General features: G+C 48.9%; 2 protein-coding genes and 1 pseudogene across 2 annotated transcripts; 1 reads left to right on the forward strand and 2 right to left on the reverse strand.

Moving 5' to 3' along the window:
• Window positions 1-253: 253 nt before the first annotated feature.
• LOC114507484 lies at window positions 254-4,625 on the reverse strand (annotated as a pseudogene).
• Window positions 4,626-11,689: 7,064 nt separating this feature from the next.
• Window positions 11,690-18,106, reverse strand: LOC114508173 (GTPase IMAP family member 7-like). The gene is made up of 2 exons (XM_028526180.2): window positions 18,016-18,106; window positions 11,690-12,883 (listed from the first exon to the last, which is right to left on the reverse strand). Exon 2 carries the CDS (start codon window positions 12,841-12,843, stop codon window positions 11,959-11,961), a length of 885 nt encoding a protein of 294 aa, XP_028381981.1. The 5' UTR covers window positions 12,844-12,883; window positions 18,016-18,106; the 3' UTR covers window positions 11,690-11,958.
• Window positions 18,107-31,721: 13,615 nt separating this feature from the next.
• On the forward strand, window positions 31,722-51,200 carry LOC114508040. The gene is made up of 6 exons (XM_028526033.2): window positions 31,722-31,933; window positions 32,973-33,811; window positions 34,735-34,761; window positions 45,022-45,135; window positions 48,907-48,955; window positions 50,149-51,200. The coding sequence occupies exons 1-6, from the start codon at window positions 31,855-31,857 to the stop codon at window positions 51,033-51,035; spliced, it is 1,995 nt and encodes a 664-aa protein (XP_028381834.2). The 5' UTR covers window positions 31,722-31,854; the 3' UTR covers window positions 51,036-51,200.
• The last annotated feature ends 14,261 nt before the right edge of the window (window positions 51,201-65,461 follow it).

Here is a 65,461-nt window from a genome sequence, read left to right on the forward strand (position 1 = left end):
CATGCTCGAGTTGAGACTGGTCACAGAGTTTCTACAGAAACATCTGAATACTCCAGACGATGCTCTCTTGCCTGTTGAATCTGTGTCTTTTACCTTTTCTGCCATTTTACTTCACTGAGTTCTGAGATCTGTTTTTCAGACCAGTCTTTGTACTTCAGGGGCCAATGGTAGGGAACAATTTTAGTCCTTTCATAAAAATGTAATTCAACAAGTTCATGTTCATCAGAAAGAATTCTATAGGCATCTCTACTTATAGATTACTTCATTGATTTCACTAACAACATGGGTGAAATAATCCTTGAGGCTGTAGAGGCAAAAATGAGGAGTAGAAGCACAGAGATTATCTGCCAATCTACAAAGAATCTGGAGGAAAAGAGTTACTGGGGATAAACAGAGCAAGCTGGGGGTCACTGACTTCAGCCTCCTCCATTCCTTTCTGTGTGTCTGAGAAAGAGTTCAGGTCACAGGGGGCATCCGTACATTCTGCTGTGGAGTTTGACAGAGTGGGCACGTGTCCCTCCCCTGTGAAGTCAATCAAACAGCCACCAATGGCCAACAGGGAACTTTCCTGCCCTCCCTCGTCCTGAGAGCCTGAGGGACAGAAACAGGGAGCTCTGACTTTGGGGAATGAGTTCTGTGGGGAAGGGGCCCCTGAAAATATGCAGGAAATAGAGACAGATTTTCATTTTTTATTCAGAAAATCTGAACAGCCTTGTAAAATTCAGCCTAGCACTTTTCAAAGCTCCCATGATGATGTCAAGTATCTTATTCTGACGCTCCACTTCACCCCTGGCATTTCGTTGCCTGGAAACATACTGCTTTTCCCTTTCTGCCAGCGCCCTCTCCATTTCTGCCTTTCTCTTTTCCTCTCCAGGCTATCTGCCAGGTTTCTGATTTTCTCCTCATACTCCTCTATTATCCTCTTCTTCTCCCTCTCCAGCTCAGCTCTGCACTGCTCTTCTATCACTTGGATCTGTTTCTGAATCTCCTCCTCAGCCCTTTGGTACATCTCGTTAGTGTAGAATCCCCCATCGTTCTCCATCACCATGTGCTGGACCAGGTCCAGCAGCTGTGCCCTTTGGGCCTCCTGCTCAGCCCCTGTTGCCTTATTGTTGAACAAACAGCGGCGATCCCTGAACTCCTTCCTCAGATCCTGAATGAATTCTGGGGCTTCCTTTATGTAATCACAGAACTCCATGCCGTCCAAGTCATCCTTTCGGGTGAATAAGAGAATCATGAATCTCCTAGCTGTGGCACCAAACATCGTCAGCACCTTCTATGCAGCCTCTTGCTGTTCCCTTGTGTACCGATCCAGTGGGACCACCAGGAGCAGCGCATGAGGCCCTGGAGATGTCAGGAGGATGCAACGAGCAATCTCCTTTTGTGTGTCAGCATCCGGCACCTCAGTGTCAAAAAGGCCAGGCGTGTCCACGACCACAATTTCTCTCCCAGTCCAGGTGTTACTCCCTTTCTCACAGACCTTGGTGACGGATTTTGCTGCAAGAGTGGAATGAAACGCTTTCTTCCCAAGGATGCTCTTCCCTGTGGCACTTTTTCCGGCTCCGGTCTTACCCACTAAGACTAGTCTCAGCTGTGACTCTCTGGGGTCTTGGTTTCCAAGCCCTGGGACATCAGGAAACGAAAGCCACAGTGTGAGGATTGACCTCCAGCATTTCCCCTGCAGGACCCACACCCACCTGTGCCCATCTCTGTTGCCTGATCAGGTCCTGTCCCATGAGCAACCCCTGCACTCACAGGAGCTCTGAGGAAGCCCTGGGCTGCATGTTCCTGCTACAGGACTTGGGGAACCCCAGGCACATCTCCAGAGTTCCTTGGGTTGCCCACTCTGACCTTTGGCAGCTTAGGGCCCATGGAGGAGGCCACCCAAGGGTGTAAGTGAGAACTCTGAGCCACTGTAGGTGCTGTCCCTCCTAAGCCAAGGCAGCAAATGACACAAAAGCTGAATGTGGGATGTTACAGCAGAAGATCCCCTCACCCCCACATCATATTCAAGAGGAAACTTTTCTTCTTCCCATGAAGAAACCATGGAGGGGGGCAATTCAGGCCTCCCTCCTTGCACAGGAGAGCTGGGCACCTGGGCAGAAAGAAGGAGTGTCCCCTTATATGTCACATATGCAGCCCTCCTGTCAGGGACTGTGACCCACAGAAACACAAAACACCTTCCTTAAAATTACAACTTGTGTAGAAATCCAATGACGTGTTCCTATATTAAATTAACATGTTGAAGACTTACAACTAGAAAGTATTGACAATTCCCTGTAGTTGCTATAAATAAAATCCCTTGATATCTAAATAATAATAATAATAATAATAATAATAACAACAACTACTACTACTCATACAGATTAGCATCAGTAAAATTACACTTTCTTAGTCTCACTTGGTTAGGTGCACCTACCTCCTAGGAAACTTGAAGGTCAATAACAGAAGAGTATAGCCTACCAACCGAACCATGTTTTCAAAATAACTCCAAAATCACTGACGACCACACCTGAGGGCCTGTTTTCCCGAGAAAGAACACCCTCCAGTGCAGCCCTTGTGTGAGACAGAGGCCTGTGGAGGGACCCTGTACCACAGCCACTGTCTTTGCTCCATGCCAGTCACACCAATGACATTAGAGACATGAGTAATGACTGAATTTCCCTTTCACAGAAATCATCACTGTCACCCAGGCCCTCAGACCCAAAGTCTAGGAATCTCCCTTGATTCCTCTCTTCCCTTTGCTTTCCAGATCCAACCCGCCAGCACGTTCTCTTGCCTCCATCCACAATCTGACCACTTCTCTCCAGGTAGAAGACCATCATACCAGCCCAACCTACATCACCATCCATGCCTCAGCTGTCCCCCGAGTGGCCTCTTTATTTCCAGTATGCCCCCTTCTGCCTATTCTGTAACTGGAATGATATTTTAAAATATCCATCAAACAGAAGAGAGATTTGGCAGAAACCCCATCTCTGGCTTCCACAAGATCAGCAGTGATTCCCCATCTTCCACACACTCTGTGGGGAAGCTGTAGCTCACCCAGGGAGTAGCCAAACCACCCCTGAGGGTGAGTTTCCCACATTTGATAACCAGCATCCTGGGATGAGAGGGTAAGTTTCCAGAAGCTGAGAACACAGGACACAGGATGGCTACCAATAAGGGGAATGTGGGTGGGAGTTCAAATCACTGTGCCATTAGCATCGCAGTGGAAGACACCACCTAAGGACACCCTGAGGGCGTTCAGCTGTCACCACACAGGAAGTAGGAAAATCCTGGGAGATGAGACAAAAGGCCACCAAAGGCCAGCTCCACCCTGGAGCAGTTTGCCAATGCTGAGGGCACGTGGCGATCTATGTGACAGAGTGCTTCTGTGGCCACAGACTGCTCCTATCTGGGATATGTGCCTCTTTGGGATGTGGATCTGTAGCTCCATCCAGGAATGCTGACTCCATTTCCCACCCCTTGCTTCTGGGTGGGTCACGTGATTTGTTCTGGACAAGAGGGCAGTAGGATCATGATCCCAGCATGGGTGCTACAAGTGTGGACACGCAGGGCTGGCTGTCTCCTTCTGCCCCGCAGAGCCCTGCAGCTGCCTTGTGAATGGGCTGGACTTGCCTGCTCAGTGATGAAGGATGCAGGACCACTTATCATCATCAGCCTGGCCTGCATGACGGTATGCTGATTACCAGACACATCTATGGGTCTATCTAATCCCAAATTATCCAGTTGCTGGATATTGAGATCATCGTGCTAGATGAAATAAGTCACGTGAAGAACGGACAAGAGCCATATGAATCCACTCACATGTGGAATATAAAATAGGAAGCCACAGGTGAAAAAAAAAACAAACTCATGGACACAGACAGCAGTGTGGTGGTGGCCAGAAGGAAAGGGAGGTGGAGGGGGGATGAACAGGGTAAAGGGGATCAAATGTGTGGTGATGGGAGAAGACAAGGCTTTGGGTGGTGAGTACACGATGCAGTACATGGATTATGGGCAAGAGGATTGTACACCTGAACCTTATATAGTGCTAGTAACCAACGTTAGCCCATTACATTTAATTTAAAAAAAAAAAGATTATTCAATTCTGTACTGAACTACTAACTTACCACTGTGTACATGAGCATGTCTGACCGAGATGATAGGATCCTATCATCTGAATCAGTAGGAACCTGAATAAAAACTCAATTACTCTCATGTTCTTTCTTCCCAACCCTCTCTGAGGCTGAAGAGAGAGACAGAGAAACACCCAGAGAGGCTACAGCTGGCCCTACTAGTGTGTGCGCATGTCAGGAAGTAGGAGACAAGAACCCTCATCAAGCCTGGATCACTCAGGACACTGTAACCTCTCTTCCTCTGAGCAGTGATGCCACATCAGGAGGGGCCAGGGTGAAGAGTCAAAGAAAAGAAAGAGCAGAGTTGATAGAGACAACATGAGAAGTGGGGTTGGGGGTATTTGGTTCTTGCTCAGTTGGGGACTGGCAGACAGGACAGGAGAGCCCCCACCAGGTCCCCTCCTTCAGCCTGGCCTGGGGAGCCCAAGTCCCCTCTCACCATGGGTGGTCCCAGGTTCGCTGATGCTGAAACTCGAGCTGTGCAATGGACTTGCCATTGTCGGGTGAGTTCCTGTGGGTAAGAAACACAACTCATTTCAGGGAAATGGAAAGTAACTGCAAACCGAACCTCCTGCAGCCAGCAGCCCTTTCCTCCCCTAGACTGGCTACTTGACTTCTCCTCCTTCCCAGCACTTGTGCTCCACTCCCCTGGTCAGTCTCCTTTCTGCTTCCTGCTCTTCCTCTACACAAACATACAGGCTTCAGGTGCTTCCTCAGCTGGGCTTCTGGGCACTGGGCACCCTTCCCCCATCCCCTCAGTAACTGGTTGCTCTACCGCCATTTGAACTTTAGCTTAGACCCTCCCTCCTGAAAGGTCTGAACTTTCATATCCCTCTCAGCCTCTCCACTGAGCAAGTTCATAGGCATCTCACACAGAACTGGCCACAGGAAACCCTTGACCTCCCTGTTCTCCAGCAGGTCCTGCCTCAGGTCATGGGGATGATCCCATTCCCCTCCCCCTCCTTCAATGGATGGCCTCAGCCTTCAGCCCAGGGCTCCTGCAGAGTCATGGGATCATCTATAGCAAGTTTCTCCTTAGTTTTGCTCATCCATCCCATGGACTTGACCTCCAAAACATGTAGAATTGTCCCTGCTCCCACCACAGATGTAGTCAGGCCACTGGGACTGGTTTCCCAGTCACAGCCCCTAACCAATCATCTCATCCTCAGTCTCGCTTCACCTCTACAGTCAGACTATTTTTAAAACTACACCTTAATTATTTTTCTCCAACACCTCTGCCCCCAACACCGTCACCACCCACAGGACAGCTGTGCTGAGGTTCCCTCGCCATTGGCTCTCCCAGTGTTCCTGGGGGTACCCATGGAGCTCAGATCTCAGTCGGGAGTTCTGCATCTGCTCTCTCTACTCTGCCCTGGTCAGTTGGAAGCTTTGTGACAATGGACCCTCCAGGGCAGTGTCCAGTCTTGTATTCCCTTATGACTGGGACAAGCACATTACTGGACACAGAGTTCTTCACAACACATGTTTGTTAAATAAATAAATTGATCAAAACTCCCTCTGCTTGTTGCTTCCTTGATGTGCAGCCTACATCTGAGAAAAAGGTTACCCTTTCTTTATTCATCAATGCTTAGTGTCACAGGAGCATGGTATTTCATTGTAAATATTTCATCTCCTTTCTGCCTACACATGTTTGGCAGAGGGGAGAACCATTTCAAGAACTGGGAGTGGAGGAGACCTTGCCTGAGACAGGCTGAAAATGCTAGTTGGGAAAGGCAGGCTCCTCTGATAGGAGCCGTCGAATACACACTTGAAACACAGTTAGAAAGACAGACGGTCCTTTGGAAAGAAGACTTATGTCTTTATCCCTTAGAGTGAGGGAGTAGAAAACCCCTTCTTGTAAACTGAGAAGAGAAGCCCAGCACTTTGAGAAATCAGCTTTGGCCACAGAGTCACAGTTGGTCCTGGGTGTGGCAGCCCTGCTTCTGATGCCTCCCTGCGTCCTTTACCCACCAGCTGCCCTCAGAGCCCAATCTGCCCGCTCACCCAGCTCCACCCCAGAAAGCTTAAAGTTTATTTATAAATTCTGTAAGAGATGAAAGGAATCATTTATTCGTACAAATATCCTCTGAGCAGCAAACCTGTAAGAGTGGCTAATGTGCAGGGCTCAGCCTTTACAGCAGGTCACAGCCCGAAGTCAGTCAGCAGAGACAGGACACAGAAAGCAAGGAGAAACCTGCACTGAGAGCAAGTCTGATGGGAGGTTTAACTCGGATCCCGGGGGAGGGGACTCCGATGCTCCACACCGCACATTTCCCTGCCTCTCCCCCAAACATGCACAGGATCACCCACGTTCCTCTACCTGCAAAATCTGCGTCCTCCTCCGGTTTCTGACCTTGAGGGCTGAGCTAAGTGAGTGAGGACTCTGAGGACCAGGAAGAGGAGAGAGGAAGTGAGGGGAGGGGCTGTCCACACTGACTCATGGGAGAGGGCTCTGCACAGAAAGTAGGCTGTACAACAAGCACTGTGCTGGAGACAAAGAAGGCCGCCCTGTGCTCTCAACAGGGTCAGCCCAGCAGGAGGCTTAAACCCGTGTAAGCATTTATGCAGTCAGTACAGGACCCCTGTGTGTGTGAGGCAAAGAGGGACTGACAGCAAGGGAAAGATGAACAGCACTTTAGTCGTGGTGGGGTATTGTGCCCCACTGACATCAACGACAGGTCTTTCAGACAGAAATTCCGCAGGGAAACAGCGGCCTTCCACGATACACTGGACCCCATGAATGTAATGAATGTGTCCAGAGCACCTCACCCAAGAGCAACAGAACACACAGTTTTTTCCAAAGCACATGGAACATTTTCTTGGATAGCCCACATTTTGGAACTCAAAGCAAGTCTTAATAAATTTAAGATAATTGCAATCATAACAAAAATCTTCTCTGACCTCCATAGTTTGAAACTAGAAATCAAAAACAAACAAACAAACAAAAAAACACCAGAAAAGCACACAAATACACAGAGACTGAATAACAGGCTACTAAAGAATAAATGGGTTAACGATGAGATTAAGGAAGAAATCAAACAATACCCCGAGACAAATGCAAGTGAAGACACAACAACCCAAAATTCATGGGACACATCAAGAGCAGTGCTAACACAAAAGTTCATAGTGTTACAGGCCCACCCCCAGAAGCAAGAAAAATCTCAGTGCCCTCTGGAGAACCCACCTGAGCCCTCCTTTCAGCCTGGAGCCCCTCAGAGGTCCTCCAGGGCAACTTTGGCCCACCATTGCCTCGCTCCGATGTTTACCGCTTGGAGGACCCTGGTCCCACACTGTCCACTCTCTTGGATGTGCGGGCCCCTCTCAAATGTCCAAATGAACTGCAGGGAGTCTTCTTGAAAACCGCAGAGGAAAAGTCAGGCACTGGTCCAGAGTGAGACGGCATCAACCCCCGAACAAATTACTTAAGAAGTAAGTGCTTTTCTTATGATAACGCACATATGTGACTTGGAGTGTGCAAAAAAGATATGTGAACAATGGCCATATTTCATACCTTTTTAAAAATGTAAAATGTGCCCTGGCTAGTTTGGCTCAATGGATTGAGCACCGGCCTGCAACCAAAATGTCACCAGTTCCACTCCCAGTCAGGGCACATCCCTGGGTTGCCAGCCAGGTCCTCCATTGGGGGAGATCAGGAGGCACCTACACACTGATGTTTCTCTCCCTCTCTCCCTCCCTTCCTTTCTCTCTACAAGTAAATAAATAAAATCTTTTGGGGGGGAGTAAAGGACAGAAAAATGTACTTGAACAATGATTAAAATAAAATTTTAAAAAAAGAATATATATGCATCCCTATGTTCACTGCAACTTTATTCATGGTAGCCAAGACATGGAAACAACCTAAGTGCCATCTGATGTCTGACTGGACCAAGGACACTGTGGCACATGCACTCGATGGAACACGCTCAGCTACAGGAAGGATGGAATACTGCCATTTGCAACAACGTGCATGGATGTTGAGAGAATCATGCCAAGCAAAATGAGTCAGAGGCAAAAGGACAAAAAGCTTATAATTTCACTCAAAGGTGGGATATCAAACAGTGAGCAACAAGAGAACAAACAAGAAAAACAGACAAAGAAATCCTCACAGATACAACAATTTGGAGGTTACAAGAGGGGATGTGGGGAGGGGGAAAAGAGAAGAGGGGAAAGGGCTCAAACACACGATGATGGAAGAGGACTTGACTTTGGGTGGTGAGCATACAATTGAATATGCAGAACACGTGAGGGGCTGAGACGCTGACTCAGAGCTGAGGCCTCAGATCCGGAGCAGGAGATGCTGACAATTTTCACAGCATGAGCACTTGTTGAGCCCTTTGTTGACTCCAAATCCCAGTTTAGGAAGAATCTTAGAAAATCAACATGCCTTTTAGGAGGAAGAACTTGAGCACTGTTGGTGTAGGCACTCTGTTTTTCACATGTATTTATAAACGTAGATGAGACTGCTCTTATTCTTTTCTTTTTTAAAAGATTCATTTATTTGTTTATTTTTAGACAGGGGAGAAGGGAGGGAGAAAGAAAGGAAGAGAAACATGAACATGTACTTGCCTGTCACACACCCCTACTAGGGACCTGGCCCACAACCCAGGCATGTGTCCTGACTGGGAATCGAACTGGTGACCTACTGGATCATGCAGGCTGGTGTAAGATCCACCAAGCCACACCAGACAGGGCAAGACTGCTCTTTTAAAAACACATGTTGGTTTGAAACCTCCCAGGAGTAATCTGAAGCCAGGCTTCCCATGGTATGGGGAGAGATCCTGGATAGCAGCAGACCACTGCAGATCGAAGGTGGCTGGTTAATGAGCCAGGGAACTTACAAGGCTTGTCGTAGGTGGTCCCCAAGACAAATATTTTGTGCACCTGCCAGATCTGAAAAGTGTATATAGATCCCTTGGCTGGGCTTAGTCACCTGCACCATCCAGATGGTCTCAAAAACATGTCAGTCTCTCAAGGCTGTGTCCCTGATGCAGCTCTTGGGAAGCTGCCACACATTCTGAGGATGGGTTGAGGGGGCAGGGACCTGGGGTCTACCTTTCAGGTCAACTGAAGGTCACATTCTCCCCATGACCTCCCTAGTATAACAGACACGGTGGATTCACCACTCCACACCCGGAGCCAAAGGGACACAAGTCTTGGTGGAAGAAACAGATCTACTTTCACAAGTGACAAGTGAAGGACACAGGAATGATTTCCAAAGCTCTGCCTCTCCCAGGGGAGGCTCCACCTTCATTCACACCCATGATCCTGGCAGTTTCCGGCTGAGCCCCTCTTTGCAGCGGCTCACCCATCAGTCACATCCCAAGTCGAGCTCCTCCCATTTCAGCTCCTCTGCTCAACACAGTGCAACAGTTTAGTGTCTAGGAGGAAGTGCCCAAGCTGAGACCCTTGTCCCACCTGTCACTGGCACCCCACCCTGCTGACCACGCATACAATTACACATACCCCCTTCTTCTGCAGTGGGCACTGAGAGGGCAGAAGGAACTTCATGAGCTCGAAGGTGGCCTGTTTGGTGGCTGCTCTCGCAGATGCCACAGCACCACTGCAGTCCCACGTGAGAGAAAACACAGGTAAGACAGCAATTCCCAAAATCAGGAACAACCTTCCACACCCAGAACCCCAGGACCCGAACCACTGACCCCCTGGGCTGGGGGTCAGATCCCTTAGGGCGTTGACTTGTATCCTCATGTGATTTAGTAAATGTGATAAATTAGCACACTCATCAGGTATGGACACAAACTATTCTGCTTAGATAATGACAGAGTTCAGCTCTCAGGAGGAATGTTTCTGGTGTCAGAAAGCACTGGAGGGGATGTTTTACAAATACAACAATAAAGATCAGGGTGTGTCTGAAAGAGAAGCGACCACAGGCATTGCTCAGATGGATCAATCCCTCTAATGAGGTACTTAGGGGAGAGTCAAGTGCGGGGGTTTCCTACAGGCCGTGACACAGGGTATGCAAGTGACAAGGGACACTGCTGGAAACAGTGAGGAAATGACACCCTAACCCTAAGGGAGTGAAGGACAGCTGGAATCCAGAAGTGGGGATGGGTAGAGGAGCTATAACCCTGGCTTCGTGTTGCAACAGGTCAGAGATGACCTTGCAAGGAGACAGGCAGGAGAACAAATATCCCGACCTGATTTTCCTACCCTGAGGAGGCCTCCTGCTCAGACTTCCCACTGGCAGGAGCCCAGCAAGACTCAGAGACTCAGGGAGCCTGCTGACGTGGACAGACAGGACAGGGGCCTCAGGTCGGGGCCCCTCTCACTCAGTGCTGTTCTCGCCACATGTTCACAGCAGCGCAGTATCTGCAGACCAGCTGTAAGCAGGACGCGCTTGGCAGGAGCCCCCCCAGGTAAGTGCAGCCACTGCAAAGAGGAAGCCGATGAGGCACTGACCAGTGAGCACACATAAGCACTGGCTCAGCCTTCCTTCTGTGAGAGAGAATTTTGGTTTGGGGTTTTTTTTTTTAAAGATTTTATTCATTTATTTTTAGAGAGGGGAAGGGAGGGAGAAAGAGAGGGAGAGAAACATCAATGTGTGGTTGCCTCTCACTCACTCCCCACTGGGGACCTGGCCTGCAAGCCAGGCATGTGCCCTGACTGGGAATTGAACTGCCAACCCCTTGGTTCACTGGCTGGCACTCAGTCCACTGAGTCACACCAGCCAGGGCTGAGAGAGAGAATTTTGGAATGTGTATCCCCCATCTCCTTCACTTGCTACACGTGAATAAGACCACGTTGTGACAACCATTTCTCGTCGTTGAACAGAACTCAAGTGGAGAACCCTCTGAGTTCAGTAGCAACGTGGCCCATGTAGGTCAGCCTCCTGGGGCACAGAGCTATGGTGAAGGGGAGCAAAGTGTGGATCAACAGAGGCAAAGGAAAACTATTTGGCACAGAATGTATTTTTAAGTTAGTCAGGGACACTTTACGTTAGAATGGTAAATTAATAAGAAAAGAGAGAAAAGCAATACGAGGGTTGAGCACCTTCCAGTCCACCAAGGACCACAGGACCGTCTTGCTAGAGAGGCCTGCTGCTTCACTGACCACCGGGTCGTAGACGTGGACGGAGAAAACGAGCACCACCAGAGGAGCTGACACGTGGCACACACAGGCTTTTCATTTGATTTTCCTAAATTCAGTTTTTGAACTCCACACAGTGTATTCTGGCCTGATTGTGCCCATTCAGTCACTCCTTAACTGTGTTGGCACGGTGGGGGTGGGGAGACAAGCTGGGAGGATGCTCTGGGGAGCTGTGGCTGCACAACAGACCAGCCCAAAGCTTAGTGGTTTGAAACAGCATCATTTATTTTTCTCATGAATCTACAAACTGGGCGGGATGCAGTGGGGATGGCCCATATTTGCTCTCTGCAGCTTCCCCTGAGGCGGCTCTGCTGGCAGCTGGAGAGCCCATGGCCCTGTGCCCACACTTGCACAGTGGCACATGGTTCTGCTGGCTGATGGAAGAGCAGGTGGGGGACGGGGCCAGGATTCTAGGCCTCTTCCTGGGGCAACATGGGCTTCCTCACAGCACAGGGGCCACCTTCTGAGGACGTGTACCCCAGAAGGCAAGGCGGGTCTGTTCTTGTCTAACTTCAGAAGTCACACCAGCCACTACTCATCAAAGCAGTCACAGAGTCCATGGAATTTCAAGGATGGGGAACAGAGTCTGTATAACTCAACAGAAGGAGTAACAGCTCAGAGTACAAGAAGCAGAGCTGGGGTAGAGGGCATTGCTGTAGCCATCTTTGGAAAATATAGTCTACCACATGGACAAATCATAGTAAATTAAGATTAAGAAGAAAAAATAAAATTTGCATCAGTGCCAGAACCTATGCCATATATTTGAAAGCATATTCCAAATCTGTTTGAAAATACTTCTAAGTATATTTGCTTCACCTTCTTCCTTTACAGATTTCATTTTTTTTTCATATTTCTCCTTTATGGATGCCATTTCTTTCTCCATTTGTTGCTTTGATATCTTTCCTCTAGCATATTTCTCTTCTACCTCTTTTTCCTCAGCTGCTCGTTCAGCAGAAATGTTGTCCAGTGCCTCTTCCACACGTTTCCACGTTTCCTCTGTGTACTTGTAGATGGGATCCGAAAAGTGAGCCCCTCCATTCTCCTGCACCATTGCCTCGATCAGCCCCACCAGCTCCTGCACTTGAGCTTCCTTCTCAGCCTCATCTGCACTTCTGTTGTTGAAGGCACAGCGGCGATTCCCACTCTCTCTGATAATGGTCTTTAGGCGTTCATCTGCATTTTCTAAAAAGCTACTCAGCTCCTGACCTTCCAATTCTTCTTTCCGAGTGAACAAGACGATCATGTGCTTCATGGCCGGCTTCCCAAAGATGGCCTTGATCAATTCTACCGTTCTTTGCTCCTCCTGTGTGAAGCGGCCCAGAGGTACAACCAGGATGATGGCGTGAGGCCCAGGGCTGGAGAAGATGACACACTGGCTGACTTCGCTACAGGTGGTCGATAGTGCCTTCTTGGTGTCAAAGAGCCCGGGGGTGTCCACAACAAGAAGCTTCCTCCCCTTCCAGGCCCTCTCTTCTTTCTGACAGCTCTCGGTAACAGACCCGGAAGCAATTCTAGAATCAAATGCTCTTTTCCCAAGAATGGTGTTTCCTGTCGCACTTTTCCCACATCCAGTTTTTCCCACCAGAACGATCCTCAGAGTGTTGTCCTGAAGGCCGGCCATGCTGGTTCAAGAGAATCTGGGTGCAGCTTCCTGCAAGACACTGAGGAGGGGAAAGAGATGGGGAGGGGTCAGCTTAGGCAAGTGGAGACCATTCCAACTCTCTGCCCTTCATTGAAAATTTGTACTACCCTATTATACATATTGATCCCAGGGACAACAGAGAGATGGCAGGGGTCAATTGCTACAGAGGAAATAAGAGTTTCCCCACAAAGGAGTGCCAGATCCAGGGCCAGGTCTCTCCCAGAGGAGCACTCCTACACCTTACAGCTCTGCTCTCTCAGTGCTCCCTGAGCTGTCCCTGATCACACACAAAAGAAGGAAAAGTTTCAGGCCTTTCTGAGAATCAAGTATAATATTGATCCCAAAGGCTAACCAAGATTTCACCAATAAATAAAGCTACAGATGTCTCTCATTTGGAAAAAGTAATACAAAGTCTTAGATATATTATTACATACTTTAAAAATTACACACCATAGTTAAGAGGGATTTACTTCAGGAATACTAGGATGGTTCAACATGAGAAAATTCTTACAACACATCCCATTATTAGATGAAGAAGAAAACTACCCGGATGCTGAAAAGACATTTGACCGGATTCAACTCTGACTCATGGTTAAAACATTTCATAAAAATGCAATTAATAAATATTTCTCTATAGTTAAAACAATGGATTATAAAGGTGATTTGAACAAAGAAAAACGAAACTTATTCAGTGCTGCCAAGAAAAGGAATAAGGAGGGAGGACCAGCTGTACCAGGAGTCAAACATGAAGTTTCTGTCATTGCAGACGAACGGGGCTGGTGCAGGAACAGAGAGAACAGGCAAACACAAACAGAAAATTCAGAAATAGACCAAATTATTCATACTGTATCCATTTACATTCCATTTAATTACAGTGCTACCATAGATTAAACGAGGTCGCATCTCACATCAGCGAGGAGAGAGGTGGGCAGTAGAGCGACTCTGGGCTCAGGGTGACCACACAGGAGCCGGGGAACTGCCTCCACTGCCTCACACCACTCAGGTGCAGTTACGTTCCAGGTTTGCATGGGAAAGTGAACCCACAGCCATTAACACAAACAACATGGATACATTCTTTGTATCCTAGGGGTATGAAAAATATTTCTAAGATCTGACACAGAGTAAGGAAAAGGACTAATAAGTTTGATAACAAAAACTCACACACATAATGTGAGACAAGAAACACCAGAGACAAATTAAAGCAAAAATGTCAAACTAAGGAAAAAAAAGTTTCCAACTTACATCAAGGGGGTGAATTTCCCTGCTATACAAAGAATGTCAAAAAGCACGGGAACTAAACTTCAACACCTTGACAGAAAGTGGAGTAAGAGGCGGAAATAAACATTCAGAGAAAATTTAAATGTGCCTTGAATATATCCAAAGATAGTAGCATACACTCATAATAAAGAAAAATACATCAAAACCAAAAATAATATAACTAAACAAAATATTTATATATCACACCTCTGTTTCCCAGGTGAGATACTGTTTGTCCCCTCCAGGTCTGGCAGAACTGCAGACTGTGCTGAGAGTCAGCCGGAGGGGGCGGGGGCAGCAGGTCCTCCCCTGCACGGCTGGTGAGCAGGGAAATACAGTCCAACCCTGCAGAGGAGAAGCCACAATACCTTGTAGAGTCCACCTTCCCTCCTGTTACCAATCCCCAGTTTCAGCTTTTGTCCCTGAACTTTGCTGACAAAAATTACAGCAAAAGTCATACATAAGGCTCTTTTTTGCATTACTTTCAGCAGCAAAAAACAAAACCCAATCAACCGACCACCAGTAGACGATGGGTTGAATGAACTAAGGTGTGTTCAGTCCAGGAGGGACTGGCCAGCTGTGAAAAGGACTGAGAAGTGTCTCCCTGCACCAGAGCGGGGAGACCGCCAGGGTGTCTACCACCAGGGGAAGGAAATAATGTGGAGTTCACCTACCATCTCTCCAGTAAGGGGGGTGTGAACATCATCTATAAACTATAACGTGTACATTATTCATTTATATGAAAAGGCAACAGCAGGATAATCTCAAAACTAAACCGACACAAAAGTTCCTTGTGCGGGGATGGGAGAGACAGGGTCGGGGGGACAGGGACAGGGGCTGGAAGTCGGGTGTCCTGGGTGCACGTAGGTTTCATAGGTTTGATCTGGAAACCAGGTAGGGAGTTTACCTAATTACACACCAAAAATTATACTTTAAAATACTAATGCCAAAAGCAAATGAAACAAACAAATCTAATGGTATTTTGTGAGGTGGATGAACTGCGCCGTAAGGAACTGGTCTGAGAAACTTGGAAATGGAGTCATTTCATTGTTCATCTCCAGTAAGTTCCATATACAAAAAAAAACCCAAATCACCAAAAATGCAAAACCTGAAAAAAAGATTTCCAATTGTTCTAAAAAAATCCTCATCTTAGTTGCTTGTCTGTGTGTAGTGTGAAGCCCATTGGAAAGGCACAGGGGCAGGAATGACCCTGGTGACAGTGGGCCCCCTCAGCGCCCAGCTCTGGCCTTCAGAGGCCATTTCCCACCAAAGGTCAGGGCTCTGAGGAGAAAGCACCAATTCCAGGGCCGGGCCGGACATGTGTGCGTGGGGCCCACATGCCCTCGTCAGCCAGAGAGCCCGGGTGTGCTCACCACTCACTAGCATCTCATTACAGGGACTGAGGGCCACTGCAGCAGAATCCAGCTGGACCCGGATGGGACAGTTTGAGCACCGATAATAATTCCAGTGAATGGAAATCATCAGATATGTTGAAACCCATGAGTTTATAACAATGCCTTCTTCAAAGTGGCCCTTCTATCTCTGGGGCGTCTGCTAGAAAGCATCCCCCTGCTCTGCACGTGGACACACAAAGGGGAAGAGTCAGGCATTCATCTGTGTCTCTCGCACACCTGCTCCTCGTGGAGATGAGAGAGAGCTTGAGGGGAGCTTTCTTTTCACAGGATTATTCCACCCAACACATGAGGAAGGGATGACAGCATTTGAGTGTCATCACCTGTGACCCTTAATGAGACTAAGGCCACCATTAGTGTCGGTTAGTGTCACAGACAGACTGACAACCAGACGTCATGTGCCTTCTGACGGGAGTTCACTGCTGCACCTGTGAAGTGTTCCCCCCAAAATCAGTCCACCCTGAACCTGACCCAGCCTCTCTCTCCTTAGACAGAAATTCACACAGACGCTGGAATGGGAGGAGCAGGTGAGCTGACACCTTTGATGGAACTGACAGGACACACACTGCCCGACTCTACTGGACAAGACACCCCCCTTTCTTGCCCAGAGAAATCTCCCAGAAAGCAACAGGGAAGCTGGAAACGGACATATCAAATTACATTTAAGAGATATGAAACAGTTGTGATTTATGGATCTTATTTGGATCCTACTTCAAACAACTTTTAAAATTATGAGAAAATCAGTAAAGTCTGAATGCAGGTGGTAACAGTTTTTTAAAAATTCTAGTTGCTGCCCTGGCTGGTGTGGCTCAGTGGATTGAGCACCTGCCTTCGAACCAAAGGGCCGCTGGTTTGATTCCCAGTCAGGGCACATGCCTGGGTGGTAGGCCAGGTCCCCAGTAGGGCATGTGAGAGGCAACCACACATTGATGATTCTCTCCCTTTCTCTCCCTCCCTTCCCCTCTCTTTAAAAATAAATAAACTCTTTTTTAAAAATTCACTCTGTTTAAAAAAAAATTATAGTTGCTTTTTGAAGTCTGAGGATGGCAACATTTTTCAGTGGTTTCAAATACTCACTGGTAAACAGAAGCAACATCTGATGCCTGCTTCCAAACACTGTGGGGCGGGGAGGGACTGGCAAGTCTACGGGTGAAATCAGACTGGCATCAGAGGGTAACTGTTGAAGCTTGGTCCAGGTCGAAGTTCCCTTTACTCTTCCCTTTATCAGGAAACAGTCAAAATTTCCACAACTAAAAATTTCATCCAGGTGTAGGATCACCACTACTGAACACTCTGTAGCAAGCACCCAGATAAATATTTTTGCATTATCTCATTTACTCCCCAAAAAGAGCTGGCAAGGAAACTCGTTTTATTATTCTGACTTTTTATCTTCACCCAAGGATATGGTCATTGATTTTAGAGAGAAAACAGAGGAGAGAGAAATGTCCATGTGAGAGAGAAACATTGATTGGTTGCATCCGGCCTGCGCCCCACTTGGGGACTGAATCCACAACCTATGTATATGCCCTGATGGGGATCGAACCCATAACCTTCTAGAGTATAGGAAGACACTTCAAACAATTGAGCAACCTGGCTGGGGCTGTTATGCTCACTTTTAAAATAAGGACATGATGTGGCTCAAAAATGCTGAGACACTTGCTCAAGGTCACGGTGCTCACGGGCACTGGGCAGTGCATGGATTCCATTGAAAGTCCCCCTGACTCCCGCCTTTCCCCTGACCAGGGCCCACAATGGGGAGTGAGCCCTGACTCCCTCTTGGCCCCAACTCTAAAATCTCACCAGTCAAGCTGGACAGAGAGCAGGCAGGGACAGGCATCCCCTCTCTCCCAGAACCCAGAACTGAAGGAACACCAGCCTGTGGGGGGAGTGGGGGTTCTCTGCCCTGCTCCCACATGACAGCCCTCCTGCACTGCCCTGGGATCCTCCTCACCGCCCATGTCACACGGTGGGGCCCCAGCTTCTGTCTGCCGAGTGATGGACCCTGCATCTTAGATTCCTCTGCCACCAGGGATGAGGGCCACCCCCGGAGTGTCCCTTAGGGGTGTCCCAGGCCACCACACGGCCTGGGATCCTGATCTTGGCAGTGGACAGAGGTACTTGGATGGCCTGGTCTCTACATGGCAGTCAGCCCTGACCACCTGCCCTGGGGACATGAGTTTCCCATCAAGGGAGGAGGAAGGCTCAGCAGCAGCACCAGGGTCCATCACACCAGCAAACGCATGAAGGCACCCCTGTCAACACACATGTGGTCTGTCCATATGACACTCAGGACATTACGCCAATAATACAGCCCCTTACTCTCCTCTCCAACCCCCACCACTACCCTCTGACAGCCCACTTGTCCCACTGTGCGGCTGGCACAGCGCCTGGTGCCTCCTCAGACCAGAACCACCCCCTGCACCTGCCCTGGCCCCACTGCCCTCCCAGCCCTGTGGCTCAGTTGGGTCTCAGCCAGGCTCACCTTCCCTTCAACCCGCTGAGGAGTTCCTGGGTTTTCTCCAACAAAGCTCTTTCAGCTGCTGCTTGTGCTTTAACTGTGAGGAGAGAGTTCGCACCCTTGAAAGTGCTGAGCCAGGAAGCTGAGGTTGGGTGAGGCCAGCGGAGGACCTGTTTGCCTTTAAGTGACGGAAACAGTGTCCTATCAGTTGGTGGTGCTTCTCTTTAGCGAAGTTCAAACCTTGGGCTCCATGTTCCTGCTCTCACACTTAAATTTCCACAGCTATGTTCAGTATTTGGGTGATGGTGGTGGATGGAAAAGGCCCTTATCAAATGACGCAAGCCTTGCCCAGAAAGCCAGGCACGTTGTCTGATCATCGTCCCTGTGCAGTTGGCAACAGTGGGGTGATTCTGAAAGGCGGAGGTCAGGCAGGTGACTTGGGGTGCCCTTGGGTGCTGCTAGAGATTGTCTGCTGTGGGCTTTGAGTCCAGTCTTTCAGGAGGGTCTCAGTTCCTCATTCAGAAACTGCAGGACTCAGGTGCAGGGGTCTGAAGGGGTCTACACCATTGAGAGCCACAGGGAACAGAGGAGGGGGGGTTGGGGAAAAGTCTCTGTGACCACACAGCCCCTCTGGTTTTTCATATGGTCTTTGCCAGCTTGAACATGCCCAAGGTCTGACAAGCACAGATGCTCCCAGGGAGAAGACCCAATTTGCCTCCCAACCTTTCTGCCTCCCCCACCCCAGGCCAGAAGGAGGCACCTGTGTGAGACTCAGCCAGCAGACGGATGCCACAGGCTCTGGAACTGCTGTCCAGTGAGAGGCGGGCTGTCAATACTCTCACGGTGGACACGATGTTCCAGTTATCTGCTGCATCACCATTAAATATTGATTTTTATTATACATTTTGGTCCAACAGATAGAGAAATTTGATCAGTCAATTCTTAAGCTTTCAGGTAGGTACTAAGAGGACCCAATGTGGCAGGAAGTAGGGGACAATGGGGTGGCTACCCATGGAGGGAAGCAGCAAGATTTGGAAATGTGTTCATGACTTGTCATTGGTCCGCATCATTGGACCAATTATTGGTGCTAATGACTCGGTCACCGTGAAGGGCCAGGTAACAGTTTCCTGGTTCCAATAGTGCCACACAGCAGAGCCAGCTTTGGAATTCACAGGGTCTGGCTCACACACAACAAATGCCAAGCCCATTTTTTAAACATCACAAGATTTCAGGATTCCATTGTTGACAGAGCCCTGACCCACGTGAGGGGCCCCTCTCAGCACAGGGCCCTCAACAGCCCCACAGGTCACTCCCCAGGGGGCTGACCCTGACCCTGCTGCACAGGTGTTACTCAGCAGCACATCCAGGACCTCATCTCCTGCTCAAACTGCCCCCAGTGGCCCAGTCTCAGGGTCACTCTGCACAGTCCTTGAGTGAACCCTGTCCTGCCAGAAGCTGCCTTGTGTGTTTTCCTGGTGAACTTCTTGCTTCTGCAGGCATGACGCTCAGGTGCACAGTTCAGTTCCCCAAAGGGAAGAGGGAAGAGGTTGAGAGAACCCACAGATGCTGCAGGGATGGGACACGGGTCTCAGATGGGAACAGCATTGACACCATTGGTCTCAGAGGAGCTTCTGGAATATGGCAGCCCCACCCTGACACTGACACAGGGGGTTCTCCTTCTAGGAGACTGTGACAGAAGGAGGGTTGTCTCACCTCTCTCCTCACTGTTCATGTGCCAGGCTCCTCATCACGAGGAGCTCCTGTCCACTTCCAGCTCTGCCCTGAGCCACCTGTCCCCCTGCTGCTGGTCCCCACCTGCAACTCCTGAAGATGCTCCTCCCATTCCCCAGATGCTGCTCCTTCTACACTGTCAGAAGCAAGGACATGAATTTTGGAGAAAGCCACAGCATCCTTTTCTACAGTTACCTTTATTCTTTTTCTGTTTATTCTTGACATCATATGCACACACAAGTGGAGGTATATGAACTTTTCAAAGTTTGGGGTTATTAAGAACCATTTCTTCATGTTTTATCAGGGTTTGAGCTTCTTGTGGAGTTCAGGACTTTTTCTGCTGCTGTGATCTCAATGAATTCAAAGCTCAAACCTACTACAGCATCATGGAAATAACAACAGGAGGTGAAAGGAACGGTCCCTCACACTGTCCTGACTCCTCCACAAATGAATAGTCAGCCTTGGTATGTGGGTGTCCTGTTGCTGCATCACAAAGTACCGACAACCTAGGGGCCTAGGAGAACACAAATTTATTACAGCTCTGGAGGCCAGGACCTTCAAATTAGTCTTACGGAGACAAAGTGAAGGTGTCATCAGGATTGGTCTCTCTGGAGGCTCCAGGGGAGAATCCCTCTCACCTCTCCCCCTTCTAGAAGCTGCCAGAGCTCCTTGGCTTGTTACCGCATCACTGCAGTCTGGGCTGCCCTCATCACATGGCTTCTTCCTCCTTAGATCGTCCTGCCTCCTCCTCTCAGGGCCTTTGGGGTTCCGTGTGGGACCCACTTGGAGAGTCAAGGACAATCTTCCCTGTCACCCCATCATGAATGAACCTCATCTGCAAAGACCCTTTAGCAATGAGGTAACATTCACAGGCTCTGGGGATCAGGCAGGGCTTTCACAGGGGTGGGTAAGTGAACCTCTCTGCAGCTCCCACTGCCAATGGGAAAATGAGGTACTTACTAGAGAGCACACTGACAGAGGTGGGAGGTCATGGGAAAGCTGGGTGGGGGTTTGGGTGGAGGGACTGAAGGAAAAAGAAAGGAAAAACTCATGAACAGACACAGAGTGGTAATTGCCCAGGGGAGGTTGGGGCTGGTGGAGGAGAGCACAGGGCATTAAATGGTGACGGGCAGACACCTGACGTGGGTGGTCAACACACAATACAGGATGCAGATGGTGAGATGTGGGATTACACACCTGATACCTGCATTGTTGTGTTTCCCAAGGTCACCGCCAATAAACTCAATGAAGGGAGCAGGGATAAAAATAAAATAAATAAAATGGAGTATTTCCTTCATTGGGTTGGAGTCAGAACCAGGAAGTAAGCACTAGTGTAAAAACCATATTTGCCCTGTGACTGTGGCTGTGGGCTGGGGGATGGACAGGCTGGGTAGCGGGGTCAGGGGGCAGAACTCAGAAGCACATGGGAGCAAAGGCAGAGGTGGGCTCGGAGGGACTGTGCTGGGCACTGGAATGTTAAACACCAGATCTCAGATCAAGGTGAGGACCCTGTCGTTGGGCCCCAGAGGACAGGGGGTGGTGTTCCAGAGTCAGGGAGAGTCATGGAGTCATGTCTGCTGCCAGAAGGAAGGAAGAGCTTGTAAGTGATGAACTGGAGTGCTGAGCTGAGGGGTGTCTGAGCTCACTGTGGGGGGTGCAGCCTGGGTTCTCCTTGTCAAGTGTGAAGGCAAGGCATACAATCGATGCAGCCTCCAGCCAAGGACTTCCCAGGACTGCCACCTGCCCCAAGAAGCTGGGCACCAACCAGGAGTGACCCTCCAAGGATCCTTCAGAATGAGTGTGGCTTGGCCGACCTTTTTATGCAGCACTCGTAGGCTTGTGGGACCAGAAGTTTTTGCAGCTTTCAGGGACACAAGAAGCAGGACAGGGACAGAGTTTCAGCCGCCTCAGAATCTCATAGGACACTTTCCTCCTTTCCTCCACATCTCTCCTGACTCCTCCTGTTCCTTCCTCAGCACAACCAGGGACCCCCTCTCTGTGTGAGTGTGCAGTCACTCAAGGGTGTCCCTCCCAGCAGCACCCACATGTCTGGTCCAGGAGGCCATGGGGGCCGGGACCCAGAACTGCTGGCTTTCTCAGAAAGGCCTTGAACTCTGCCTGACCCTGTGCTCACTTCCCAAGCTTCTCCCACCACATCCTCTTTACTCTTTTGCTTTCTGATCTCAGGCCCCTTACACAGGAAGGTCTTTGTTGTCCTCAGTTTATACATCACGAACACAAAACCAAACTGTTTTGTCTTGAAAGACACAGAGGAAGTGAGTGGTTCTTGAACCCTTCACTGGACTTCAGTGGACAGGCTGCCAGCCAGGCTGCTGTGGGCTCAGTAGGTCCTAAGACCCCCTCTGGGTGACAGCAGCTCCAGGCCCACTGGCTGGAAGGAGTCAGACAAAATCCCATACATAGACCACAGCGGGGTGCTCACCAGGGGACGCAGGGGAGTGTAAAGGGTAAAGGAGGTCAAATGTGTGGAGACAGAAGGAGACCTGACTGTGGTGGCGGGCACACAGTGCAATACACACATGATGTGTCAGAGAATCGTACACTGGAAATCTCTATAATGTTATCAAACAATGTTACCCCAATAAGCTTAATTTTATAGGTCAATAAAGAGTTTTTATCTAAAACATAGAGGAGGGAATTTTCCCTTAAAAAATAAGACAACACGAGCTTTTATGCATTGAAACACACAGGAGACACCAGCCTTGGCTGACAGCACAGGATGACCAAAGTGTCTGACAATGTGTCCCCTTCCCTTAGCCCAGTGACACTGCTTTGTTCCCTGGGCTTCAGAGCCACCTGTCCTATGAGCACATCGGCGCAGGTGTCTGCCATTAACCCGTGAACTGCAGTCAGGAGAGGTGAGTGGCTCTGACCAGCCACTCTCAGGATCTGAGGCTTTGGGCACAACCATGCCCCTCTGAGCCCAGGTGTCTTTACAGAAGGAAGACAGGGGGTGTCAGATCACTAAGCCCCATGCCTCCCAGGGAGTGACATCACATGACAATGTCTGGTCCCTGCCCCATGAGGACAAGGGCCCAGACCCTCCCAGGGGTACGAATCCTGAGTCCTGGCCCCACACCCTCACTTCTTCTCAGACGGTGGTTTGTTGTAGTGACAAACCTGAGACAACAAACAGGGTCCTCCAAGGAAGCCCACGTGGATGGACTGGTCCTGGGACCCTTGGCCTCAGGGCTCTGGAGTGAGGGAGCAGTATCACTATGGGCTCCCTTCTCCCATGTTTTGAGTCCAGGGGTCATCAGAGGGAGGGAGAGTCACAGACAGTGACAGGTGTCAGTCACTGTCCATTCACCACTTGGCACCAGCTGCCAAGAAAGCAGGAAGCAGGGATGCAGGTGGGCTTCCCCTGGTTCTTGTCACTTTCACCCCAGCCTCAGGCCCCTTCTGCTCTCATCAGCCAAGGCTGGTCCATCCTCTCCCACCAGAACCCACACGTCTGTGTGGACCCGCCCTGAATCTTCACCATCCCAACATACCAGGGGCAGAGGGAGAGGCTGCTTAGAACAGGCACCAGGGGAGAATTCAGAGGTGGCCTGATCCATCTGATAGCATCAGGGACTTGCCCTCTTTCTGGGATTTTCAGTTTGGCTTGCACAATTTCTGATGTTATCTACATTTCTTTTCATTTATTTTGACATCTTCTGTTCCTTCAATCCCAGCCTACCATAAACAGATGTTATTTTCCTGTATTTTTATGTATTGATTTGAGCAGGGGAGAAACATCGTCCTGTTGTTCCACTTCCTGGTACATCACTGGTTGAGTCCTGCATGTGCCCTGACCTGGGATCACACCCTCAACCTCGGCGTATCTTGGTGATGCTCTGAACAGCTGAGCTACCCAGCCAGGGCCAAAGAGAATTTCTTAAGTGCTTTATCACTGATGATAAATGCTATAAATAGAAGTGTATCAGGAACAAAGGGACAATTTTAATGTATATCTCAGCACATAGCACAAAAAGTTGTTTTTCTTTCTCCTAATCCCCTCTATTTCAGAGAAACAAGCTACAGGGTGGTTTCTTGTGAATTCACTTGTGCACAGAAAAGCGTCCGTCCTGCCTCAGCCGCAGCCCTTTCCTGCCTCACCTCCTCCTGATGCTGTTTGACTTGTAACTTAGAACTGTGGTCACAGCACAGGCTAGAGAGCTAGGTGACAGAGCCCACATCCCTTATTTGTACCTGTGCTGTGTGTTCAGACAAGTGAGAGAAGACAGAGTGGGCCAAAAAGAGCCCTCCCTGTGGACACCACACTGACCTGTACTCAGAACCCACCTGGAGCCTCCCAGGCTGCAGCCCCCTGAGGATGGACCGTGGAAGTTTTCCTGGGAATCTCCCACCCACACTGGGTCCTCGTGCAGAGCTGGCAGGACCCCGAGCACTTGGAGTCTTACAGGAGCCCGACAATGTGTCCTCTGCCCCACATTGCAGCAGGTGCTCCCGGATGTGGCTGACCTTCAGCCTCCAACAACGAAGCTCTCAGAGCTGAGTGGTGAGTGAGCAGCTGAGCAGCCTCTCTGTTTTCTAATGTTGATGGTCGTGAAGCAGCATCACTTGAAAATCAGAACAGAGGACTGGTGTCCTAGCTGTGCACAGTCACAGAAGACTCTGTGGAAACACAAGGAGACACCAGCACATCTCCGATCCTCTGCAGGTGCAACATCTGCATCAGGTGGAAAACCAAGGGCTCCAGATGAGGATGGCAACCTGGAGGACAATGGCAGCTGTCCCCAAGGTCCCCACTTCCCAATATTTCATTCAATGCCAAGACAGCACAACTAGAAGGGGAAGCCAAGCGACACCAAATCCCTGCACTCACCAGGAAGGACAGGGAGGGAGCCTGCTCACTGCCACGTTTAGTCTGAAACCACTGACGGGGCTTCCTCTGCCAGCTGGCACGTGAAGCACCCTGCACACTCCTTACCAGTGGGACAACCACAGCTGGGGAACTTTTTCAGTTAAAGTCTCTAAAAGTTGCCCTAAATTTACACAGTTAATGAAAAATTGTTATTTTTTAAAAATCTACTGAACCTTAGTGAGAGGAGTGGGAGTCCGTGTGGTACCTGAGCCATGACTTTCTTCTCCCCTCCCCAGCGCACCTTCAGCTCCGCTGGAAGGAAACCCCATTCTAGGCACATGTGGCCGATCAGACGGGGCCCCTCTCCCCTGAGTTCCCGTAGAGATTGGTGTTTCACAAATGGGGGTAGGGGGCAGCATTTGTCACCCCTCCCAATCTGAGCTGCAGGACAAGTCCAGTGAGTGCAGCCAGCAGCTCTCTGCTGCTCTACTCATAGATCACAGGCTCCAGCCCAGGCCCAGCAGGCTAAGAATGAGGGGACCCTGGCTGCCCACGCTCCAGCTCCCAGGTAGGATGGAGGGTCGCTGCTGGGAGGGGCGAGGTGAGAGACCAGAGGCTGCCATCCTCTGCACCAGGCCTCGAGCAACATAGCAAACCCTATGAGGGGCAGCTAAAACAACATTTAGAGGAAAATTTGTAGATGGAAATTCATATGGAGCTACACTGAATAGAGAACAATGACCTCAAACCAATAACCTACTATTCCACATTAAAGAGTGATTGAGGCAGCAGTCTATACCTAAAACAGTCACAAGAACAATATAGTAAAGAGTAGCATGGAAACTAATGGACTAGAGAATAGAAAAACACTACAGAAAACCAGCAGAACCAAAGCTGGGTCCTTTGGAAATATCAACAAATTGACAGATCTTCAGCTACTATGACTAAAAACAGATAGAGAATTACTAAATCAGGAATAAAAGGGGGGATATTATTACTGAGTTTATCAAAATATAACAATTATAAAGAAATACCATAAACAATTTTATGACCCTCAAATTAAGTAGCACAGATGAAATGGAAGAATTCATAATCTACCATAATTGACTCAAAGAAAAAATAGAACATCTAAATAGACCTATAATACATAAAAAGATTAAATTACTAATAAAAAATATTACCTACCAAGAAAAACCCAGGTCCGGATTGCTTCTCTGATGATATATAACTACAGATAACATATCCCCTATGATTGTAGATGGAAAAATCCTTCACAAAATACCAAAAAGAAGAATCCAGCAATATATAAAAAAGCATACACACCATGACCAAGTAGAATCTATCCCAAGAATGCAATACCAGGTTCACATTCAGAAATCAATCAGTGTAGTAAACCATACCAACAGAATAGAGAAGAAAAATGCATGATGATCTTTCTAGATTTAGAAAAGTACTTGACAAAACTGAGCACCCTTTCAAAATAAAAACACGCAATAATCTAGGAAGAGAGAGAAACTCCCATCATCTACTAAAAGGCATCTGTAAGAATCCCACAGCTGGTAGCTACTCAGTGATGACGGAGGGAAAGCTCTCCCGGAAGGTCAGATATAAGACAGAGAGGCCTGCTCCTGCCACTTCATTCCCACTCTGCACAGGAGGGTCTGACCAGGGCCATCAGGCAGAAAAGACACTGTTCCGGACAAGAAGGGGTCGGCATCCCTCAGTCAGTCCAAGGGATGCATCACATTCACAATGTAAGAGATAAACGTTATTTCATCACCTCAATAAATAAAGAAAAAGCATTGGACAAAATCTAACAGCCTTTCATAATAAAAACTCTTAACACACTGGGCACAAAGGAAATGTACCTCCACATAACAAAGCCCATATGTGAGAAGCCCACAGCTAAGATCATTGAAAGTAAAAAGCTGAAAGCTTTTCCTCCAAGTTCAGGAACAATACAAGGATGCTCACTCTCGCCACTTTTATTCGATATTCTACTGGAAGTCCTGGTCAGAGCAATTAGGCATGAGAAAAATAAAAGACATCCAAATCAAAGACAAAAAAGTAAAATGGTCTCTATTTGCAATTGAAATGATGTTATATAGAGAAAATCCTAATGAATCCTAATGAAAATCCTAATGAAATGTTCTCTAAATGTTATATAGAGAAAATCCTAATGAATCCACCAAAAAAAAAATTTGCAGGACACAGAATTTGCTTAGTATTTCTCAAAATCAGCATACAAATACAAAAAATTCAGTTGCATTTTCATACACTAATAATGACTTATCAGAAAGAGAAATTAAGAAAATAATCCTACGTATAATAATATCGTAAAGAATAAAATACCAAGGAGGAAATTTAAGTTGAAAGAGGAGCTGAAAGATCTGTATATTGAAAACTATTAGATATTGCTAAAAGAAATTGGAGAAGACACAATAAATGGAAAGCTATTTTGTGCTTATGGATTGGAAGAATTAATATTTTTCAAATGTCCACATGACTCAGAACAATCTACAGATTCAACACAATTCCTGCCAAAATTCCAATGTCATTTTCCACAGAAATAGAAAAAAATCCTAAAATTTTTATAGAAACTCAGAAGATGCTGAATAGCCCAAGCAGTCTTAAGACAGAATAGGAAAGCTGGAGGTATCACGTATCCTGGTTTCAAACTATATTACAAACTTATACTAATGAAAAAGTATGGTATTGTCACAAAAACAGACACCTAGAAATCAATGGTCAATTAATTTACAACAAATGAGTCGAGAACATACAATGGGAAAAGGAGAGTCTCTTTGATGAACGGTGCTGTGAAACGGGACAACCACGTGAAAAAGAAGGAAGCTGGACTCCAGTCTGACACCATACACAAAAATCAACTCCAGTGAACTAAGAGCTCAACATACGACCTGAAACTATAAACCTCCTAAGAGAGAACAAAGGATGTAAACTCCTTGACATCAGTCTTGGTCATTTTTGTGTGGATCTGACCTGAAAAGCAAGGAAACAGAAGCAAAAATAAGTAAGTGGGACAACATCAAATTAATAAGCTTCTGCAGAGCAAAGGAAGCCACCCACACAATGAAAAGGCAATCTACAGAACGGCAGAAAGCATTGGCCAGTCATGCATCTGATCCGGGATTAACATGCAAAATATATGGGGAACCCTTATATCTCATTGGCAAAAACCAAACAATCCCTTTTATAAAAATGGGCAGACAGACTGAATAGACATCTTTTCAAAAAAGACATGTAAATGGTCAACATAACGTGGTGCCCAACATCACTGATTATCAGGGAAATGAGAATCAAAACCACAAGGAGACAGCACCTCACTCCTGTTAGAACGCCTATTGTGAAAAACACAAGAAATAACAAGTGTTGGTGAGGACGTGGGGGGAAGGGAACCCTTGCACACTGTCGGTGGGAATGAGAAGGGGGACAGCCACTCCAGAAAACTGCACGGAGAGTCACCAAACAACTGAGAACGGCACCGCCACCTGGTCCACAAGGACGCCATCCACAGGGAACGAGCACAGGACCCCACAGAGGCCTCGGCACCTCCCTGCTCACTGCAGCGTTACTCACAGCAGCTGAGGTGTGGGAGCCAGCTAAGGTCCTGTGTAGGGACCCATGGACAAAGGTCATGTGAGAGGTATAATGGACGCAGTGTGCAGGAGGGGGCAGAAGTGGGTTTAGGGTGATGAGCACAAAAACAGTATTTAATGAATAATGATACAGGATTAACCTCTGTTTTGTGTACTCACAAATAAGTAAACCTACTTTTGCCCACCCGGGTGTGTGTGTGTGTGGGTCAGCCATGAGAATCGGAAGGACATCTTTCCACTTGCAGACGGACCTGGAGGGCATTTGCTAAGTGAAGTTACTCAGACACGGTAATAAACACTGTTTGGTGTCACTATCAATGCGGGATTTAAAAACCCAAACTCTCAGAGACGAGAGCAGTCTGGCTGCTAGCAGGGGCAGGCAGGTGGGGAATGGGGGACAGTGGTCAGACTGCACAACGGACACTTAGCGATGAGTTAGTTCTGGGGATGAAATGCACCGCACGGTGACTGGAGTCAATGACACTGTGTTCTGTCCCTGGAAGTTGCTAAGAGAGCAGATCTTCAGTGTTGTCACCACAGAACAGAAACAGGAATCATGGGAAGCGATTCCTGTTGGGTAGCACCCCAACGATCACTATGGTGGTGATCGTCTTTGCCGACAGGTAAATGCTCAAACCAGCACACTCTGTATTTTAAACTTCCACAACGTTACATGTCAATCACATCTCAGTAGAGCTGGGGGGAGTGGGGGGGACAGTAGGAGGGTTCAGTGGGTGTTGGGTAATCTTCATTATCATTGATGACCTGGCAATAATGGGCCGAAATCAGACCCCAGCCCATGAGCTTCAGATGAAGGTAAAGCCCTCACCATCTATGGGCAATGTCACCTCCAGGGACTCTCAGTGAGTCTGGCCCTGTCACATGTTGTCCCTGACCTGCCCAGGCCCAGGCCCCTAACCTCCATAACCCTGGGGCAGCCTCCTCCCTCTACACCAAACCTGTCTGCTTCCTCACCTTCCTCAGGTCTCCTGGCCCCCTGGCGGCAGACACCTGCAGAGGGGCTGGGGCGGCCCTGGGTGGGAGTGCTCCTCCCCTCCCTGCGGCTCTGTGCTGGACGTTCGGAAAAGCCTTTCTTTCTACTGAGAATCCAGAGACCCTGCCCAGGGCGCTCCTGGCAGACAGGGTCGCCTTTGTGGCACTGGCCCAAGGAAGGAGGCTCTGGAGAGGGCATTTTATAGGAAAATGCCTAGCAAGCAAAGCAGTTAAGACTCGTGGTCAAGGCCAGAAGTGAATACAGGCCTCAGAACCTTACATGCTCTTGTCCCCTGAGGTTACTGCCCCTGGGGGGACAAGCTGTTGGTGTCACAGGGACCTTCAGAGAACACCACCATGGACCACAGCGTAATTTCCCAGTGGGAACTCAGCATCCCCACTCCCTCAGTTAGGCGTGTTCCTGTCTCTTTAAGTTGTCACCCCGGGCCCCACCCCCACCCCACCCCTGGGCTTCCTGCTCTCTGAGATCTGAGAGGCAGGACACTTCCCCTGGTACCAGGAGGAACAGCCTGCTGCACACAAACCAGAGGACAGCAGTTGGTCTGGGGCTTCTTGGACTGTTGCCTCCCTGCAGCAAAGGTGAGCCCCCAGGGGAGGAGGGCAGTGAGCATGGGGAGGAATGCAGTGTGGGCAGGAGGCTCCCTGAGTGAGTGGCTCTGGGCCAAAGGGCAGTGGGAAGGGGCTCGGGACCCAGAGGGAGACATTCAGGACGCCCTGAGTTCCACACAGAGCAGGTTATGGCCCAGATCCCCCAGCCCAGATGCCCACAGGACCAACCCTGTCCCACAGGTTCCCCTCCCAAGGAGGGAGGGGGTTGGCTCGCTCTCCTGCAGGGACCAAACCTCCCTTTAGAGGGCAGCACACTCTCCCCACGTGCGTATTCGCACAGGCAAGAGATTTCTGAGGACAAGGCAACAAGTCTGCCCTGAGAACAGGAGACAAAGGGACAGTGGTGTGGGCCCCAGGCTGAACTGCCCAAAACACTGCACTCTGCTCCCAGGTGTCCACACAGGGTCTTGCTGGACGAGGCAGCCAAGGACGTGAACCTGGTCTTCACACCCTTGCCCTAACTCTGCCCCTAGACACTGCTCCCAACCTAAGCTGCCAGGGTGTGTGGGCAGCTGAGCCCCTGAGCTCCCCCCACTCCCAGCAGGACGAGGGGCTGGACTGGGAAGACCGACCCAGAGACCCAGGTCCAGACTGAGCGACTTGGAATCACCGGCAGGTGAGGGCGCGGGGCTGCTTATGTTCTGACAGTACTGACATGTGAACCAAACCCGCTGAGAAATGCACCTTTCCCAGAGTCCCCTGGATAACGCCCAAACACGGGGGGTCAGAAGCCCTGGGCAAGGTGAGCACACCTGCCCCTTGGAGGTCTGACATACAGGGCCCTGCATGCTTTCCGTTCTCCAGGGACCCCGTGTGTCCTGCAGCCCAGAGGCCGGGTGTCTGGAACTGCAGAGAACTTTCCAAATCCCACCCCAGACTCTGGGAAGTTCTGAAGGGCCCACCCTCGGGTCCTGGGCCCCTGTACCTTCTCTTCTCCATCTTGGACCAGGACCCTTTGCTTTCACTAAATTCCTGGTCTTTGCTCTGAATCTGTGGCTCTTTCTCCAGTTCTGGTCTGCTGCCATCCATGGGAGTGTGTTGATTCATAAGGTGGGGCCAGGGGTGGGGGGGTGTGAACAGTAGTGTCGGCTTGGAGGGGGAGGGGAGTGGTGTACCTGCAAAAATGCCAGCGCCTTTGGACTCAGGACCAGGCTATTGGTCATCAAAGTCCTTTCCCCAGAGACAGGCCCTCCTACTCTTGGCTTTTCCTGATGTGGTGCCACCAGGAGTGAATGGAGTCACCTGCGGTCACCAGGTGGAATTAGACATGGACGGTGCAGTGAGGACAGGGCTCAGATAGGGTGTGGAGGTGGCTGAAAGTTGGCTGGGAAAGGCCTGACATCTGCTCTCTTGGGGGGTGGGGGCAGCCCAGTGAGGGGGTCACCGTCCTGAGGCTGGACAGGACACTGAGGACAGAGGGGGCGCTACGCTCGGGGACTCAGTGATCACAGAAGGTTCCATCAAGTTACTGATGCCTGAGTGGCTGGAACCACCTGACTTGGAGAAGCCACGTCTTTGGGGGCAGGATGTCAGGAGTCGAGGCCAGTGGCCCAGGCTCTCAGGGACACCGATCCCATCAGACACACTGAGGCAGGACAAGGATTTGGCTCCCCAGAGTCACAGGCTCTCCAGGTCACCTGGGACATACAATTCTTTTTCAGTTTCCAAAACCCCAATTCCAACTCCCATCCTGTGTGTCTCCCAGCCAACCCCACTAAGTGGTTCCCGCAGTCACTGAGCCTCTCATCTGGTCTCCCAGTTTCCCAAAGACTCCTGGGAAAATGCAGCATCCACAGCTTTGGTCCCCAACACAGAGCTACCTGGGAGAAATTAGCATCTGAAGCCTGGTCACTGACCTGAGTCGCTGTCACAACCTCCCCTCAGTCTTTCGCCCTTGTCGGCCCTGAACAGACAGACCAAGCTCAGCAAACCTCTCCCAGCGTCAGCCCCACTGCCCGGCCCTTCCAATGTTGCTCCCTCAGGTCCCATGTTCGGGGGGGTGGGGACCACGACTGTGTCACTGTGCTGTCAGCAGCTCTTGGAGGTAGTTGTACCACTTTAATGAACCAATTGTGTTTGGGACTCTTCCAGCTAAGCATGGGAGGACGGAAGATGGCAAGAGATGAGGAAAATGCCTGGGGTAAGAGCACATCTCCCACTGGGAACTTGCCCCCAGGTGTGAGCTCTGGGTGATGATGGAAATGGACAACCTCAGGACTGAATAGGCAGGTCCTGAAGGGCACCCTGAGGTTTGAAGGGCAACACAGCAAGAGTCCTGACACATGCACTGTAGCTGCGTCCCTGCTCCTGCCCCTGCCCAGCTGGGAGGCACTAACTTCTTTCATGGCCTGCACCCCACCCCCAACCAGTGCCAAAGTGTAAAATGCAGACACTAACCCCACCTGACCCCACAGAGGACGATGGAGAGGGCATCAGCTCCTGCACTGGAGGGGGTCACGCACCAGGTAGAGGGTTAGAGACCCAGGGTGGAGGGGCAGACAGGTGTCTTATTAGTAGGAAGCAGTGTTAAGAGAGAGGGATGGGGAGAGGGGAGAGGAGGGAGAGAGGGAGAGGAGGAGGAAGGAAAGAAGTGATGTCACTAACCCCCAACACCCCCAGGAGGAAACAACACCACACTATTATTCCCAATTTTGCACAAAGGTTTAACACTTAGATGAAGCAACTTCCAAGGTGGCACAGCCGGCCCATGGCAGGGCTGTGAGGCAAGCCCGGGGTGTCTGGGACTCCACACAGCCCTTCACGCCCAGGCCCACTGCCCGCTGCTTCCCTCTTCCCTGGGCTGGACCCTGGGGGAGTGTGGCAGAGGCCACTGATGCTGCCCGCAGGGACAGCTCTGCACCATGGGGACGACCAGGGATGATGCAGGGGAGGCTGCGCCTGGAACTAGAGGGACGCTCTCTAGAGGAATACCCACCAGGTGGTGAGCATCTACAGGTGCTCATTGTGAAGCTGAGAGGACAGGGGTGGATGGTGAAGGTCCCCTGGGGCAGGGGCAGCTCTGACTGATGACCACAGTAAGGGTTTGCTTGGACAGCAGAGTTGAAACCCTGTTGTTCTCCTTTGTTACAAGGGCTCTGGGGGTTGGGGGTGGGGGAACCAGGTAACCAGGATACCTAGTTGCTTTAGGGTTTGAAGCTCACAGACCACCTGTCCTCCAGGTTCCGAAGATAGCACGTGGGGCCTGCAGGAGCGCAAGCTGAGGCTCATCCTGGCAGGAAGGACAGGGGCAGGGAAGAGTGCCACTGGGAACAGCATCCTGGGCCAAAATTGCTTCTTCTCCAGGCTCGGGGCCACCTCGGTGACCACAACGTGTGAGGTGGGGAGCTGTAAGCGGCGTCAGTGGCAGGTGGAAGTCATGGACACCCCGGACCTTTTCAGCTCCCAAGTCCCCAAGACAGATCCAGGATTCCAGGAGCGGACGCGCTGCTACCTGCTGTCGGCACCAGGGCCCCACGCAGTGATCCTGGTGACTCAGTTGGGTCGCTTCACGGCGCAAGACCAGCAGGCCCTGAGCGCGCTCAAGGACCTGTTCGGGGACAGCGTTACGGCACGCACCATCGTGCTGTTCACACGCAAGGAGGACCTGGCCGGGGGCTCGGTGAAGGAGTTCGTGCGTGACACGGACAACCGCTCACTGCGGAGGCTGGTGGCCGAGTGCGGAGGCCGCGTGTGCGCCTTCAACAACCGGGCGGTGGGCCCGGAGCAGGAAGCCCAGGTGCAGGAGCTGCTGGAGCTGGTGAAGTGCCTGGTGGACACTCAGTCAGGTGTCCCCTTCACCAACGACGTGTACCACCTGGCGCAGGCGCTGGCCGGCGCGGACCCGGAGGAGCGAAGGCGCAGGGTGACGGAGAAACTAGCCCTCCGCGCTCGTGCTTACAAGGGGCGGCAGCTGCTGGGCCAGCTATGGGCTTGGGTGCAGCCCCGGAAGATGGGTGTGGCCCTGGTGCTGGGCACTGTGGTCCTCCTGTTCTGGCTGCTGACCAGACAAAGGCCTGAGGCCTAGGTCGGTCCTCAGTGACAGGCTGTAACAGGACCTAGTCCCGCCAGCTGACAGTCATACTCGTCTCTGCTGTCTGTGCCTCCGGGGTCTGCAGGCTTTGCCCATGTCCCTCACCTGGCAGTAACCTACCAACGACAAAGTCCTGCCAGGGCCCGCTGCCCACCTCCCCGCATCCCTGCCCTGTGACCTGGCCTCTCTGGGCTCCTTTCCTACTTCAGCCAAGTAACTGTCATTGCTTTTCCTGGTTTCCACTGACCTCAGGCTGCTGTCGCATGTTGTTGAATCCGCCCCCATCTCCCCACCAGACCAGGGTCAGGCCCCACATAAACCCTCAGCCCATTCCCATTTGTTTCAGTTGACCATGAATTGAGTGAATAAATGCACTGGACGTTCACATCATGTTGTCCGACATCAGTATTTGTGGATGTCAGTTCATCCTCCTGGCACTCACATTGAACAAAGGCACTGCTCTGTCGTCCCCGCCCCCACCTGAAAAACCACACTCACACCCAAGTGCAGAAAGACACACACACCCACTAGGGTGTGTACCCACAGGAAGAGAGACCCTGAAGAACTGTCCCTCTGTCACTGCAGGGGACATCTCCCCAGGGGAGTCTGTGTCACTATCACACCCCTTAGCAGCCTGAATGCAGAGGCTGCTGAAGCCCAAGGAAACTTGAACTACAGACTCAAGTCCCTAGGAGCTACAGAGACTGCAGAAAGTCTGCTTCCCCAGAGGACCTTTCTCTGGCACACTCATAGGGTGGGGGTATGCTTTTCCACTCCGGGGTGAAGCTGAAAGAATTAAGATGGTTGAAGATTTTTATTTCAACCTCCTAATAAAGGGCAGACAGGCCTAGGTGGGCTGAGCATTGGTGACACCATGGTGGGCAAAGTGTCAGCCCCCCTGTGCCATGCAGATCCGGGAGAGTCAGCTCCGGGCCCAGGTAAATGAGCCAGGTTAGCCAGCTCATCTCTGCACCCATGCTTGCTCTGCCCCCAGGGTCTCCACCCTCACACACAAACTGAAGCTCACCCCAGATCCTGCTGGGAACCTGTGGTGTCTTCTGCCCGGTGCTTCACAGACAGGAAGTCCCAGGTCACTGATGCCCTCACGTCACTGAAGGGACACGTCAAAGGGGAAATAATCGGCAACAGCTGAGCACGCAGTGGAGCCAGAGGCCCACATGCCCCACCTGGAGCCACCGCAAACACGAACAGGAACCCAACACCAAGGCCAAGACTCAGCACTTCCTCTGCTGCCACCATCACTCTGCTTCCAGGGTCCTCCACAGATCCCCGCGGGGGCCCTGACGGGGAATCTGGATTCTGGATTCTTTGTCCACTTTCCAATATCCTTTCAAGGGAACAAACAAGAAAAGGCTACCATTGTCCCTTTGCTGAGGTGGGAGATGGTCAGTGGTAAACAAATGAGAAAGAAAGAAAAGCAAAGTGTCCAGTGGGAGCAATGAAACACGTGATTCTCGCCCTTTGGTTGGGGAGGGATGGAGCCCAGAGGTCCCCAAGGGACAGCGATGGAGCTGCTGGGATGTAGGGGAGGAGCCCCCAGGGGTTCCAGGGAGCAGACACACCCCACTACGGCTGCAATCCAGGCACCCGAGGGAACAGAGTGTTTGTTGATAAAAAGACAGGGATTAGCGGAGTAGGTTGAAACTCGTGCCCCAAACATAGGCTGCTTTTAGAAAAAGCCTTTGAAATATTATGGCAGAAACAGGCTGAACATCAAAAATTGGGAAAAAATGGTGCAAACATTAGTCAGGCAAAAGGGAGAAGAAACAGCTGTATTGACAGCAAATGAATTAGACTTCAAAACAAAGGAAATTACCAGATGCAGAAAGTTGAACACTGTAGGATGGTAAAAAGGCCCCTCCGCCCAGAAGACAAAGCAATCCTCAGTGTTTCCTCCAAAACCAGAGAAGCACAATGTGTGCGCAGAAACTGAAACCGAAAGGAGAATCAGACAAACCCAGGACCGTGGTTAGAGACCGGTCTCCCTGCACAATCGACGGAACAGCCGCCTGGAAAACCAGCGGGGTCTAAAGGGTCCCTCACACCGTCACTCAACGGGGCTAACTGGTGTTTGTGGAAGCTGGAATTCACAGAAGACACATTTTTTTCGGGTGCACAAGGAACATGTGCCGGGATAGGCCCTGTCCTGGGCCTCAACACAAACCTCACCACATTTAGAAGAACTAAAATGCAGTGGGACGTGTCCTCGGACCACAGCCGCATCCAGGAGGACTCAGGAGCCGCTCCTTCACCGGCCGTCGGCAGTCAGCAGAGCCGGGGCTCCCCGCACGTCCTCGGAGCCTGGGAGAAGGCCTGTTGATGGCTCCCCAGGGTCGAATTCTAAGTCTGCAGAGGGACTTTTCTGGGCCCGGAAGACACTCACGACACTGTCACTGAAGGATGGAGGAGTAAGGGGAAAAGGGACATCCTCCTTTTCCTTCTACTCATCGGTGAGACCAGCCTCCCTGTTGAGGAGAAGAGGTGACAATGTCCTCCACCCCACATGGGTCCCCTGATTCCAACAACCCCTCACTCGTTTTCCACTTAGAGGACAGATGTCCTTGCTCAAGTAGGAACAGCTTCCGTCTCTGCTCACCCTTGGCCAGCCCTACCCACCATGTGGGCGCACTAACCCTGGGTGCGTGATCAGTTACCCCTGGTGCAATTTAGCCTCTTTGTGGAAATCCAGGTCCTATCAGGGACAGACACCTACCAGGGCCTTCCTGGGAGTCAGCCTCACTGAACACTGGCCAGCCCCCCAACCTGCCCAGCTGGGTCCCTGCAATGCCTCAGACAGCCTCCTCCTCCGGCCACTCCCCACTCACAGAGATGGCAGGGAGTCCGGCTTTCTCTTCAACAGCACAGAGACTGCTCTCTCTCTCCGACAGGGGAGCCCTAGGGGCCAAGGAAGCGTAGATGGTGCACACCCAGCCGCCCACGGCCCAGGGTCCCGACCAAATCCTAAGTCTTCAGCCCCCTCTGCCCCTCCAGGAACCTCTTGACATAAGACAGCGGGACATGTGGAAGTGAAACCAGAAGTCAGAGGTGGCTGGGGAGGAACTTTGGAACTTAGGAAACCCCATATATCTTCCTTGTCTGTGCTCAGTTCGGGAAAACAATGAAATAATACCCAGTATTGGGAAAGGAGTGTTGAAATCTCCAACTGTAAATGTGGAGTGGTCTCTTTCCCCATCTGTTTGGGTCAGTGTTTCCCTCTTGGATTTGGGAGTTCTGTTGTTTCCTGAAGCTCCGTTACCTAGGAGGCACATTCAATATTATTGTCTTGTGGATGCACTAACCTGTTTGTCATTATGAAAGGTCCTTCTCTATCCTGGGTGCAAAGATGGTATCATTTGGCTCCTACTTTGTTTGACTTGAATACAGCCACTGCAGGTGTCAAATGCTGAGCCTGTGCCTGGTTTCTCTTTGTGACGGTGTGTCTTTTTGGATTCTTGCCCTGTGACCTGTCTGCGTCTCTGCATGTAAAGTGGGATTTCCTTCACACAGCACACAGGTGCGCCCTGCTTTTCAAATCCAACCTGACTGTCTTATCATTGGGGCATTTAGATAACTTACACCTGATATTATTGATACAGTTGTGTTTAAATTCATTGTCTTGCTATTTGTCTCTGTTTGTCCCATCTGTCCTTTATTTCTCTGCCCTTTTGGGTGAATTGTAAAATTTCACTTTAGTTCATCTACTACCTTATGAGCTGCACCTCATGTCATTTTTCCAGTGGTTGCTCCGTGATTGACAGTACGCACCTTTAACCTACATTCTACCTCCGGTGAACAGTCCATCACAGCACAAGTCCTGTGAGACCTCTGCAACATTCTACCATTGCTTCCTCCCTCCCCATTTATGCACTATTGTTGTCATACCTTTTACAGTTACATAAAATATAACCTCCACTATACATTGTTTTTATTTTGCTTTCAAGAGTCACTTGCCTTTTGCAGAATTTTTTCAGTGATAAAAATCTTTTCTGTGTACCCACCAACTCGCTGTTTTTGGTCTCGGTCCTCTATGGAGGTACCACTTGTCTCCGTTTTCACTTTCTGCACCCCTGACCCGTCCTCTGGGTCAGCCCTGAGCGGCCTTCATTCAATGTCTGGAGATCATATGTTTATAAAAGAAGTCTTAGCAAATTTAAAAATATTGAAAAAACACCAAATATCTTTTCTGGCCACAATAGTATGAAACTAAAATCACTAATAAGAGAAAAACTGAGAAACTCACAAAAACATGAAAATGAAACAACACACTCCTGAATGATCAGGGGAATTTTTTTAATTGAAACAAAAATGGTAACAACATACAACCTGCAGCAGAAGCAATTCTAAGATAGAAGGTTATAAAGATAAAGACCTACACTAAGAAAGAAGAAATATCTCAAATAAACAACTTAACTTTACATCAAGGAGCCAAAAAAAAAAAAAACTAAGCCCAAAGTTAGCAGAGGAAGGAAATACAGGTCAGGAAGACAACAGAAAAAATGAACAAAACTAAGATCTCTTTGTTTGAAAAGATAAATGTATGAAACTTTAGCTCAACCAATTTTTTTAAAAAATAGAAAAGACTCAAATAAATAAAATCATGAATGAAAGAGGAGATGTTACAACTGATATCACAAAAATACAGAGGATCGCAGAGACTGCTATGAACAACCATGGGTCAATGAACAGAGAAACTAGAAGAAACAGATAAAATTCCTAGAACCATGCAACCTACCAAGACTGAATCATAAATAAACAAAAATCTGGGCAGACCAATAATGAGGAAGGAGATTGAAGCGGGAATCAAAAATCTCCCAACAAAGCAAAACTCATACCACATGGTTCTACAAATGAATTCTACCAAACATTTGAAGAACAATTAAAACCTATCCTTCTCAAAATGGCCCAAACATTGAAGAGGAAGGAACACTTGCAAACTCATTTTGTGAGGCCAGACCAACCCCGATATCAAAACAAGACAAGGGTGCTACACGAGGAGAAATCTACAGGCTAATCTCCCTGATGAATATCAATGCAAAAATACTGAACAAAATACCAGAAAACTGAACTCTACAGCCATTTAAAGGATCATACACCACAGGTAAGTGGATGTAAGCCAGGTGTGCCTCCTTTTATAGGCGTAAATGTGGACCTTCCTGTGGTAGATGTCTTTGCTAGACAGGACCAGGGTCTCAAGATCTGGGAGGCTGTTAATAAATACAGGGGGGGGTATTGATTTTTGGAAGGAGAGTTGTGCCACTCATTTGTGCATTCATTGGTTGAACCTTGCATGTGCCCTTACCAGGAATCGAACCCACATCCTTGGCACATCAGGAAGATGCTCTAACCAACTGAGCTGCCCAGCCAGGGCAAAATGCATTCTTCTAAATGGTAAACTGTAACACAGTACTTTGCATGCACTGCTGTAAGAAGCATGGCCTTGTCAGGAACCTAACAAGTGCAGCCAACTGCAAAGCAGAAACCAAATGTGTCATTGACCAAATAGTGGGTTTAAAATCGATGCCTTCAGCGTCCCTGTGGGGAGACAAGAGTTTGGATGTGAATCCCCATCTCCTTTAGTTCCTGCAAGTAAATAAAACAGCCTTGTGACAACCAGGCCTGGTCCTTGAATAGAACATCCAAAGCGGCGAACCCCTTGAGTTCAGGAACATCATGAAATGTCAGCCACAAAAGTGTTAAGGCCAAGAGACACGCAAAGATTCAGGATGTGAGAGTTGTTACTGGTGAGCTCATAATAGGCTAAGACAGGGGTCACAAAGCCACAGTTTCCTGCTGCAGACTGCAAGCTTTCTTGTAATTGCAGCAAAGGAAGGAAACACTATAGTGCAATTACCCAAAATGGCCCTGTTTACGATGAGCCCAGCCTTGCAGCCAGACTCTTGTCAAGGCCACAGTTTGCTTGCTGCTCCTTGCTATGTGACCCTAAATTTGAGACAAAGGAGGGGGTGAAATGTCAAAAACCACAAACTTATTTGCAAAACAGGGGGCTCTAACTTTACCTGCTGTGCTTGGTGCCCAGATGGGGCAGGGCTCAAGGTCACTTCTGTGTGAGCTACTAGGCTACATGTCATCCCAGGCACTGGGTTCTGCACTGGGCTCGCTCTTTCCCACAGAAACTCTCAGAGACAGTGTGTCCAGTGACCGTGGTCACTCACCGGGCAGTTGTATGTGGAAGACCCAGAGAGGACCCCCTACCAGAGTGACCTCTGGGACTCCAGCTCCAAGCAACAAGCGAGTCACCCACCTCAAGCACCAGGAGTAGCCGCCCAGAACACGGGGCCACAAGAGCAACGTTGTACGCCCATCTCAAACACGGTCCCTGGAAAACAAGGGGAGAACAAGGCCGAAAGCTGCACAACAGGAAGCGCCCCACAAACACCTCTTCTCGGCCAACATCACAGACTGTGAGAGAGAAACAAATGAAGAGCCCACAAAAGAAACGAAAGCAAAGAAGCCACTGGAACAACGAGTTGCAGCCAGCGAGCCACTGGAAAAGCCGGTGGGAGCACATTCACAAAGAGGCAGCTTTCTCCCTGCCGCCTCTCTTTAAACCCGATGGAGCGCCCTGAATGTCCTTCAGTGCACACTTAATGTTTGTCTCTAATTTACCCAATATTCCAAATATATGGGAAATGTTCAATATTACATAGGGAAGAGGGGGATTAAGGTGTTTTTATTTTTTTTTAAACACATTCTTTTAAGATTTTATTTATTTCTTTTTAGGGAGGGAAGGGAGGGAGAGAGAGAGAAAGAGAGAGAGAGAGAGAGAGGGAGGGAGGGAGAGAGAGAGAGAAACATCAATCTGCGGTTGCTAGGGGTTATGGCCTGCAACCCAGGAATGTGCCCTGGCTGGGAATCGAACCTGGGACACTTTGGTTCCCAGCCCGCACTCAATCCACTGAGCTACACCAGCCAGGGCTTAAGGTGTTTTTATTTTTGTTTTTGTTTTTAACCAAAGCTGGATGGTCTAAAAGAAATGTCGTTTTGCTCCACTAAGGGACAGGATCTCATGTACACAAACAAAAGTGACTTAAAATCAAGAGAAACAAAAGGGAAGAGCCGAGAGAAGAGAGTGATGGAAAGGAGGGAGGACGTCTGTGCGCTGATCCTCATAATGTGCAGCATCTCCAGTGACGTCTCTAAAACTAAAACTAAAACAATGAATATGAATCATTGGGCATAAGTACCAGTTGAAAAGCCCAGTAACAACGCTACATGCTGGGCTGCAGAGCCCAGGCTGAAGCAGAAACGTGCCCGATTTCCCAGGAAGGAGGGGACGGGAAAGGCTGAGGCCAGAGGACAGGGAGCTCCTTCCTAGAAGCAGAGGGAGCGCTCCTACCTCTTCCCCTCTGCGTGACCTCGGTTTGGACCCAACGTCACCAGGTCATCAGGGAGAAGGAGACACTCAGCTGACAGGTGACGGATGGATTTCAAATTGAGGGCCTGGGACACGTTGGATATTGGGCTATAATTTAATAAACATTATATACAAATCCCAGATATCTGTACTTATATGTGGTACATCCTTCTCACGATATGCACTTCTATTTATCAGGTGTCATATTCAACTTGCTACTACTTTGTTGAGGATTTTCATGTCTACATTCATAAAGGATATCGGTCTGTAGTTTTCTTTTCCGTAACACCCTTGAATGATACCCACCTCATAGAATGAACTGTGAATTCCTCCTCTCCCATGTGAAGTATTGGTGTTAATTCTTCTTTAAATGTTTGGTAGAATTTTTTAATTACTAATTTAACCTCCCTACATCTTACAGGAAATTTCAGGCTTTATTTCTGCATGAGTCACTTTCAGTCCTTTGTGTCTGAGTAGGAATCTAACACATTGCATTGAAAAGCAGAAGATGACAAGAAAGTGTGGCTTTCTGTGCGGTGAGCTGACAGCCTGCAGCTGTGACGCTGTCACGACCCACCTTAGCTTTTGAGCAGAGCCAGGCCTTCCCTGGTGGAGCTCAGCAGGGCCCCTAGGAGCCCCTAGTGCAGGTCGGACACAGGACGCAGGATGCAGGAAGCGGCCAGGTTGCAGGAAGTGGCCACTGCTGCCTTTGCCCCACAATTCTCTGAGTCGTCACTGGCTTTGTCAGGGCTGAGGGTCTCTTTATGCAACCTCACTGCCCCTTCTCTTTGTTTTTCAAATGTCAGCTCTGTAGTGAGGTCTGAGGCTTCCTGTGTCCTGAGGACCAGTGGTGGCACCTGGTAGCCCAGAGCCTGGCAGGCTAAGCACACAGGGCTGGCGTGGGGTGGTGGAGGGTGCGAGGGGAGGGGGGAGTGCTGCTGGTGGGTAAGTGGTTGAGGCCTCGCGGCTGGGCGCCCCAGCCCTGCTTTGCCTGCTGTTCGCCAGGCTCAGGCCAGGCCTGACCCACAGCCCAGGTCTGAAAAGGCAGGTAACCTGTCAGAAAAGGAACCATGGAGCTGAGCAGAAACTGAAACTTCATCACAAAGGAGTTCTACAGCTTCAGAGTTTAATGACACACAGATATGAACACTACTAACTTTGCAAAGGCCCCAAGTTAACACGTTAAGTTTTTTGGGGGGGAGTTGTGGGTTTTTGGGGGGGTTAAATATATTTTATTGATTATGCTATTGCCGTTGTCCCATTATCCCCCCTTCATTCCCCTCCACCCTGCACACCCTCTCCCACCCACATTCCCCCCTTTAGTTCATGTCCATGTGTCATACGTTCTTTAGCTTCTACATTCCCCATACTATTCTTACCCTCCCCCTGTCTATTTTCTACCTATTGTCTATGCTACTTATTCTCTGTACCTTTCCCCCTCTCTCCTCCTTCCACTCCCCTGTTGCTAACCCTCCATGTGATCTCCATTTCTGTGGTTCTGCTCCTATTCTAGTTGTTTGCTTAGTTTCTTTTTGTTTTTGTTTTAGGTGCGGTTGTTAATAATTGTGAGTTTGCTGTCATTGTACTATACATGTTTCTATCTTCTTTTTCTTAGATAAGTTCCTTTAACATTTCATAAAATAAGGGCTTGGTGATGATGAACTCCTTTAACTTGACCTTATCTGAGAAGCACTTTATCTGCCCTTCCATTCTCAATGAAAGCTTTGCTGGATAGAGCAATCTGGGATGTAGGTCCTTGCCTTTCATGACTTGGAATACTTCTTCCCAGCCCCTTCTTGCCTATAAGGTCTCTTTTGAGAAACCAGCTCACAGTCTAATGGGAACTCCTTTGTAGGTTACTGTCTCCTTATCTCTTGCTGCTTCTAGGATTCTCTCCTTCATTTTTACCTTGGCTAATGTAATTACAATGTGCCTTAGTGTGTTCCTCCTTGGGTCCATCTTCTTTGGGACTCTCTGAGCTTCCTGGACTTCCTGGAAGTCTATTTCCTTTGCCAGATTGGAGAAGCTCTCTTTATTATTTGTTCAAATAAGTTTTCCACTTGTTGCTCTTCCTCTTCTCCTCCTGGTGCCCCTATAATTTGGATGTTGGAACGTTTAAAGATGTCCTGGAGGTTCCTATGCCTCTCCTCATTTTTTTGAATTCTTATTTCTCCATTCTTTTCTGTTTGGTTGTTTTTTTCTTCCTTCTGGTCCACTCTATTGTTTTGAGTCCCAGTTTCCTTCCCATCACTATTGGTTCCCTGTGCATTTTCCTTCATTGGGTCCAACTTTCCTGGCAATGTTTAGGCATTTGCCAAGTGAGACTTCCCAGACAGCTGCCAGAATAGGCTACAAATGCACAAAGAATAGCACAGAATCCCCAGTGGGTTGTCAGACACTTATTATTGTGAAAATATTTCAATGATGGTGGCAAGTGTTGGTATAAAATACAAAGAGAGGGACTGGATGTCATATGACGTCCCCAATCTGATTCTCAGAATGTGCTATCAACAATTTGAATCACATTATTAGAGAGGTTTGACAGTTTTTCCTCGTGGTCGATAGCATTTCTCTATTCCAGATGTCCCCACGGTCCCCACCTTGGCCGGCCTCCAGCCATCATTGTACTGCTGTGTGTCCAGGGTTATCCACAGCATTTCTTTAGTGATTTCCCTTTTCAGACACTTTGATTCTGACCTTTTCACCTTTGACCCCATGATCCAATACAGTGCCTGGCATGTGAAATGCCAGGGATCATCAGATGTTCAGGAAATGCTTGGTGACCTTGGCTTTCCCATACCCTCTCTCTATCCTAGTTTCCTAGCTCCCCATTTCTAGCACCGGTTTCTTCTTGTAAAACAGCTGCCATCCACCTTTCCACCCAGGAAAGTGTTCTTTTAGGCTGTGGCTTAAAGACTTTTACCCACTGGGTTCAAGGTTAGACCCACTAACCACGTTTATGTAAATGGGGTGGTTGGATGCTAAAAATCAATTTGTTTAGTAATCAGTATAAAACAGCACCACCACTTATAAGTAGAGCTTTCGTGACCTGCAAATAAACCAAAGAAAACTATTAGAATTCACTGAGAGACTGAAGGAGCCATACCCCATATTGTATGCTCCATCTGCCTCTGCAACGTAACCGGTCCTATGTTCACTGCTGTAGCCTTAAATGTGCGATCAGTTGACAAATAGCGAAACTACAGCCCTGCTCCACCTGCCACAGAATCAAACCGACACAGAATGTGCCTGGTCCCCCAAAGTCTCTCATAGGGCCGGTCTGTCTGGTGGCAGAGAAGGGGCAGCCAGAGAAGGGGAGCCCATCTAAGTCATGCCCTTGGAGTGGGTCTTCCAGGCCCTCTGCGAACCGGCAGTGCCTCCCTGTCGCTAGCTAGAGGGAACATTCCAGAAACAGAGCCTTGAGAAGGGCCCTGGGGTGTAGGGCTGGGCAGGTGCTCCTGCAGAGGGTGGCTGGTGCTCCATAAGGGCTTTTCTGTGTCACAAGGTCTGTCTCTGAACCTGGCAGCGACGGGAGGGGCCGTGTCACCGCCTGCAGAGCCTCTTCCTGCAACTGCTGCTGTCTTGACAAGTTATAAAAAGAAATGGGAGGGAGCCTGGCAGCCCGCGAGCTGTGACAGGAAGCGTCCCATTAAGCGGACAAACAGCGCACAGCGCCCTCCTGGTCTCTGGGTCCTCTTTGCAGCAGTTTCGCCGCCCTCCCCGGGACCTTTTCCTGTCGGCGGGGACGCGGGGCGGGCTCAGCACTCCCCTTTCTTCTCAGTTCCTCGCAGCCTCGCTCTGAATCTTTCGACCTCCCGGCAGCTCCTCGTTAATTGCATCCACCTGCTTCCTGCGCGCCCAGGGCGCACGCACATTCCCGCGGCCGCCGAGCACAGCGCCCGCAGTTCCTCTCCAGGTAAGGGGATTGGGAGAGAAGTCCCAGCGCCAGTGAGGGTCTGAGAGTCCGCAGCCTAGTCACAGCCACTGATCTCACCCAGGTTCCCCTACTTCTGGGCTCACCTGTCGGTGAAAGGGAGCGACGGCAGTGGCGTTAGGGGCCACAGAGGGTTGACAGTGGGGGAAACAGGTGTGGGAACCACTCGCCCGGCGCCCACAGCCCATCACACTCCACAGCTGTCCGCCTAACTGTCTACACCTTAGCCCCTGGGTCTTCATGGGGACTCGCGTGGGTTTCGTGAAACTGGATCGAACAGTCTCAATCTGCTTGACTGATGAGAAAACTGAACGTCCCCAGTTGCGGGGGCTAGGTCAGTTTACCCTCTTAACTTCTTAACCCCACCCCCAGCAAGCTAGGTTTTTCACAGGAGACCCCTGAGTACAGGTTGTCTCATGACCTTGACCTTCTGAACCCCCGGCATTGTTTCCCAAACACCCCACTCCTTCCCTCCCACACAACGTAGGATGCCGCTGTATGGCAAACAGACTTATGTTCAAGGCACGGGAGCAATCCCTTGGTCGGCTGAGCCGTTTGTGAGAGACCAACCCAGAAATCACAAGAACTGAACTACAAGACAAGGGACTCGAATACCAGGAAACTGTGGGGACTGTGGCCGATGAGTGAGTGGAGGAGACACTGAATGCACAAAGCAGGCAAGAAACAGCTGGGTGTCCCTAAAACAGCAGGAGCCTGCGTTCTCCCCGTGTGATAGAATAAGGTATCGTCAGGATAGAGTCAGGCTCATGGGATTTCAAAGTCGGAAGGTACAGGGTGTTCATTTCCTTCAACCGCCTGCCTGACGTAGGCCCTCCTACTGTCCCCGCCAACACCGTTTTAACCTCTGCTGGCCGCTGCCTGCAGCCCTCCCGAAACACGCGGCACCATCTGGGAAAAGATTACTAGAATTTTCCTTTGGAGAAAGAGTCCACCTCCACTCTCTGTCCTCATGCTTTGGGCTGCCCCAACGTGGACATGTCCCCCGTCCCTTCTCCGGGGCTTTATTCAGTCCTGTTAATATTTTGTGACTCATTTTAGCATCTCCATCAATATCCTTTCTGACTCTTCCTGGACACTGGGTTATTGGTTCAAATCTGCCTGAAAGCCCGTTCTTCCGTGGGGCCCACGTCTCCCCCTGCCACCTGGCGCATTCGGAAGGTGGCCCAGGGAGAACCACTACACCGCGTCTCTGCAAACGTGACCCGAGTTGGACTGTATTTTTGTGACAGGCACCTTGCTCCACTTGGGTCACACTCACAGTCAAGCCAGAAAAAACACCAGGTTGTTTGTTTTACACGGAACAGCTTCAACTCAAAGCAACTCCTGCCCCCTGCAGTTTTCTCTTTGAATTGTCTTTTCTTGGAAAAAATACACTCCAGGAGTTTTCAATACAGTTGTCTGTTGGTTTCCCAGCAGGCTTCCAGCCTGTCAGGGTCACTTTAGGTCCTGACCGTGGATGGCTACGTCACATGTGGGGGTCTAAGAGGCTGTGGGCTTACTTGAAATAATCTTTTTTTCTCCCGTGGCATCCAGGAGAATACCCAGGCAAAAGGAGCTGCTTTTTCATCTTAGCTCCTTGGCAATTGTGTGACCTTGGGTTGGCCACTTGTTGCTCAGTTTCCTAACATTTTAATTAAATTTTTAAAACTTACCTTAATTCGAGAGAACCATTAAAATAACGGACGTGAGAGAACTTAGAAAGTTACAAATGGACGCACTGAAGATTAGTATGACAATGAGATTCACCGTCATCACCATCACCACTGTCATCATCATCTTTACCACATGGTTAGATTGGTTCCAACATATTTCCTGAGGTTTCCAAACCTCACAAAGGTTATCTAACATAGTGAGAGAATTTGTGCAGGTTTAGCAAGAGACAGAGTGCAATTTCCCGGGACAAGGACCATGTCAGGGAGAGGGGTGAGGCAGAGCTCTTTGGTGGGCTTCAGGAAAGGAAGGGAGGGTGCGTGGGAAGGGGAGGGAAGGAAAATGGAAAGGAGGAAAGAAGGAAGGAAGGAAGCTGCCGTAGGATATTCTGACAATGTGAAAAAGGATGGTTTTCCTAAGTGGGGCCCAAAACCCCACTAAGTGAATGGAAAAACGTGCAAATGTTATTTCTGTATAACAGAAGCCACCTGAATAGCAAACCAGCTATGAAAACTATTTTTGAGTTCAGTGGTAATCGGTGAAATCCAAGTGGAAGTCATCCTTATTTATGCTCATAAGAGTATTTAAAAATTACAGGTTGAATATCAACAAGTTCATGTGAAGTTTTGGGGAATTCTCACACATGGCCAGTGTCAGTGAGGATTAGCACAGTGCTCTCAGAGTCACGTGGGCAGCATCCAGTCAGGGGGGAGCTGGCCATCAGGCATAAGTTGCTATACATGTGCCCCGAGACATACAGTATATGGGGATTCTTCTGCAGCAAGCGTATATTTGGAAACAGCTTAAAGTTGTGTTAATAAATAATCGGATTAAATGTTACACAAATCACGTCTTTATGTGAAAGTTTCAAATGCAAAAACAGTACTAGGTGTTACCTATAGATGCATGTGTCAGTGTAAGCGGATATACACACCTGAGGAGGATAAATCAAACCCTCAGACAGTCAGTTGCATCTGAAGGGAAGAGGGAGGGAGAAAGGGCCTGGGAGTCAAACACCAGCCACGGGACTCCATGTGTAGTGCTTTAACTTCACATCAAACAGAAGAGATGCAGGAAAAATGCCAAAATACTGACATTTGTCCATTTTTCATGGTAGGCTTTTGTTTTATAACTCGGTGTATTTCTTCACCTAAAAACTGTATTTCATAACTGCATAATATTAAAACAATAAATAAATGCAGTCTCATCTCAGGTAGAGCTGGACGTCACTTCTTGCCTTTCTAACAGCGAGATGAGGAACACAATATTACACCTCACTGGACTGAAACATTTATGCCAACTGATGCCAATGGTTGTGCCAATTTCTGTTTACATCTCCTAGATTACAAAACTATAGGGGACAATAGGGGACACGGGCCTCGGAGCCAGCCAGGAGAAACAGTTGATTAAACACTGAGCAAGAAGCGAGCCTCTCCTGAATTTAAAAGGATTAATAAAGACTTTACTTATTTATTTATTTACTTTCTTATTTTTAGAGAGAGGGGAAGGGAGGGAGAAGGAGGTGGAAACATCAGTGTGTGAGAGAAGTGCTGACCCGTTGCCTCTCTCACGCGGGCACTGAACCCGCGACCCAGGCATGTGCCCTGACGGGGGATAGAACTGGTGACCTTTTGCTTTGCAGTACGATGCCCAACCGAGCCACACAGGTCAGGCGAGTCTCTCTGGAATTTGTCCTGAATGTTGACTCTTTCTCTTTGGTCACGGCACCTCCTCCGCTCCACCGAATGCTCAGGGGGCTGACAACAAAGTTGCTAGAGCAAGTGTCATTGGATGACATCCTTTTCCAGTTAGAGGGCATAATAAGTAAGGGATATGTTTTAACACTTTTCCTGCTTTCCTGTAAGCTGAGAAAACAAAGCAACCATGTGTGGTGTTACAGCTCCTGGTTTGCTGGAAGTTATTTATAGACGTTTTCAAATACAACGTGAGTTAAGAAATTAGCCATGGAAATGGCCCCTCCATGCAGAGTTAGTCTTAGGAGTCCCAACTGGAGGTATCCTCAGGCCTGACCAACCCCTATGTGGACACTTGCTTTTTATTCTTTTTCTGATTTTATTCCAGAAGAGAATGGAAGGACAGCCAAAGAACAGATACGGAACTATGGCTGAAGGTAAGACAGCCTCTGAGTTCTCAAGAGGTTCTGGTCCCTCACCTCAAACACAGCGACGGAAGCCCTGTATGTTAAACTGCAGAAGAAAAAGACAGGGCTCATTTGTTCTTTACCTCCCCCATCACCACACACACCCCCACCAGCCCCCACAGTATGATGTTGTGCTGCATGGGAAATGTGGAAATGAAACTCCAGGTCAGACGTTGGAAGAGTTTTGAACTGAATTGTGAATGAAGTTTCTCTTTCCTTGTCTACCCTCAGCTGAAAAATGGAAAAGTTCCCCAGACTTAGTCATGGTGTTTGCTACAAAACATCCCAGAACACTTTGGAAAAGGAAGGATCAACCCAGAACAGACGAAAAAGAGTAGATTCTAGGAGCCTACAATGAACTTGGAATTCATTTGGGCTCACGAGAACTGGAGAACTCCTTGTGTTCTTGCTCTCCTTGGTCCCTTGAAGGTTTTAGCTCCTGGCTCTGAGTTCCCTCTCCAACACCACTTTTGTTAACTTCCTGTAGTTCACTCAGCCAAGTAGGTCATTCCTCCAAAGCATGTACTTCTAGTGGTCTTATATTCCACTCCTCTTCAGCCACCCATCCCAGCTCCTCTCCCGGACTTTGCCCTTGACCTTTCTGTTGTCTCAATTTCAAGCATCCAACCCCCACCCAAAGAGCAGAGACCTGGGAGCCTCGGCTGGTCCTTGGTGGGAGGTTACATCTGACACTTCCATTCCTCCCAAGGTCTAGGTGAAAGTGTTGAGCACACTACATGGATATGACTAGGAGTTTGTGGGTGGAACACAGGTGGTAATATTTTCCCCTTTGTGACTTGTCCTCTGCCTCCCTCTAATCTCACATTTATTTACCATGAAACTGTCATGGGTACCATCCTGAAAAAACACAGGGACCACTTGTCTTTCAGAAAAACTCTTTTCCTTGGTCTTAATGATGGCTTGGAGCATCCTGCTCAGTGTAGCCATTCTTACTCTTGGATGTGGCTGCCACACCATATGCCTTCCTAGGTGGCCTTCCTATGACCAAGCACCTCCTAAAGTCATCGACATACCTTTCTATGTATTTAGATAGGGTGGTTTTCCTGAAACAAAGTTCCGTGTTTTTTATGAGATACCATGAGGGTCCCTGACCAAAACATCTTAAGCATCACTAGCTTAGCAAGATGCAATTTTTTTTCCAGGCAGAGTGAAAGATAACCAGTCGGAATCATCCTCCTCACTGAGGCTCATCCTGGTGGGTAGATCTGGCTGCGGAAAAAGTGCCACTGGGAACAGCATCCTGTGCCAGCCCAAGTTTGAGTCCAAGATGTCCGCCCAGGCAGTGACCAGGACATGCCAGGAGGGCATGGTCACGTGGAATGGGAGGAACATCCTGGTGGTTGACACGCCCTCCATCTTTGAGGAAAAGGCCCAGAACCAAGAGATGTACAAGGACATTGGGGACTGCTACCTGCTCTCGGCCCCAGGGCCCCACGTGCTGCTGCTGGTGACGCAGCTGGGCCGCTTCACTGCCCAGGACACAGTGGCAGTGAGGAGGGTGAAGGAGGTCTTCGGAGCAGGCGCCATGCAACACATGGTGGTCCTCTTCACCCACAAAGAGGACCTGGGGGGTGAGTCCTTGAAAGAGTATGTAGCCAACACAGACAACCTCAGCCTGCGGATCCTAGTGCACGAGTGCGGGGGCAGGTACTGTGGCTTCAACAACCGGGCCACTGTGGAGGAGCAGAGGGTTCAGCTGGCGGAGCTGATGGATGTGGTGGAGAACCTGGAGGAGGAGCTCCAGGGCGCCTACTATAAGAACAACCTCTTCTTGCATGCACAGGAGCACAAGAGAAACGGGGGTGGCACCTCTGGGATAGAGTACAGACGCTACCTGGCCCAGGTAGAAGAGCAGGTTGAAAAGCAAAAGCGAGAGCTGAAGGAGGTGGAGAGTCACGGGCTGTCCAAGGCACTCCGCAGGGTGAAAAAGTGGATCTGGTCTCACATTGGGTTATCTGCATTTATTGCGATATGCATTTTGATTTATCTTGCCGTTTTAATTAACTGGGGTATTACTCGTTCGCACTAAACATTTCCACTGACTCCTATGATTGGCTTTTTGTTTCCAGACTCACCATCTCTATGTTTGTAAGATACTTGATTTGCTTTTTACTTAGTGTCAGGTTCAGTTTCTCTTCCTTGTATCAGACATGCCCAAGTGCTTATAGAGAAATAAAACCCAAAGGAAAAAACATTTCTTCTTCATTGTTTTTGTTTTCTTAAGAATCATGGAGGTGAATGATTCATTGGATACCTTTCTGAAATCTCTGGGGCCAGGGGTTGCAGGAAGGAAGGGGCATGGACTGTGATATCATATGTTGAGAGAAGAGACGGGTTATGTTAGAAGCTGGTGATGGAATTCCTTCTTTTATTCAGAAGCACACTCTGGTTTCATCGCAGGCTGTCAGGGACCACACCCATCACCAGCCCCACCTGAGAGAGGGTGATGAGGGCGTTCTGGGGTGAATTCCGGAGGCATGAAGGGGGTGAGGGGGAGGGAGGAAGGGACCTGGACACTCGAGGAGAGAAAAGGGGTCCCAGGTGGGGTGGGGTGTTGCCTTGGGGAAAGCAGAGTCAGTGGCTGGGAAAAGCAGAAGCTGGAATTTCACCGAGCGGGGTCAGACAGTGGCTGCTTCAGGCCAAGCAGACCGAAGGCTCTCAGTCACTTGCAGGGGAAAAGGTGCCCCGACAGAGTGGGAGGAATGTGCGAGGCTGCGATCCCATCAGACTTGCTGAACACTGAAATCTGAATTTCACATCACTTTCACACATGACGATGAAACGTTATTCTTCTTTTCATTTCTTCAACCTTTAAAAAATGTAAAAGCCCTTCCTTCTTAGCTCACACGCTGCATACACCGGCGGCAGTCCCGATGTGGTCCCAGCCACGTGGCGCAGTAAATACCCCATGGTCGCTGGAGCTGTGCTCTAAGACAACCTCTAGCCGCAAAGTGGGCTCCACCCTATGTGATGTTGGGACCCTGGGGAAGGAGGGATGTTCCCCATTTTCATGGGAGCAAAGGGAAGAGGGCAGACGCCGGGATGACATCTGAGCAGAAGTCCCAAAGTCACTGACAATGAGAAGTCAGATGAAGCCCCTGCGTGGCCCCTCCCCTAACCACGCCTCCTTTTGGTGGTGGCCCCGCCCCCTCCTGTACTCCTGTGTACCCTCTGCAGGAGACCTGCAGCCATCCCAGGCAGCCTGCCACCAAGTGGGCAAATGATTACATCTGGGGTGAGTCTTAGGACTTCTCTTGGGCCACCCAGGTGTCATTCTCCAAACCTCTATTGGCGACAGAGGTTTCACCCGGATGTAGCACATGACTGATCCCAAACACCACAAGGAGGGTGACTGATGTACCAGCTCCTCCAACCCTGAGGCCACCCTGAGGTCTCCGAGTTCTCTGACCAAGGACCACCTCCTCCATGCAGCGCTCCCAGACTGTCCGACCTGGCTAGGTCTCTCCCCTCAGGGACCGAGGGAGGCCACAGTCAAGGGCAGGAATGAGAATCACACACGGGGAGGGGTGCAGAAGGGGAGAGGCTGTGGGCCAGGGTCTGTGCGTCACCTTCAGGACTGGAGGGCAGGAAGTCCGCGGAGGCTTCCAGCAGGTGAGCAGTTTTTGGAAGATCACGCTTCAGCAGCTATGTGGTGGCTGAACTGTAAACATGTAAACCTCGGGGAGGGGAGAACGTTTAGAAGGAAAGAATTCCATCTTGGGGTCAGGGTCTGTGCCCTAGCAAAGTGAATGGGACATAAACAGGAGACATTGGGGGGGAGGGGATCGAGGGAGGGGTATAGTGAAATCAACAAAACATGGTTGGTGATGGAACCAGGTTTCTACGCTGGGCCACCCTGCGACATGTGGCTCTCTTCAACTGCCCTGAGTTCTCAGAGGAAGGGCAGACTGGGGCAGAGGAGAGTGAGGACTGGGATGGGTATGTGCCGGCTCTAGCGCCCTCAGACACATGGTATCCAGTCCTCCAGTAGACAGTGGGTGACCTCATTCTCCCTCCTGGGAAGGGGACCAGGCACAAATTTGGCCCAAGAAAGTCCTGGGGAGCCTGGCTGGTATGATTCAGTGGACTGAGTGCTGGCCTGCAAACCAAAGGATCACTGGTTCAATTCCCACCAGGTTGCCGGCCAGGTCCCCAGTAGGGGGAGCGCAAGAGGCAACCACATATTGGTGTTTCTCTCCCTCTCTTTCTCCTTCCCTTCCCCTCTCTAAAATAATTAAGTAAAATCTTTTTTTTTAAGTTTTCAAAATATATTGTCAAAGAATGATCAAAATTTACAATATTTCATTTTTTTAAAGTTTTACTATATTGGGTAAAAAGAGATACCTTTCAGCCTCTCAAGTGAAAAAGTAAGAGATTTAGTCGAGTCACCTGATAAGACTTGGTAAAGGCTTTTTGGTGTATTTCCCTGATATTGTGAAATCTCACGTCTGTAATGGCTGACTAGTAAAGCCTTTTGCAAGGCAGGCAGTTCACACTACTTTGTTGTCAACAAAAAGGAAGGCAGATGTGTCCATTAGCAGATCATGAAAAATTAATGATCGATTGCTATGTGGCTTTCGGCAATCACGGTATCTTGGAAGGAGTCCGAAGCACTGAGGGGCAAGGTCATAGCAACATTGTTTCCTTCCTGTTTATTTATTTACGTTAACAAGGTGCCCAGTGCCGTCCTGATTAAAACACAAATAGGAGCAGAACTGGCCTGAGCATTGTCTCATTCCAGCATCAGTCATGAATCACAGTCATGCACGCATACATAAAAAGTCTCGCCCAACCCATTGAAATGACTTTCCGAAATGAAAGAGCTACTGTTAAATACTTATTTGACAGCTGTCGTGACGTGTTTGTGCTGCTTCGATCAATTGTGCACTGATAACACTTTGAAAATGATAACCAAATACAGGAGAGAGGTCTCACGTGTAAAGCTTCATGGTCACAGCACTTTTTTCCAATTTTTATATATATTTTTGTGACAAAAATGTAAGCGAGGGTGATCACGATTTTCCAGCGCAAAAATCGATTACAGTAAGATACAATTTTATCCCTGGCTGGTGGGGCTCCGTGGATTGAGTGCCAGCCTGAGCACCAAAGGGTTGTCAGTTTGATTCCCAGTCAAGGCACATGCCTGGGCTGCAGGCCAGGTCCCCAGTAGGGGGCGCAGGAGAGGCAACCACACATTGATGTTTCCCTCTCTTCCTCCCTCCCCCTCTCTAAAAATAAATATTTTTTAAAAATAAATTATATATTTTAAATCTGTTTTTAAAGAGATACAATTCTGTTGGGTATGTGAACAGGCGGTCAGGCAGAAAGAGGAACAAAGTAAAATTTCTGACTATTAGAGATGAGCTTGTTCACATATTTTTTTCAAAATTGCTTATAAGTACCCGATGTCTATGTTACTTATATTTTTAAAAAATGAAGTAGCAATTTATTTTTAACTGTTAACATCTACAATGTGGTACAAATTTCATTCTTTGCGAAGCATTCGTGATGAAAAAAAATTTAGAAGTGATAGCAGTCTGGTGCCCGAGGGAGGGACCTGTCACAGGAAACACGGGAGATGGCAGGACTGAGGCCACAGCGAGGGGTGGGATGGATGTCCATACCCCCCAGGGTAAAGGGTAAACACACTGGTGGGGCCCCGTGTCCCGTTGCCCTGGCAACCGGGCTAGCAGGAGAGAGGGCAATCTTGTACGGAGTTTGCGCAGCAAAGGTCACAGCAACACAGGGACTGTGGAGGTTAACACAGTGACACAGGGAGGGGCAGACAGTCTAGCCAACGGGATTGGCTAGGAAACTGGTCGCTTCCCAAGAGCCTGGAATTTGGGGCTGGGAAATTTAAACAAAAGGTAGGGGAAACACGCCCCTCCTCTTTGCCCTCTCTGGCTAGACCTTGGGCCAGTGAGCACCGAAGCGAGTTCCACGCCCCGGACTGTGCCCCTTCCCTGGCTCTGAGATCAGCACACAGATGCGTGGGCTGTAATGATCACCGGACCAGGGGTGTGAGCAGCCTCTGGCGCGGGGCCCCAGGGACAGAGTCCATTTGGCAGCAGCCGCGGGCCCCAGCGACAGAAGCTGCAGCCTAGGTGACTGAGCAGCAGCCCCACAAGTCCGCATTCCAGGGAGGGAGTCTGAAGCTGCAGAACGGTCTGCTTAGAGCAGCCTCATGCTCCAGAAGGACAGATAAGGATGGAGCGGGGCTTTCTGGACACTGTTTTTGGTTCTGGGCGTAGCGGCCCTAAGTTGTGCAACGTGTCAATAAAGACCTTTTTCCTTCTCTACCAATTTTTGTTTTATGCCCATGTTCGTCAGTGGGCAGCTTTAGTTCGGTAACCGAAGTTCAATACAAAATGTTCAAGAAAGCACCTAGATCTTTAAAATTCTGTGAATAAACGCACATGCAAAATAAGTTTGAAGACCATTGTCCTAGAGAAACGCTTACAAGAGTGCATCAGGATATTTTTATAAGAAAGCTCATAACAGTAAAAAGCCACCTACAGCCCAAATACCCACAAACAGTCGACTGGATAAACAGATTATAGAATATTCGTGTAGTGAAATAATATAAGCAGTGAAAGTGAACAAAATACAGTAACCTACATCAACATGGGTAAATCTCACAAACATCATGTTGAATAAAAGAAGCAGTTTCCAGAAGAAAACAGTCTAATTCCATTTTTATCAAGGTTAATAATGGACAAAACTAAAAAATAAATAGTATTGAGAGCAACAGACGTGGGTAGTAAAACTGTAAAGCAAGGGAATAATTGTCACAAAGAACAGAAGAGTGACAATAGCTTGGGGAGAGGCAGGAAGAGTGATGGAGAAGGAAGATAAGGCCCTGGCCCAACAGCTCAGTGGGTTAGAGCGCCCTCCCAAAACACCAAGGTCAGGTCCCATCCCTGGTCAGGGCACATCCGAGAATCAACAACCAGTGCCCGAGGAAGGGGAACAACAGAGCAATGTTTCTCTCTCTCTCTCTCCTGTTCTCTCTCTAAAATCAATTATTTTTTATTATTAGAGTTTCTTTTTTAAATATATTTTATTGATTATTCTATTACAGTTGTCCCATTACCCCCCCTTCATTCCCTCCACCTTGCACACCCTCTCCCACCCACATTCCCCCCCTTTAGTTCATGTCCATGTGTCATAAGTTCTTTGGCTTCTACATTTCCCATACTATTCTTGCCCTCCCCCTGTCTATTTTCTACCTACCATCTATGCTACTTATTCTCTGTACCTTTTCCTCTCTCTCCCCCTCCCACTCACCTGTTGCCAACCCTCCATGTGATCTCCATTTCTGTGGTTCTGCTCCTGTTCTAGTTGTTTGCTTAGTTTGTTTTTGTTTTTGTTTTAGGTGTGGTTGTTAATAATTGTGAGTTTGCTGTCACTTTACTATACATGTTTTTATCTTCTTTTTCTTAGAAAGATCCCTTTAACATTTCATAAAATAAGGGCTTGGTGATGATGAACTCCTTTAACTTCACCTTATCTGAGAAGCACTTTATCTACCCTTCCATTCTAAATGAAAGCTTTGCTGAATAGAGCAATCTGGGATGTAGGTCCTTGCCTTTCATGACTTGGAATACTTCTTTCCAGCTCCTTCTTGCCTGTAAGATCTCTTTTGAGAAATCAGCTGACAGTCTGATGGGAACTCCTTTGTAGGTTACTGTCTCCTTATCTCTTGCTGCTTCTAGGATTCGCTCCTTCATTTTTACCTTGGCTAATGTAATTATGATGTGCCTTGGTGTGTTCCTCCTTGGGTCCAACTTCTTTGGGACTCTCTGAGCTTCCTGAACTTCCTGGAAGTCTATTTCCTTTGCCAGAATGGGGAAGTTCTCTTTATTATTTGTTCAAATAAGTTTTCCACTTGTTGCTCTTCCTCTTCTCCTTCTGGTACCCCTATAATTCGGATGTTGGAACGTTTAAAGATGTCCTGGAGGTTCCTAAGCCTCTCCTCATTTTTTTGAATTCTTATTTCTTCATTCTTTTCTGATTGCATGTTTTTTTCTTCCCTCTGGTCCACTCCTTTGATGTGAGACCCAGCTTTCATTCCATCACTATTGGTTCCCTTTGCATTTTTCTTCATTTCACTTATCGTAGCCTTCATTTTTTCATCTAAATTATAACCAAAATCAACCAATTCTGTGAGCATCTTGATCACCAGTGCTTTGGACTATGCATCTGATAGGTTGGCTATCTCTCAGTTGCTTAAAAGTAGTGCTTGTGAGGCTTTCATGTGTTCTTCTGTTTGAGCCATCTTTTTTTTCCTTTGGTCTGGCCGTGCCTGTTACGTATGAGGGGTAGAACCTTAGGTGTTCACCAGAGCAGGGCACCCCCACCCCCGTCGCTGGGTTGTGACATTGTATGTGGGGACAGAGTCTGAGAGGGAACAATGGCACTTGCTCCGCTCTCTGTGGGACCTCAGTCCCTTCTGCTGCTTCCCCCAAACAAACTGGGCCCCTCTGGTGCCAGTTCTAGTGTACATGGGTTTGTGCACCCTGTGGGACTTTCCAACAACCTCTCCTGTGAGTCTCTCCCTGTGCCTCAACCTCCACAGGTGTTTTCAATCAGTGCCCTGAGGCTCTATTTCCCAATGCTGTGGTCCTGGGTTGCTTGCAGTGCCTTGCTTCACAATTCCCGCCTCACTGGGTCTGCCAGCTGCCACTTGTGCACTCAGGGTCTGCCTACTTCGGTACTGTGCACCCTGGATGCCTTATGCACCCAGTCCCAACTGTCTCTGCTCTCTGAGCCTTGAGCCACAACCCGCACCCAGCTCCCCGACTCTACCCCTCCTACCAGTCTGGATGAATGGGTCTATTTTAACTTTTTGGTTAAAATAGACTTCCATTCAGTTCAATTTTCTGTCAGTTCTGGTTGTTATTCTGTTTCTAAATTGTTATTGTCCCTATCTTGGTTGTTCAAGGAGGCACAGTGGGTCTACCTATGCCTCCATCTTGGCCGGAAGACACATTAAGTTTTTAAATCTCTCTTTTGACTCTACGCACAGTTTTAAAATAAATATGACTAACTGGAATATGTTATAGTCTCCATGCATCCTTCCTCTCTGGAAAAATAGTGGAGTGGCTGCCAGTTTTTAGTAGAAAATGGATTCATGGCAAAGAGAAAACAACCATTTTTATTTTGAACATTCTTTAAAAATTTAGACACTCTCCAATCAGGAAGATGCTCTAACCAACGGAGCTACTCAGGATCATGGGTTCGATCTCCTGTCAGGGACATGCAAGAAGCAACAGATGAATGTATAGATAAATGGAACTACACATAGATGTTTCTCCCCTCTTCTCTCTTTCTCTAAAATCAGTTAACAAATATTTTTTAAAAATTAACACCACCTTAGTCCATTAGGGTTTCTAAAAAATAATACCACAGACTAGGAGCTTGTAAACCAAAGAAATTTGTCTTTCATGCCCTGGCAGGTGGAGTCCAGCAGAAGGTGGTCAGCAGTGGTAGGTTCTTGGGAGGCTCTTCTGGAGCTGCAGATGGGTAGCTTCCCACTGTGCCCCCAGTGGTGGAAGGAAGAACCAGGCCCTGGGGCCCCATCACCCCTAGGGGCACTGAGCTCCAGTGTGAAGGACCTCCCAATGGCACACCTCCTCACACCATCCTCTTGGGCATCAGGTTTTCAGCGTTGGGTTGTGGGGGGAGTCTGAATGTCACACCGACATTCAGACAACTGCAGAAACTGACCCACAGTAACACCTTCTAGTTCTCACGGAGGGTGGGAGTCTCCCTCTGTGATCCTTGTATAGTTTCATTACCATCTATGATAGGGATGTCAGGGCTACATGAAACTGTATTGAAAATCACACAGTTTCCAGTTTTCTGGCATGCATTGTGGTTCATGTCTTTCCAAAATGAAGTAGGATTTTGGGAAAATCACAGGTAATGTCTTCTATCTCTGTGTGTGTGTGTGTGTGTGTGTGTGTGTGTATGGAGAGAGAGAGAACGCTCTCCTTTCTGCTCTCAGGGAAGTGACAGAGCAGCTGGTGCTTTGGCAGAAGCTGCAGAGCACCAAGGTGAGGCCCGAGTGGCTGTACTATCGGGTGTGATGGTGGCCGGGCCAGCCCACAAAAGTTGTTCAAAGCCCTGGCTGGTGTAGCTCAGTGGATTGAGCTCAGGCTGCGAACCAAAGTGTCTGATTCGATTCCCAGTCAGGGCACATGCCTGGGTTGCAGGCTATAACCCCCAGCAACCGTACATTGATGTTTCTCTCTCTCTCTCTATCTCCCTCCCTTCCCTCACTAAAAAATAAATAAATAAAATCTTTTTAAAAAAAGTTGTTCAAAGCCACCATTAGAAAACCAGATGACATCCTTAGGTTGTATAAACAATAAATAAATAGATAAATAAATAAATAGGATTTTCTTATTCTTATTTCTGAATGTGACAGAATACTTTTAAAGGAAACCGTTGTCTTTGTACGAGCCACACAGAGGCTGGGATTATGGGCCTCCGCTTCGAGGGCACAGGGGTTAAGGGCTCCAGGAGGCTCTGGGTGGACTGACAGGTCAGGGTGGGCTACAGTAGGGGTCCTGAGGGCCATAGTGGCTGTTGCAGAGTTGGGCTCTGTAAAGCATGCCTGGGAAAATGTCCACTGTCAGTTCCCACTTTTAGCCTTCTCAACGGCCATGCTGGGACTCGGAGCCTGGGAGGAGCTCCTCTGACCACGTTGAGGGGCCCAGGGCAGGGCCGGCATCGGTTGGACAGATGGTTCTTAATAGCTTACGATGACAACAACCTTGTGAAGTATAAGGGAGAATTATCATTATCTTCCTTTATTTTGAAGAAGAAAATTATCTACTAGGAGTTAAGTGATTTCCTGAGGACCAAAGGTGACAACATCAGAACTGGAACATCTTTTTTCCATACTGGCCCCCTGGGCATGTTCACCAAACCAAGCTTCCCATCGGATGTAAACTGTTTCTTCACTCACCTGTGTATCCATTTTGTACTACATATGTGTATGACCTCAAATATCATAACTTAAATTTCTTTGAGAATATGGTTATATCACTCTGCCAACATATATTTTGATCAGTTCCAAAAGAAAATGGCATCATTTAAAATATTTTATACTTTTCAAATTAAAACACTTTCTGATGGAGTGGCTGAGAGTGTACTGCCACGAACACGGTCGTGCTGAATTAACTGAACCCCAGAGCATGTCGAATGGCACCTTCCTGAACAGCCCTCCTCAGGCCTCACTTTGACTGACATGCTATGTCAGGTCTGCAAAAACCTATGGGCCTCAGAGACCAAGTTCTATTAAAAACATCTTTGCAAAATAAGATTTTTAAATAACTCCAAATAGTCAAAAGCAGCAAGACTAAGTTTACCAGTACTTTCGCTCTGGAGAGTTTGTGTGTTTTGTTTAGTAGACTTCATAATGCAAAGGTGACCGCAATATTTGTCTGTTTCAATTGTTGACTTGTTCCAACTTTCCTGGCAATGTTTAGGCATTTGCCAAGTGAGACTTCCCAGACAGCCGCCAGAATAGGCTACAACTGCACAAAGAATAGCACAGAATCCCCAGTGGGTTGTCAGTTGGATTGGGAAGAAGACTCAAGTTTGGGTGCCTGACAATTATTATTGTGAAAATATTACAATGATGGTGGCAGGTGTTGGTATAAAATACAAAGAGAGGGACCGGATGTCATATGACATCCCCAATCTGATTCTCAGAATGTGCTATCAACAATTTGAATCACATTATTAGAGAGGTTTGACAGTTTTTCCTCGTGGTCGATAGCATTTCTCTATTCCAGATGTCCCCATGGTCCCCACCTTGGCCAGCCTGCAGCCATCACCACACTGCTGTGTGTCCAGGGTTATCCACAGCATTTCTTTAGTGATTTCCCTTTTCAGACACTTTGATTCTGACCTTTTCACCTTTGACCCCATGATCCAATACAGTGCCTGGCATGTGAAATGCCAGGGATCATCAGACGTTCGGGAAATGCTTGGTGACCTTGGCTTTCCCATACCCTCTCTCTATCCTAGTTTCCTAGCTCCCCATTTTCTAGCACCGGTTTCTTCTTGTAAAACAGCTGCCATCCACCTTTCCACCCAGGAAAGTGTTCTTTTAGGCTGTGGCTTAAAAGACTTTTACCCACTGGGTTCAAGGTTAGACCCAGTAACCACGTTTATGTAAATGGGATGGTTGGATGCTAAAAATCAATTTGTTTAGTAATCAGTATAAAACAGCACCACCACTTATAAGTAGAGCTTCCTTGACCTGCATATAAACCAAAGAAAACTATTAGAATTCACTGAGAGACTGAAGGAGCCATACCCCATATTGTATGCACCATCTTGCTCTGCAACGTAACGGTCCTATGTTCACTGCTGTAGCCTTAAATGTGTGATCAGTTGACAAATAGCGAAACTACAGCCCTGCTCCACCTGCCACAGAATAAACCGACACAGAATGTGCCGGTCCCCCAAAGTCTCTCATAGGGCCGGTCTGTCTGGTGGCAGAGAAGGGGCAGCCAGAGAAGGGGAGCCCTTCTAAGTCATGCCCTTGGAGTGGGTCTTCCAGGCCCTCTGCGAATCGGCAGTGCCTCCCTGTCGCTAGCTAGAGGGAACATTCCAGAAACAGAGCCTTGAGAAGGGCCCTGGGGTGTAGGGCTGGGCAGGTGCTCCTGCAGAGGGTGGCTGGTGCTCCATAAGGGCTTTTCTGTGTCACAAGGTCTGTCTCTGAACCTGGCAGCGACGGGAGGGGCCGTGTCACCGCCTGCAGAGCCTCTTCCTGCAACTGCTGCTGTCTTGACAAGTTATAAAAAAGAAATGGGAGGGAGCCTGGCAGCCCGCGAGCTGTGACAGGAAGCGTCCCATTAAGCGGACAAACAGCGCACAGCGCCCTCCCTGGTCTCTGGGTCCTCTTTGCAGCAGTTTCGCCGCCCTCCCCGGGACCTTTTCCTGTCGGCGGGGACGCGGGGCGGGCTCTGCACTCCCCTTTCTTCTCAGTTCCTCGCAGCCTCGCTCTGGATCTTTCGACCCTCCCGGCAGCTCCTCGTTAATTGCATCCACCTGCTTCCTGCGCGCCCAGGGCGCACGCACATTCCCGCGGCCGCCGAGCACAGCGCCCGCAGTTCCTCTCCAGGTAAGGGGATTGGGAGAGAAGTCCCAGCGCCAGGAGGGTCTGAGAGTCCGCAGCCTAGTCACAGCCACTGATCTCACCCAGGTTCCCCTAATTCTGGGCTCACCCGTCGGTGAAAGGGAGCGACGGCAGTGGCGTTAGGGGCCACAGAGGGTTGACAGTGGGGGAAACAGGTGTGGGAACCACTCGCCCGGCGCCCACAGCCCATCACACTCCACAGCTGTCCGCCCTAACTGTCTACACCTTAGCCCCTGGATCTTCATGGGGACTCGCGTGGGGTTTCGTGAAACTGGATGAACAGTCTCAATCTGCTTGATGGATGAGAAAACTGAACGTCCCCAGTTGGGGGGGCTAGGTCAGTTTACCCTCTTAACTTCTTAACCCCACCCCCAGCAAGCTAGGTTTTTCACAGGAGACCCCTGAGTACAGGTTGTCTCATGACCTTGACCTTCTGAACCCCCGGCATTGTTTCCCAAACACCCCACTCCTTCCCTCCCACACAACGTAGGATGCCGCTGTATGGCAAACAGACTTACGTTCAAGGCACGGGAGCAATCCCTTGGTCGGCTGAGCCGTTTGTGAGAGACCAACCCAGAAATCACAAGAACTGAACTACAAGACAAGGGACTCGAATACCAGGAAACTGTGGGGACTGTGGCCGATGAGTGAGTGGAGGAGACACTGAATGCACAAAGCAGGCAAGAAACAGCTGGGTGTCCCTAAAACAGCAGGAGCCTGCGTTCTCCCCGTGTGATAGAATAAGGTATCGTCAGGATAGAGTCAGGCTCATGGGATTTCAAAGTCGGAAGGTACAGGGTGTTCATTTCCTTCAACCGCCTGCCTGACGTAGGCCCTCCTACTGTCCCCGCCAACACCGTTTTAACCTCTGCTGGCCGCTGCCTGCAGCCCTCCCGAAACACGCGGCACCATCTGGGAAAAGATTACTAGAATTTTCCTTTGGAGAAAGAGTCCACCTCCACTCTCTGTCCTCATGCTTTGGGCTGCCCCAACGTGGACATGTCCCCCGTCCCTTCTCCGGGGCTTTATTCAGTCCTGTTAATATTTTGTGACTCATTTTAGCATCTCCATCAATATCCTTTCTGACTCTTCCTGGACACTGGGTTATTGGTTCAAATCTGCCTGAAAGCCCGTTCTTCCGTGGGGCCCACGTCTCCCCCTGCCACCTGGCGCATTCGGAAGGTGGCCCAGGAGAACCACTACACCGCGTCTCTGCAAACGTGACCCGAGTTGGACTGTATTTTTGTGACAGGCACCTTGCTCCACTTGGGTCACACTCACAGTCAAGCCAGAAAAACACCAGGTTGTTTGTTTTACACGGAACAGCTTCAACTCAAAGCAACTCCTGCCCCCTGCAGTTTTCTCTTTGAATTGTCTTTTCTTGGAAAAAATACACTCCAGAGTTTTCAATACAGTTGTCTGTTGGTTTCCCAGCAGGCTTCCAGCCTGTCAGGGTCACTTTAGGTCCTGACCGTGGATGGCTACGTCACATGTGGGGGTCTAAGAGGCTGTGGGCTTACTTGAAATAATCTTTTTTTCTCCCGTGGCATCCAGGAGAATACCCAGGCAAAAGGAGCTGCTTTTTCATCTTAGCTCCTTGGCAATTGTGTGACCTTGGGTTGGCCACTTGTTGCTCAGTTTCCTAACATTTTAATTAAATTTTTAAAACTTACCTTAATTCGAGAGAACCATTAAAATAACGGACGTGAGAGAACTTAGAAAGTTACAAATGGACGCACTGAAGATTAGTATGACAATGAGATTCACCGTGATCACCATCACCACTGTCATCATCTTTACCACATGATTAGATTGGTTCCTACATATTTCCTGAGGTTTCCAAACCTCACAAAAGGTTATCTAACATAGTGAGAGAATTTGTGCAGGTTTAGCAAGAGACAAAGTGCAATTTCCCGGACAAGGACCATGTCAGGGAGAGGGGTGAGGCAGAGCTCTTTGGTGGGCTTCAGGAAAGGAAGGGAGGGTGCGTGGGAAGGGGAGGGAAGGAAAATGGAAAGGGAGGAAAGAAGGAAGGAAGGAAGCTGCCGTAGGATATTCTGACAATGTGAAAAAGGATGGTTTTCCTAAGTGGGGCCCAAAACCCCACTAAGTGAATGGAAAAACGTGCAAATGTTATTTCTGTATAACAGAAGCCACCTGAATAGCAAACCAGCTATGAAAACTATTTTTGAGTTCAGTGGTAATCGGTGAATCCAAGTGGAAGTCATCCTTATTTATGCTCATAAGAGTATTTAAAAATTACAGGTTGAATATCAACAAGTTCATGTGAAGTTTTGGGGAATTCTCACACATGGCCAGTGTCAGTGAGGATTAGCACAGTGCTCTCAGAGTCACGTGGGCAGCATCCAGTCAGGGGGGAGCTGGCCATCAGGCATAAGTTGCTATACATGTGCCCCGAGACATACAGTATATGGGGATTCTTCTGCAGCAAGCGTATATTTGGAAACAGCTTAAAGTTGTGTTAATAAATAATCGGATTAAATGTTACACAAATCACGTCTTTATGTGAAAGTTTCAAATGCAAAAACAGTACTAGGTGTTACCTATAGATGCATGTGTCAGTGTAAGCGGATATACACACCTGAGGAGGATAAATCAAACCCTCAGACAGTCAGTTGCATCTGAAGGGAAGAGGGAGGGAGAAAAGGGCCTGGGGTCAAACACCAGACACAGGACTCCATGTGTAGTGCTTTAACTTCACATCAAACAGAAGAGCTGCAGGAAAAATGCCAAAATACTGACATTTGTCCATTTTTCATGGTAGGCTTTTGTTTTATAACTCGGTGTATTTCTTCACCTAAAAACTGTGTTTCATAACTGCATAATATTAAAACAATAAATAAATGCAGTCTCATCTCAGGTAGAGCTGGACGTCACTTCTTGCCTTTTAACAGCGAGATGAGGAACACAATATTACACCTCACTGGACTGAAACATTCATGCCAACTGATGCCAATGGTTGTGCCAATTTCTGTTTACATCCCCTAGATTACAAAAACTATAGGGGACAATAGGGACACAGGCCTCGGAGCCAGCCAGGAGAAACAGATGATTAAACACTGAGCAAGAAGCGAGCCTCTCCTGAATTTAAAGGATTAATAAAGACTTTACTTATTTATTTATTTACTTTCTTATTTTTAGAGAGAGGGGAAGGGAGGGAGAAGGAGGTGGAAACATCAGTGTGTGAGAGAAGTGCTGACCCGTTGCCTCTCTCACGCGGGCACTGAACCCGCGACCCAGGCATGTGCCCTGACGGGGGATAGAACTGGTGACCT

This window comes from Phyllostomus discolor, chromosome 10, assembly GCF_004126475.2.
Source record: "Phyllostomus discolor isolate MPI-MPIP mPhyDis1 chromosome 10, mPhyDis1.pri.v3, whole genome shotgun sequence".
NCBI lineage: Eukaryota > Metazoa > Chordata > Mammalia > Chiroptera > Phyllostomidae > Phyllostomus > Phyllostomus discolor.

Bases quoted from the DNA above. Each gene is read 5' to 3' on its own strand.
- LOC114508173 (XM_028526180.2), bottom strand. From the start codon at position 12,843: ATGGCCGGCCTTCAGGACAACACTCTGAGGATCGTTCTGGTGGGAAAA.
- LOC114508040 (XM_028526033.2), top strand. From the start codon at position 31,855: ATGAACCAATTGTGTTTGGGACTCTTCCAGCTAAGCATGGGAGGACGG. The intron at 31,934-32,972 runs GTAAGAGCACAT...CCTGTCCTCCAG, and splicing joins AGATGAGGAAAATGCCTGGG to GTTCCGAAGATAGCACGTGG. The intron at 48,956-50,148 runs GTAAGACAGCCT...TTTTTTTTCCAG, and splicing joins ATACGGAACTATGGCTGAAG to GCAGAGTGAAAGATAACCAG.